This window comes from Phyllobates terribilis, unplaced genomic scaffold, assembly GCF_046119375.1.
Source record: "Phyllobates terribilis strain yellow unplaced genomic scaffold, ASM4611937v1 Scaffold_393__1_contigs__length_1774422, whole genome shotgun sequence".
Classification (NCBI taxonomy): Eukaryota; Metazoa; Chordata; class Amphibia; order Anura; family Dendrobatidae; genus Phyllobates; species Phyllobates terribilis.
Window position 1 is genome coordinate 75,986 of NW_027363153.1, and position 70,957 is coordinate 146,942.

Genomic DNA, 70,957 nt, shown 5'->3' on the forward strand with positions numbered 1-70,957 from the left:
GCCCGCCCCATGTTCTGACTGTGGGGTCCGCCCGCCCCATGTCCTGACTGTGGGGCCCGCCCGCCCCGAGCCTGGACTGTGGGGCCCGTCCGCCCCGTGTCCTGACTGTGGGTCCCGCCCGCCCCGTGTCCTGACTGTGGGGCTCGCCTGCCCCGTGTCCAGACTGTGGGGCTCGCCCGCCTCGTGTCCAGACTGTGGGGCTCATTCGCCCCGTGTCCGGACTTTGGGGCCGCCTGCCCCGGGACTAGCCCCGTGTCCGGACTGTGGGGCCCGTCCGCCCCGTGTCCGGACTGTGGGGCCCGTCCGCCCCGTGTCCGGACTGTGGGGCCCGTCCGCCCCGTGTCCGGACTGTGGGGCCGCCTGCCCCGGGACTAGCCCCGTGTCCGGACTGTGAGGCCCGTCCGCCCCGAGCCTGGACTGTGGGGCCCGTCGGCCCCGTGTCCTGACTGTGGGTCCCGCCCGCCCCGTGTCCTGACTGTGGGGCTCGCCTGCCCCGTGTCCAGACTGTGGGGCTCGCCCGCCCCGTGTCCAGACTGTGGGGCTCATTCCCCCGTGTCCGGACTTTGGGGCCGCCTGCCCCGGGACTAGCCCCGTGTCCGGACTGTGAGGCCCGTCCGCCCCGAGCCTGGACTGTGGGGCCCGTCGGCCCCGTGTCCTGACTGTGGGTCCCGCCCGCCCCGTGTCCTGACTGTGGGGCTCGCCTGCCCCGTGTCCAGACTGTGGGGCTCGCCCGCCCCGTGTCCAGACTGTGGGGCTCATTCGCCCCGTGTCCGGACTTTGGGGCCGCCTGCCCCGGGACTAGCCCCGTGTCCGGACTGTGAGGCCCGTCCGCCCCGAGCCCGGACTGTGGGGCCCGTCCGCCCCGTGTCCGGACTGTGGGGCCCGTCCGCCCCGTGTCCGGACTGTGGGGCCCGTCCACCTCGTGTCCGGACTGTGGGGCCCGTCCACCCCGTGTCCGGACTGTGGGGCCCATCCACCACGTGTCCGGACTGTGGGGCCCGTCCACCCCGTGTCCGGAATGTGGGGCCCGTCCACCCCGTGTCCGGACTGTGGGTCCGTCCACCCCGTGTCCGGACTGTGGGGCCCGTCCACCCCGTGTCCGGACTGTGGGGCCCGTCCACCCCGTGTCCGGACTGTGGGGCCCGTCCACCCCGTGTCCGGACTGTGGGGCCCGTTCACCCCGTGTCCGGACTGTGGGGCCCGTTCACCCCGTGTCCGGACTGTGGGGCCCGTCCACCCCGTGTCCGGACTGTGGGTCGCCTGCCCCGGGTCTAGCCCCAGGTCTGGACTGTGGGGCATGTCCACCCCGTGTCTGGACTGTGGGCCGCCTGCCCCGGGTCTAGACCAAGGTCTGGACTGTAGGGCCCGCCCGCCCCGTGTCCTGACTGTGGGGCCCGCCCGCCCCCGCCCGCCCCGTGTCCTGACTGTGGGGCCCGCCCGCCCCATGTCCTGACTGCCCGCCCGCCCCATGTCCTGACTGCCCGCCCCATATCCTGACTGTGGAGCCCGCCCGCCCCTTGTCCTGAATGTGGGGCGGGCCGCCCGCCCGCCCGCCCCATGTTCTGACTGTGGGGTTCGCCCGCCCCATGTCCTGACTGTGGGGCCCGCCCGCCCCGAGCCTGGACTGTGGGGCCCGTCCGCCCCGTGTCCTGACTGTGGGTCCCGCCCGCCCCGTGTCCTGACTGTGGGGCTCGCCTGCCCCGTGTCCAGACTGTGGGGCTCGCCCGCCTCGTGTCCAGACTGTGGGGCTCATTCGCCCCGTGTCCAGACTTTGGGGCCGCCTGCCCCGGGACTAGCCCCGTGTCCGGACTGTGGGGCCCGTCCACCCCGTGTCCGGACTGTGGGGCCCGTCCGCCCCGTGTCCGGACTGTGGGGCTGCCTGCCCCGGGACTAGCCCCGTGTCCGGACTGTGAGGCCCGTCCGCCCCAAGCCTGGACTGTGGGGCCCATCCGCCCCGTGTCCTGACTGTGGGTCCCGCCCGCCCCGTGTCCTGACTGTGGGGCTCGCCTGCCCCGTGTCCAGACTGTGGGGCTCGCCCGCCCCGTGTCCAGACTGTGGGGCTCGCCCGCCCCGTGTCCAGACTGTGGGGCTCATTCGCCCCGTGTCCGGACTTTGGGGCCGCCTGCCCCGGGACTAGCCCCGTGTCCGGACTGTGGGGACCGTCCACCCCGTGTCCGGACTGTGGGGCCCGTCCGCCCGGTGTACGGACTGTGGGGCCCGCCCGCCCCATGTCCTGACTGTGGGGCCCGCCCGCCCCATGTCCTGACTGCCCGCCCCATGTCCTGACTGCCCGCCCCATGTCCTGACTGCCCGCCCCATGTCCTGACTGTGGGGCCCGGGGCCCGCCCGCCCCATGTCCTGACTGTGGGGCCCGCCCGCCCGGGCCCGCCCGCCCCATGTCCTGACTGTGGGGCGGGCCGCCCGCCCGCCCGCCCCATATCCTCACTGTGGAGCCCGCCCGCCCCGTGTCCTGACTGTGGGGCTCGCCCGCCCCGTGTCCTGACTGTGGGGCTCGCCCGCCCCGTGTCCAGACTGTGGGGCTCATCCGCCCCGTGTCCAGACTGTGGGGCTCATCCGCCCCGTGTCCAGACTGTGGGGCTCATCCGCCCCGTGTCAGGACTTTGGGGCCGCCTGCCCCGGGTCTAGCCCCGTTTCCGGTCTGTGGGGCACGCCCGCCCCAAGCTTGAACTGTGAGGCCCGTCCGTCCCGGGTCTAGCCCCGAGCCTGGACTGTGGGGCCCGGCCGCCCTATATCCGGACTGCGGCCGCCCAGTGTCCGAACTATGGGCCCGTCCGACCCGTGTCCGGACTGTGGGGCCGCCTGCATGGGGTCTAGCCCCAGGTCTGGACTGTGGGGCCCCCCGCCCGCCCCAGGTCCGGACGGTGGGGCCGCCCGCCCCGAGTCTAGCCCCATGTCCTGACTGTGGGGCCCCCCGCCCCATGTCCTGACTGTGGGGTCCGCCCGCCCCATGTCCTGACTGTGGGGCCCGCCCGCCCCATGTCCTGACTGTGGGGCCCGCCCGCCCCTGGGGCCCGCCCGCCCCGTGTCCTGACTGTGGGGTCCACCCCGTGTCCGCCCGCCCCGTGTCCTGACTGTGGGGCTCGCCCGCCCCGTGTCCTGACTGTGGGGCTCGCCCGCCCCGTGTCCTGACTGTGGGGCTCGCCCGCCCCGTGTCCTGACTGTGGGGCTCGCCCGCACCGTGTCCAGACTGTGGGGCTCATCCGCCCCGTGTCTGGACTTTGGGGCCGCCTGCCCCGGGTCTAGCCCCGTTTCCGGTCTGTGGGGCACGCCCGCCCCAAGCTTGGACTGTGGGGCCCGTCCGTCTCGGGTCTAGCCCCGAGCCTGGACTGTGGGGCCCGGACGCCCTATATCCGGACTGCGGCCACCCAGTGTCCGGACTATGGGCCCGTCCGCCCCGTGTCCGGACTGTGGGGCCGCCTGCATCAGGTCTAGCCCCAGGTCTGGACTGTGGGGCCCCCCGCCCGCCCCAGGTCCGGACGGTGGGGCCGCCCGCCCCGAGTCTAGCCCCAGGTCTGGACTGTGGGGCCCCCCGCCCGCCCCGGGTACGGACTGTGGGGCCCCCCGCTCGCCCCGAGTCTGGACTGTGGGGAAGCCTGCCCCGGGTCTGGACTGTGGGGCATGTCCGCCCCATGTCAGGACTGTGGGGCCCGTCCACCCCGTGTCTGGACTGTGGGGCCGCCTGCCCCTGGTCTAGCCTCAGGTCTGGACTGTGGGGCCGCCTGCCCCGGGACTAGCCCCGTGTCCGGACTGTGGGGCCCGTCCGCCCCGAACCTGGACTGTGGGGCCCGTCCGCCCTAAGCCTGGACTGTGGGGCCCCCCGCCCGCACCGGGTACGGACTGTGGGGCCCCCCGCTCGCCCCGAGTCTGGACTGTGGGGCCGCCTGCCCCGGGTCTGGACTGTGGGGCATGTCCGCCCCATGTCAGGACTGTGGGGCCCGTCCACCCCGTGTCCGGACTGTGGGGCCGCCTGCCCCGGCTCTAGCCGCAGGTCAGGACTGTGGGGCATGCCCACCCCGTGTCAGAACTGTGGGGCCGCCTGCCCCTGGTCTAGCCTCAGGTCTGGACTGTGGGGCCGCCTGCCCCGGGACTAGCCCCGTGTCCGGACTGTGGGGCCCGTCCGCCCCGAGCCTGGACTGTGGGGCCCGTCCGCCCTGAGCCTGGACTGTGGGGCCCCCCGCCCGCACCGGGTACGGACTGTGGGGCCCCCCGCTCGCCCCGAGTCTGGACTGTGGGGCATGTCCGCCCCATGTCAGGACTGTGGGGCACGTCCACCCTGTGTCTGGACTGTGGGGCCGCCTGCCCCTGGTCTAGCCTCAGGTCTGGACTGTGGGGCCGCCTGCCCCGGGACAAGCCCCGTGTCCGGACTGTGGGGCCCGTCCGCCCCGAGCCTGGACTGTGGGGCCCGTCCGCCCTGAGCCTGGACTGTGGGGCCCCCCGCCCGCACCGGGTACGGACTGTGGGGCCCCCCGCTCGCCCCGAGTCTGGACTGTGGGGCCGCCTGCCCCGGGTCTGGACTGTGGGGCATGTCCGCCCCATGTCAGGACTGTGGGGCCCGTCCACCCCGTGTCCGGACTGTGGGGCCGCCTGCCCCGGCTCTAGCCGCAGGTCAGGACTGTGGGGCATGCCCACCCCGTGTCAGAACTGTGGGGCCGCCTGCCCCTGGTCTAGCCTCAGGTCTGGACTGTGGGGCCGCCTGCCCCGGGACTAGCCCCGTGTCCGGACTGTGGGGCCCGTCCGCCCCGAGCCTGGACTGTGGGGCCCGTCCGCCCTGAGCCTGGACTGTGGGGCCCCCCGCCCGCACCGGGTACGGACTGTGGGGCCCCCCGCTCGCCCCGAGTCTGGACTGTGGGGCATGTCCGCCCCATGTCAGGACTGTGGGGCCCGTCCACCCTGTGTCTGGACTGTGGGGCCGCCTGCCCCTGGTCTAGCCTCAGGTCTGGACTGTGGGGCCGCCTGCCCCGGGACAAGCCCCGTGTCCGGACTGTGGGGCCCGTCCGCCCCGAGCCTGGACTGTGGGGCCCGTCCGCCCTGAGCCTGGACTGTGGGGCCCCCCGCCCGCACCGGGTACGGACTGTGGGGCCCCCCGCTCGCCCCGAGTCTGGACTGTGGGGCCGCCTGCCCCGGGTCTGGACTGTGGGGCATGTCCGCCCTATGTCAGGACTGTGGGGCCCGTCCACCCCGTGTCTGGACTGTGGGGCCGCCTGCCCCTGGTCTAGCCTCAGGTCTGGACTGTGGGGCCGCCTGCCCCGGGACAAGCCCCGTGTCCGGACTGTGGGGCCCGTCCGCCCCGAGCCTGGACTGTGGGGCCCGTCCGCCATATGTCCGGACTGTGGGGACCGTCCACCCCGTGTCCGGACTGTGGGCCGCGTGCTCCGGGTCTAGCCCCAGGTCTGGACTGTGGGGCATGCCTGCTCTGTGTCCGGACTGTGGGGCCCGTCCACCCCGTGTCCGGACTGTGGGCCGTCTGCCCCGGGTCTAGCCCCAGGTCTGGACTGTGAAGCCGCCTGCCCCGGGATTAGCTCAGTGTCCAGACTGTGGGGCCCGCCCGCCCCGTGTCCTGACTGTGGAGCCCGCCCGCCTCGTGTCCTGACTGTGGGGCCCGCCCGCCCTATGTCCGTACTATGGCCACCCCGTGTCCGGACTGTGGGGCCCGTCCACCCCGTGTCCGGACTGTGGGGCCGCCTGCCCCGGCTCTAGCCGCAGGTCAGGACTGTGGGGCATGCCTGCCCCGTGTCAGAACTGTGGGGCCCGTCCGCCCCGTGTCCGGACTGTGGGGCCGCCTGCCCCGGGACTAGCCCCGTGTACGGACTGTGGGGCCCGCCCGCCCCGTGTCGTAACTATGGGCCCACCCGCCCCGAGCCTGGACTGTGGGGCCCGTCCGCCCAGAGTCTGGACTGTGGGGCCCATCCGCTCCAAGCGTGGACTGTGGGGCCCGTCTGCCTCGAGCGTGGACTGTGGGGCCAGAGCGTGGACTGTGGGGCCCGTTCGCTCCGAGCCAATACTGTGGGGCCCATCCGCCCCGAGTCTGGACTGTGGGGCCTATCCGCCCCGAGCCTGGACTGTGTGGCCCCCCGCCCCGGGTCTGAAATGTGGGGCCGGCTTCCCCGGGTTTAGCCCCGAGCCTGGACTGTGGCGCCCGCCCACCCTATGTCTGGACTGTGGCCGCCCCGTGTCCGGACTGTGGGGCTCGTCACCCCGTGTCTGGACTTTGGGGCAGCCTACCCCGGGTCTAGCCCCAGGTCTGGACTGTGGGGCATGTCCGCCCCGTGTCAGGACTGTGGGGCCCGTCCACCCCGTATCTGGACTGTGGGGCCGCCTGCCCGGGCCGAGCCTCAGGTCTGGACTGTGGAGCCCATCCGCCCCGAGCCTGGACTGTGGGGCCCGTTCGCCCCGAGCCAATACTGTGGGGCCCATCCGCCCCGAGCCTGGACTGTGGGGCCCATCCGCCCCGAGCCTGGACTGTGTGGCCCCCCGCCCCGGGTCTGAAATGTGGGGCCGGCTTCCCCGGGTTTAGCCCCGAGCCTGGACTGTGGCGCCCGCCCACCCTATGTCTGGACTGTGGCCGCCCCGTGTCCGGACTGTGGGGCTCGTACACCCCGTGTCCGGACTTTGGGGCAGCCTACCCCGGGTCTAGCCCCAGGTCTGGACTGTGGGGCATGTCCGCCCCGTGTCAGGACTGTGGGGCCCGTCCACCCTGTGTCTAGAATGTGGGGCCGCCTGCCCCGGGTCTAGCCTCAGATCTGGACTGTGGGGCCGCCTGCCCCGGGTCTAGCCCCAGGTCTTGACTATGGGTCATGCCCGCCCCGTATCCGGACTGTGGGGCCTGTCCACCCCGTGTCTAGAATGTGGGGCCGCCTGCCCCGGGTCTAGCCTCAGGTCTGGATTGTGGGGCCGACAGCCCCGGGTTTAGCCCCAAGTCTTGACTATGGGGCATGCCCGCCCCGTATCTGGACTGTGGGGCCCGTCCACCCCGTGTCTGGACTGTGGGCCGCCTGCCCCGAGTCTAGCCCCAGGTCTGGACTGTGGGGCCACCTGCCCCGGGATTAGCCCTGTCTCCGGACTGTGGGGCCTGCCCGCCCTGTATCCTGACTGTGGAGCCCGCCCGCCCAATGTCCTGACTGTGGGGCCCGCCCTGTGTCCTGACTGTGGGGCCCGTCCGCCCTGTGTCCTGACTGTGGGTCCCGCCCGCCCCGTGTCCTGACTGTGGGGCTCGCCCGCCCCGTGGCCAGACTGTGGGGCTCATCCGCCCCGTGTCCGGACTTTGGGGCCGCCTGCCCCGGGACTAGCCCCGTGTCCGGACTGTGAGGCCCGTCCGCCCCGAGCCTGGACTGTGGGTCCCGTCCGCCCCGTGTCCGGACTGAGGGGCCGGGTCCGCCCCATGTCCGGACTGTGGGGCCCGTCCGCCCCGTGTCCGGACTGTGGGGCCCGTCCGCCCCGTGTCCGGACTGTGGGGCCCGTCCGCCCCGTGTCCGGACTGTGGGGCCCGTCCGCCCCGTGTCCGGACTGTGGGGCCCGTCCGCCCCGTGTCCGGACTGTGGGGCCCGTCCGCCCCGTGTCCGGACTGTGGGGCCCGTCCGCCCCGTGTCCGGACTGTGGGGCCCGTCCACCCCGTGTCCGGACCAGTGGGGCCCGTCCACCCCATGTCCGGACTGTGGGGCCCGTCCACCCCGTGTTCGGACTGTGGGGCCCGTCCACCCCGTGTACGGACTGTGGGGCCCGTCCACCCAGTGTCCGGACTTTGGGGCAGCCTACCCCGGGTCTAGCCCCAGGTCTGGACTGTGGGGCATGTCCGCCCCGTGTCAGGACTGTGGGGCCCGTCCACACTGTGTCTAGAATGTGGGGCCGCCTGCCCCGGGTCTAGCCTCAGGTCTGGACTGTGGGGACGCCTGCCCTGGGTCTAGCCCCAGGTCTTGACTATGGGTCATGCCCGCCCCGTATCCGGACTGTGGGGCCCGTCCACCCCGTGTCTAGAATGTGGGGCCGCCTGCCCCGGGTCTAGCCTCAGGTCTGGACTGTGGGGCCGCCAGCCCCGGGTTTAGCCCCAAGTCTTGACTATGGGGCATGCCCGCCCCGTATCTGGACTGTGGGGCCCGTCCACCCCGTGTCTGGACTGTGGGCCGCCTGCCCCGGGTCTAGCCCCAGGTCTGGACTGTGGGGCCACCTGCCCGGGATTAGCCCTGTGTCCGGACTGTGGGGCCTGCCCGCCCTGTATCCTGACTGTGGAGCCCGCCCGCCCAATGTCCTGACTGTGGGGCCCGCCCTGTGTCCTGACTGTGGGGCCCGCCCGCCCAATGTCCTGACTGTGGGGCCCGCCCGCCCAATGTCCTGACTGTGGGGCCCGCCCGCCCAATGTCCTGACTGTGGGGCCCGTCCGCCCTGTGTCCTGGCTGTGGGGCCCGTCCGCCCTGTGTCCTGACTGTGGGGCCCGCCCGCCCCGTGTCCTGACTGTGGGGCTCGCCCGCCCCGTGTCCTGACTGTGGGGCCTGCCCTGTGTCCTGACTGTGGGGCCCGTCCGCCCTGTGTCCTGACTGTGGGTCCCGCCCGCCCCGTGTCCTTACTGTGGGGCTCGCCCGACCCGTGTCCAGACTGTGGGGCTCATCCGCACCGTGTCCGGACTTTGGGGCCGCCTGCCCCGGGACTAGCCCTGTGTCCGGACTGTGAGGCCCGATCGCCCCGAGCCTGGACTGTGGGGCCCGTCCGCCCCGTGTCCGGACTGTGGGGCAGCCTACCCCGGGTCTAGCCCCAGATCTGGACTGTGGGGCATGTCCGCCCCGTGTCAGGACTGTGGGGCCCGTCCACCCTGTGTCTAGAATGTGGGGCCGCCTGCCCCGGGTCTAGCCTCAGGTCTGGACTGTGGGGCCGCCTGCCCCGGGTCTAGCCCCAGGTCTTGACTATGGGTCATGCCCGCCCCGTATCCGAACTGTGGGGCCCGTCCACCCAGTGTCTAGAATGTGGGGCCGCCTGCCCCGGGTCTAGCCTCAGGTCTGGACTGTGGGGCCGCCAGCCCTGGGTTTAGCCCCAGGTCTTGACTATGGGGCATGCCCGCCCCGTATCTGGACTGTGGGGCCCGTCCACCCCGTGTCTAGAATATGGGACCGCCTGCCCCGGGTCTAGCCCCAGGTCTGGACTGTGGGGCCACCTGCCCCGGGATTAGCCCTGTGTCCGGACTGTGGGGCCTGCCCACCCTGTATCCTGACTGTGCAGCCCGCCCGCCCAATGTCCTGACTGTGGGGCCCGCCCTGTGTCCTGACTGTGGGGCCCGTCCGCCCTGTGTCCTGACTGTGGTTCCCGTCCGCCCCGTGTCCTGAATGTGGGGCTCATCCGCCCCGTGTCCGGACTTTGGGGCCGCCTGCCCCGGGACTAGCCCCGTGTCCGGACTGTGAGGCCCGTCCGCCCCGAGCCTGGACTGGGGGCCCGTCCGCCCCGTGTCCGGACTGTGGGGCCCGTACGCCCCGTGTCCGGACTGTGGGGCCCGTACGCCCCGTGTCCGGACTGTGGGGCCGTCCACCCCGTGTCCGGACTGTGGGGCCCGTCCACCCCGTGTCCGGACTGTGGGTCGCCTGCCCCGGGTCTAGCCCCAGGTCTGGACTGTGGGACATGTCCGCCCCATGTCAGGTCTGTGAGGCCCGTCCACCCCGTGTCTAGAATATGGGACCGCCTGCCCCGGGTCTAGCCTCAGGTCTGGACTGTAGGGCCGCCTGCCCCGGGTCTAGCCCCAGGTCTGGGCTATGGGGCATGCCCGCCCCGTGTCCGGACTGTGGGGCCCGTCCACCCCGTGTCTGGACTATGGGCCACCTGCCCCGGGTCTAGCCCCAGGCCTGGACTGTGGGGCCCGCCCGCCCCATGTCCTGACTGTGGGGCCCACCCGCCCACCCGCCCCATGTCCTGACTGAGGGGCCCGCCCGCCCCATGTCCTGACTGTGGGGCCCGCCCGCCCCATGTCCTGACCGTGGGGCCCGCCCGCCCCATGTCCTGACCGTGGGGCCCGTCCGCCCCATGTCCTGACCGTGGGGCCCGTCCGCCCCATGTCCTGACCGTGGGGCCCGTCCGCCCCATGTCCTGACTGTGGGGCCCGCCCGCCCCGTGTCCTGACTGTGGGTCCCGCCCGCCCCGTGTCCTGACTGTGGGGCTCGCCCGCCCCGTGTCCTGACTGTGGGGCCTGCCCTGTGTCCTGACTGTGGGGCCCGTCCGCCCTGTGTCCTGACTGTGGGTCCCGCCCGCCCCATGTCCTGACTGTGGGGCTCGCCCGCCCCGTGTCCAGACTGTGGGGCTCATCCGCCCCGTGTCCGGACTTTGGGGCCGCCTGCCCCGGGACTAGCCCCGTGTCCGGACTGTGAGGCCCGTCCGCCCCGAGCCTGGACTGTGGGGCCCGTCCGCCCCGTGTCCGGACTGTGGGGCCCGTCCAACCCGTGTCCGGACTGTGGGGCCCGTCCAACCCGTGTCCGGACTGTGGGGCCCGTCCAACCCGTGTCCGGACTGTGGGGCCCGTCCAACCCGTGTCCGGACTGTGGGGCCCGTCCAACCCGTGTCCGGACTGTGGGGCCCGTCCAACCCGTGTCCGGACTGTGGGGCCCGTCAAACCCGTGTCCGGACTGTGGGTCGCCTGCCCCGGGTCTAGCCCCAGGTCTGGACTGTGGGGCATGTCCGCCCCATGTCAGGTCTGTGAGGCCCGTCCACCCCGTGTCTAGAATATGGGACCGCCTGCCCCGGGCCTAGCCTCAGGTCTGGACTGTGGGGCCGCCTGCCCCGGGTCTAGCCCCAGGTCTGGACTATGGGGCATGCCCGCCCCATGTCCGGACTGTGGGGCCCGTCCACCCCGTGTCTGGACTATGGGCCGCCTGCCCCGGGTCTAGCCCCAGGTCTGGACTGTCGCCCGCCCCATGTCCTGACTGTGGAGCCCGTCCGCCCCATGTCCTGACTGTGGGGCCCTCCCGCCCCATGTCCTGACTGTGGGGCCCTCCCGCCCCATGTCCTGACTGTTGGGCCCGCCCGCCCCGAGCCTGGACTGTGGGGCCCGTCCGCCCCGTGTCCGGACTGTGGGGCCCGTCCGCCCCGTGTCCGGACTGTGGGGCCCGCCCGCCCCGTGTCCTGACTGTGGGGCCCGCCCACCCCGTGTCCTGACTGTGGGGCCCGCCCGCCCCGTGTCCTGACTGTGGGTCCCGCCCGCCCCGTGTCCTGACTGTGGGGCTCGCCCGCCCCGTGTCCTGACTGTGGGGCCCGCCCCGTGTCCTGACTGTGGGGCCCGTCCGCCCTGTGTCCTGACTGTGGGTCCCGCCCGCCCCGTGTCCTGACTGTGGGGCTCGCCCGCCCCGTGTCCAGACTGTGGGGCTCATCCGCCCCGTGTCCGGACTTTGGGGCCGCCTGCCCAGGGACTAGCCCCGTGTCCGGACTGTGAGGCCCGTCCGCCTACAGCCCGGACTGTGGGGCCCGTCCGCCCCGTGCCCGGACTGTGGGGCCCGTCCGCCCCGTGTCCGGACTGTGGGGCCCGTCCGCCCCGTGTCCGGACTGTGGGGCCCGTCCGCCCCGTGTCCGGACTGTGGGGCCCGTCCGCCCCGTGTCCGGACTGTGGGGCCCGTCCGCCCCGTGTCCGGACTGTGGGGCCCGTCCGCCCCGTGTCCGGACTGTGGGGCCCGTCCACAACGTGTCCGGACTGTGGGTCGCCTGCCGCGGGTCTAGCCCCAGGTCCGGACTGTGGGGCATGTCCGCCCCATGTCAGGTCTGTGAGGCCCGTCCACCCCGTGTCTAGAATATGGGACCGCCTGCCCCGGGTCTAGCCTCAGGTCTGGACTGTGGGGCCGCCTGCCCTGGGTCTAGCCCTAGGTCTGGACTATGGGGCATGCCCGCCACGTGTCCGGACTGTGGGGCCCGTCCACCCCTTGTCTGGACTATGGGCTGCCTGCCCCGGGTACCGCCCCATGTCCTGACTGTGCAGCCGGCCCGCCCCATGTCCTGACTGTGGAGCCCGCCCGCCCCATGTCCTGACTGTGGGGCCCGCCCGCCCCATGTCCTGACTGTGGGGCCCGCCCGCCCCGTGTCCTGACTGTGGGGCCCGCCCGCCCCGTGTCCTGACTGTGGGGCCCGCCCGCCCCGTGTCCTGACTGTGGGGCCCGCCCCCCCCATGTCCTGACTGTGGGTCCCGCCCGCCCCGTGTCCTGACTGTGGGGCTCGCCCGCCCCGTGTCCTGACTGTGGGGCCCGTCCGCCCTGTGTCCTGACTGTGGGTCCCGCCCGCCCCGTGTCCTGACTGTGGGGCTCGCCCGCCCCGTGTCCAGACTGTGGGGCTCATCCGCCCCGTGTCCGGACTTTGGGGCCGCCTGCCCCGGGACTAGCCCCGTGTCCGGACTGTGAGGCCCGTCCGCCCCGAGCCTGGACTGTGGGGCTCGTCCGCCCCGTGTCCGGACTGTGGGGCCCATCCGCCCCGGGTCCGGACTGTGGGGCCCGTCCGCCCCGGGTCCGGACTGTGGGGCCCGTCCACCCCGTGTCCGGACTGTGGGGCCCGTCCGCCCCGTGTCCTGACTGTGGGTCCCGCCCGCCCCGTGTCCTGACTGTGGGTCCCGCCCGCCCCGTGTCCTGACTGTGGGGCTCGCCCGCCCCGTGTCCTGACTGTGGGGCCCACCCGCCCGCCCCATGTCCTGACTGTGGGGCCCACCCGCCCGCCCCATGTCCTGACTGTGGGGCCCACCCGCCCGCCCCATGTCCTGACTGTGGAGGCCACACGCCCGCCCCATGTCCTGACTGTGGGGCCTGACCGCCCCGTGTCCTGACTGGGGCCCGCCCACCCCGTGTCCTGACTGTGGGGCCCGCCCGCCCCGTGTATTGACTGTGGGTCCCGCCCGCCCCGTGTCCTGACTGTGGGGCTCGCCCGCCCCGTGTCCTGACTGTGGGGCCCGCCCTGTGTCCTGACTGTGGGGCCCGTCCGCCCTGTGTCCTGAATGTGGGTCCCGCCCGCCCCGTGTCCTGACTGTGGGGCTCGCCCGCCCCGTGTCCAGACTGTGGGGCTCATCCGCCCCGTGTCCGGACTTTGGGGCCGCCTGCCCCGGGACTAGCCCTGTGTCCGGACTGTGAGGCCCGATCGCCCCGAGCCTGGACTGTGGGGCCCGTCCGCCCCGTGTCCGGACTGTGGGGCCCGTCGGCCCCGTGTCCGGACTGTGGGGCCCGTCCGCCCCGTGTCCGGACTGTGGGGCCCGTCCACCCCGTGTCCGGACTGTGGGGCCCGCCCGCCCCGTGTCCTGACTGTGGGTCCCGCCCGCCCCGTGTCCTGACTGTGGGGCTCGCCCGCCCCGTGTCCTGACTGTGGGGCCTACCCGCCCGCCCCATGTCCTGACTGTGGGGCCCACCCGCCCGCCCCATGTCCTGACTGTGGGGCCCACCCGCCCGCCCCATGTCCTGACTGTGGGGCCCGACCGCCTCGTGTCCTGACTGGGGCCCGCCCACCCCGTGTCCTGACTGTGGGGCCCGCCCGCCCCGTGTATTGACTGTGGGTCCCGCCCGCCCCGTGTCCTGACTGTGGGGCTCGCCCGCCCTGTGTCCTGACTGTGGGGCCCGTCCGCCCTGTGTCCTGAATGTGGGTCCCGCCCGCCCCGTGTCCTGACTGTGGGGCTCGCCCGCCCCGTGTCCAGACTGTGGGGCTCATCCGCCCCGTGTCCGGACTTTGGGGCCGCCTGCCCCGGGACTAGCCCTGTGTCCGGACTGTGAGGCCCGATCGCCCCGAGCCTGGACTGTGGGGCCCGTCCGCCCCGTGTCCGGACTGTGGGGCCCGTCGGCCCCGTGTCCGGACTGTGGGGCCCGTCGGCCCCGTGTCCGGACTGTGGGGCCCGTCGGCCCCGTGTCCGGACTGTGGGGCCCGTCGGCCCCGTGTCCGGACTGTGGGGCCCGTCCGCCCCGTGTCCGGACTGTGGGGCCCGTCCGCCCCGTGTCCGGACTGTGGGGCCCGCCCGCCCCGTGTCCTGACTGTGGGTCCCGCCCGCCCCGTGTCCTGACTGTGGGGCTCGCCCGCCCCGTGTCCTGACTGTGGGGCCTACCCGCCCGCCCCATGTCCTGACTGTGGGGCCCACCCGCCCGCCCCATGTCCTGACTGTGGGGCCCACCCGCCCGCCCCATGTCCTGACTGTGGGGCCCGACCGCCCCGTGTCCTGACTGGGGCCCGCCCACCCCGTGTCCTGACTGTGGGGCCCGCCCGCCCCGTGTCCTGACTGTGGGGCTCGCCCGCCCCGTGTCCTGACTGTGGGGCCCGCCCTGTGTCCTGACTGTGCGGCCCGTCCGCCCTGTGTCCTGAATGTGGGTCCCGCCCGCCCCGTGTCCTGACTGTGGGGCTCGCCCGCCCCGTGTCCAGACTGTGGGGCTCATCCGCCCCGTGTCCGGACTTTGGGGCCGCCTGCCCCGGGACTAGCCCTGTGTCCGGACTGTGAGGCCCGATCGCCCCGAGCCTGGACTGTGGGGCCCGTCCGCCCCGTGTCCGGACTGTGGAGCCCGTCGGCCCCGTGTCCGGACTGTGGGGCCCGTCGGCCCCGTGTCCGGACTGTGGGGCCCGTCGGCCCCGTGTCCGGACTGTGGGGCCCGTCGGCCCCGTGTCCGGACTGTGGGGCCCGTCGGCCCCGTGTCCAGACTGTGGGGCCCGTCCGCCCCGTGTCCAGACTGTGGGGCCCGCCCGCCCCGTGTCCGGACTGTGGGGCCCGCCCGCCCCGTGTCCTGACTGTGGGTCCCGCCCGCCCCGTGTCCTGACTGTGGGGCTCGCCCGCCCCGTGTCCTGACTGTGGGGCCTACCCGCCCGCCCCATGTCCTGACTGTGGGGCCCACCCGCCCGCCCCATGTCCTGACTGTGGGGCCCACCCGCCCGCCCCATGTCCTGACTGTGGGGCCCGACCGCCTCGTGTCCTGACTGGGGCCCGCCCACCCCGTGTCCTGACTGTGGGGCCCGCCCGCCCCGTGTATTGACTGTGGGTCCCGCCCGCCCCGTGTCCTGACTGTGGGGCTCGCCCGCCCTGTGTCCTGACTGTGGGGCCCGTCCGCCCTGTGTCCTGAATGTGGGTCCCGCCCGCCCCGTGTCCTGACTGTGGGGCTCGCCCGCCCCGTGTCCAGACTGTGGGGCTCATCCGCCCCGTGTCCGGACTTTGGGGCCGCCTGCCCCGGGACTAGCCCTGTGTCCGGACTGTGAGGCCCGATCGCCCCGAGCCTGGACTGTGGGGCCCGTCCGCCCCGTGTCCGGACTGTGGGGCCCGTCGGCCCCGTGTCCGGACTGTGGGGCCCGTCGGCCCCGTGTCCGGACTGTGGGGCCCGTCCGCCCCGTGTCCGGACTGTGGGGCCCGTCCGCCCCGTGTCCGGACTGTGGGGCCCGCCCGCCCCGTGTCCTGACTGTGGGTCCCGCCCGCCCCGTGTCCTGACTGTGGGGCTCGCCCGCCCCGTGTCCTGACTGTGGGGCCTACCCGCCCGCCCCGTGTCCTGACTGTGGGGCCCACCCGCCCGCCCCATGTCCTGACTGTGGGGCCCACCCGCCCGTCCCATGTCCTGACTGTGGGGCCCGACCGCCCCGTGTCCTGACTGGGGCCCGCCCACCCCGTGTCCTGACTGTGGGGCCCGCCCGCCCCGTGTCCTGACTGTGGGGCTCGCCCGCCCCGTGTCCTGACTGTGGGGCCCGCCCTGTGTCCTGACTGTGGGGCCCGTCCGCCCTGTGTCCTGAATGTGGGTCCCGCCCGCCCCGTGTCCTGACTGTGGGGCTCGCCCGCCCCGTGTCCAGACTGTGGGGCTCATCCGCCCCGTGTCCGGACTTTGGGGCCGCCTGCCCCGGGACTAGCCCTGTGTCCGGACTGTGAGGCCCGATCGCCCCGAGCCTGGACTGTGGGGCCCGTCCGCCCCGTGTCCGGACTGTGGAGCCCGTCGGCCCCGTGTCCGGACTGTGGGGCCCGTCGGCCCCGTGTCCGGACTGTGGGGCCCGTCGGCCCCGTGTCCGGACTGTGGGGCCCGTCGGCCCCGTGTCCGGACTGTGGGGCCCGTCGGCCCCGTGTCCAGACTGTGGGGCCCGTCCGCCCCGTGTCCGGACTGTGGGGCCCGTCCGCCCCGTGTCCGGACTGTGGGGCCCGTCCGCCCCGTGTCCGGACTGTGGGGCCCGTCCGCCCCGTGTCCGGACTGTGGGGCCCGTCCGCCCCGTGTCCGGACTGTGGGGCCCGTCCGCCCCGTGTCCGGACTGTGGGGCCCGTCCGCCCCGTGTCCGGACTGTGGGGCCCGTCCGCCCCGTGTCCGGACTGTGGGGCCCGTCCACCCCGTGTCCGGACTGTGGGGCCCGTCCACCCCGTGTCCGGACTGTGGGGCCCGTCCACCCCGTGTCCGGACTGTGGGGCCCGTCCACCCCGTGTCCGGACTGTGGGGCCCGTCCACCCCGTGTCCGGACAGTGGGGCCCGTCCACCCCGTGTCCGGACAGTGGGGCCCGTCCACCCCGTGTCCGGACTGTGGGGCCCGTCCACCCCGTGTCCGGACTGTGGGGCCCGTCCACCCCGTGTCCGGACTGTGGGTCGCCTGCCCCGGGTCTAGCCCCAGGTCTGGACTGTGGGGCATGTCCGCCCCATGTCAGGTCTGTGAGGCCCGTCCACCCCGTGTCTAGAATATGGGACCGCCTGCCCCGGGTCTAGCCTCAGGTCTGGACTGTGGGGCCGCCTCCCCAGGGTCTAGCCCTAGGTCTGGACTATGGGGCATGCCCGCCCCGTGTCCGGACTGTGGGGCCCGTCCACCCCGTGTCTGGACTATGGGCCGCCTGCCCCGGGTCTAGCCCCAGGTCTGGACTGTGGGGCCCGCCCGCCCCGTGTCCTGACTGTGGGGCCCGCCCTGTGTCCTGACTGTGGGGCCCGTCCGCCCTGTGTCCTGAATGTGGGTCCCGCCCGGGTCCCGCCCGCCCCGTGTCCTGACTGTGGGGCTCGCCCGCCCCGTGTCCAGACTGTGGGGCTCATCCGCCCCGTGTCCGGACTTTGGGGCCGCCTGCCCCGGGACTAGCCCCAGGTCTGGGCTATGGGGCATGCCCGCCCCGTGTCCGGACTGTGGGGCCCGTCCACCCCGTGTCTGGACTATGGGCCACCTGCCCCGGGTCTAGCCCCAGGCCTGGACTGTGGGGCCCGCCCGCCCCATGTCCTGACTGTGGGGCCCACCCGCCCACCCGCCCCATGTCCTGACTGTGGGGCCCGCCCGCCCCATGTCCTGACCGTGGGGCCCGCCCGCCCCATGTCCTGACCGTGGGGCCCGCCCGCCCCATGTCCTGACCGTGGGGCCCGTCCGCCCCATGTCCTGACCGTGGGGCCCGTCCGCCCCATGTCCTGACTGTCCCGCCCCGTGTCCTGACTGTGGGTCCCGCCCGCCCCGTGTCCTGACTGTGGGGCTCGCCCGCCCCGTGTCCTGACTGTGGGGCCTGCCCTGTGTCCTGACTGTGGGGCCCGTCCGCCCTGTGTCCTGACTGTGGGTCCCGCCCGCCCGGGTCCCGCCCGCCCCATGTCCTGACTGTGGGGCTCGCCCGCCCCGTGTCCAGACTGTGGGGCTCATCCGCCCCGTGTCCGGACTTTGGGGCCGCCTGCCCCGGGACTAGCCCCGTGTCCGGACTGTGAGGCCCGTCCGCCCCGAGCCTGGACTGTGGGGCCCGTCCGCCCCGTGTCCGGACTGTGGGGCCCGTCCAACCCGTGTCCGGACTGTGGGGCCCGTCCAACCCGTGTCCGGACTGTGGGGCCCGTCCAACCCGTGTCCGGACTGTGGGGCCCGTCCAACCCGTGTCCGGACTGTGGGGCCCGTCCAACCCGTGTCCGGACTGTGGGGCCCGTCCAACCCGTGTCCGGACTGTGGGGCCCGTCCAACCCGTGTCCGGACTGTGGGGCCCGTCCACCCCGTGTCCGGACTGTGGGTCGCCTGCCCCGGGTCTAGCCCCAGGTCTGGACTGTGGGGCATGTCCGCCCCATGTCAGGTCTGTGAGGCCCGTCCACCCCGTGTCTAGAATATGGGACCGCCTGCCCCGGGTCTAGCCTCAGGTCTGGACTGTGGGGCCACCTGCCCCGGGTCTAGCCCCAGGTCTGGACTATGGGGCATGCCCGCCCCATGTCCGGACTGTGGGGCCCGTCCACCCCGTGTCTGGACTATGGGCCGCCTGCCCCGGGTCTAGCCCCAGGTCTGGACTGTCGCCCGCCCCATGTCCTGACTGTGGAGCCCGCCCGCCCCATGTCCTGACTGTGGAGCCCGTCCGCCCCATGTCCTGACTGTGGGGCCCTCCCGCCCCATGTCCTGACTGTGGGGCCCGCCCGCCCCGAGCCTGGACTGTGGGGCCCGTCCGCCCCGTGTCCGGACTGTGGGGCCCGTCCGCCCCGTGTCCGGACTGTGGGGCCCGCCCGCCCCATGTCCTGACTGTGGGGCCCGCCTGCCCCGTGTCCTGACTGTGGGGCCCGCCCGCCCCGTGTCCTGACTGTGGGTCCCGCCCGCCCCGTGTCCTGACTGTGGGGCTCGCCCGCCCCGTGTCCTGCCTGTGGGGCCCGCCCCGTGTCCTGACTGTGGGGCCCGTCCGCCCTGTGTCCTGACTGTGGGTCCCGCCCGCCCCGTGTCCTGACTGTGGGGCTCGCCCGCCCCGTGTCCAGACTGTGGGGCTCATCCGCCCCGTGTCCGGACTTTGGGGCCGCCTGCCCAGGGACTAGCCCCGTGTCCGGACTGTGAGGCCCGTCCGCCTACAGCCTGGACTGTGGGGCCCGTCCGCCCCGTGCCCGGACTGTGGGGCCCGTCCGCCCCGTGTCCGGACTGTGGGGCCCGTCCGCCCCGTGTCCGGACTGTGGGGCCCGTCCGCCCCGTGTCCGGACTGTGGGGCCCGTCCGCCCCGTGTCCGGACTGTGGGGCCCGTCCGCCCCGTGTCCGGACTGTGGGGCCCGTCCGCCCCGTGTCCGGACTGTGGGGCCCGTCCGCCCCGTGTCCGGACTGTGGGGCCCGTCCGCCCCGTGTCCGGACTGTGGGGCCCGTCCGCCCCGTGTCCGGACTGTGGGGCCCGTCCGCCCTGTGTCCGGACTGTGGGGCCCGTCCGCCCCGTGTCCGGACTGTGGGTCGCCTGCCCCGGGTCTAGCCCCAGGTCTGGACAGTGGGGCATGTCCGCCCCATGTCAGGTCTCTGAGGCCCGTCCACCCCGTGTCTAGAATATGGGACCGCCTGCCCCGGGTCTAGCCTCAGGCCTGGACTGTGAGGCCGCCTACCCCGGGTCTAGCCCCAGGTCTGGACTATGGGGCATGCCCGCCCCGTGTCCGGACTGTGGGGCCCGTCCACCCCGTGTCTGGACTATGGGCCGCCTGCCCCGGGTCTAGCCCCAGGTCTGGACTGTGGGGCCCGCCCGCCCCGTGTCCTGACTGTGGGGCCCGCCCGCCTCATGTCCTGACTGTGCAGCCCGCCCGCCCCATGTCCTGACTGTGGAGCCCGCCCGCCCCATGTCCTGACTGTGCCCGCCCCATGTCCCACCCGCCCCGCCCGCCCCTTGTCCTGACTGTGGGGCCCCCCGCCCCATGTCCTGACTGTGGGGCCCGCCCCCCCATGTCCTGACTGTGGGGCCCGCCCCCCCCATGTCCTGACTGTGGGGCCCGCCCGCCCCGTGTCCTGACTGTGGGGCCCGCCCGCCCCGTGTCCTGACTGTGGGGCCCGCCTGCCCCGTTTCCTGACTGTGAGGCCCGTCCGCCCCGAGCCTGGACTGTGGGGCCCGTCCGCCCCGTGTCCGGACTGTGGGGCCCGTCCGCCCTGTGTCCGGACTGTGGGGCCCGTCCACCCCGTGTCCGGACTGTGGGTCGCCTGCCGCGGGACTAGCCCCAGGTCCGGACTGTGGGGCATGTCCGCCCCATGTCAGGTCTGTGAGGCCCGTCCACCCCGTGTCTAGAATATGGGACCGCCTGCCCCGGGTCTAGCCTCAGGTCTGGACTGTGGGGCCGCCTGCCCTGGGTCTAGCCCTAGGTCTGGACTATGGGGCATGCCCGCCACGTGTCCGGACTGTGGGGCCCGTCCACCCCTTGTCTGGACTATGGGCCGCCTGCCCCGGGTATAGCCCCAGGTCTGGACTGTGGGGCCCGCCCGCCCCGTGTCCTGACTGTGGGGCCCGCCCGCCCCATGTCCTGACTGTGCAGCCGGCCCGCCCCATGTCCTGACTGTGGAGCCCGCCCGCCCCATGTCCTGACTGTGGGGCCCGCCCGCCCCGTGTCCTGACTGTGGGGCCTGCCCGCCCCGTGTCCTGACTGTGGGGCCCGCCCGCCCCGTGTCCTGACTGTGGGTCCCGCCCGCCCCGTGTCCTGACTGTGGGGCCCGCCCCCCCCATGTCCTGACTGTGGGTCCCGCCCCGTGTCCTGACTGTGGGGCTCGCCCGCCCCGTGTCCTGACTGTGGGGCCCGTCCGCCCTGTGTCCTGACTGTGGGTCCCGCCCGCCCCGTGTCCTGACTGTGGGGCTCGCCCGCCCCGTGTCCAGACTGTGGGGCTCATCCGCCCCGTGTCCGGACTTTGGGGCCGCCTGCCCCGGGACTAGCCCCGTGTCCGGACTGTGAGGCCCGTCCGCCCCGAGCCTGGACTGTGGGGCTCGTCCGCCCCGTGTCCGGACTGTGGGGCCCATCCGCCCCGGGTCCGGACTGTGGGGCCCGTCCGCCCCGGGTCCGGACTGTGGGGCCCGTCCACCCCGTGTCCGGACTGTGGGGCCCGTCCGCCCCGTGTCCTGACTGTGGGTCCCGCCCGCCCCGTGTCCTGACTGTGGGTCCCGCCCGCCCCGTGTCCTGACTGTGGGTCCCGCCCGCCCCGTGTCCTGACTGTGGGGCTCGCCCGCCCCGTGTCCTGACTGTGGGGCCCACCCGCCCGCCCCATGTCCTGACTGTGGGGCCCACCCGCCCGCCCCATGTCCTGACTGTGGGGCCCACCCGCCCGCCCCATGTCCTGACTGTGGAGGCCACCCGCCCGCCCCATGTCCTGACTGTGGGGCCTGACCGCCCCGTGTCCTGACTGGGGCCCGCCCACCCCGTGTCCTGACTGTGGGGCCCGCCCGCCCCGTGTCCTGACTGTGGGGCTCGCCCGCCCCGTGTCCTGACTGTGGGGCTCGCCCGCCCCGTGTCCTGACTGTGGGGCCCGCCCTGTGTCCTGACTGTGGGGCCCGTCCGCCCTGTGTCCTGACTGTGGGTCCCGCCCGCCCCGTGTCCTGACTGTGGGGCTCGCCCGCCCCGTGTCCTGACTGTGGGGCTCGCCCGCCCCGTGTCCTGACTGTGGGGCTCGCCCGCCCCGTGTCCAGACTGTGGGGCTCATCCGCCCCGTGTCCGGACTTTGGGGCCGCCTGCCCCGGGACTAGCCCTGTGTCCGGACTGTGAGGCCCGATCGCCCCGAGCCTGGACTGTGGGGCCCGTCCGCCCCGTGTCCGGACTGTGGGGCCCGTCGGCCCCGTGTCCGGACTGTGGGGCCCGTCCGCCCCGTGTCCGGACTGTGGGGCCCGTCCGCCCCGTGTCCGGACTGTGGGGCCCGTCCGCCCCGTGTCCGGACTGTGGGGCCCGTCCGCCCCGTGTCCGGACTGTGGGGCCCGTCCGCCCCGTGTCCGGACTGTGGGGCCCGCCCGCCCCGTGTCCTGACTGTGGGTCCCGCCCGCCCCGTGTCCTGACTGTGGGGCTCGCCCGCCCCGTGTCCTGACTGTGGGGCCTACCCGCCCGCCCCGTGTCCTGACTGTGGGGCCCACCCGCCCGCCCCATGTCCTGACTGTGGGGCCCGCCCCATGTCCTGACTGTGGGGCCCACCCGCCCGCCCCATGTCCTGACTGTGGGGCCCGACCGCCCCGTGTCCTGACTGGGGCCCTCCCACCCGGTGTCCTGACTGTGGGGCCCGCCCGCCCCGTGTATTGACTGTGGGTCCCGCCCGCCCCGTGTCCTGACTGTGGGGCTCGCCCGCCCCGTGTCCTGACTGTGGGGCCCGCCCTGTGTCCTGACTGTGGGGCCCGTCCGCCCTGTGTCCTGAATGTGGGTCCCGCCCGGGTCCCGCCCGCCCCGTGTCCTGACTGTGGGGCTCGTCCGCCCCGTGTCCAGACTGTGGGGCTCATCCGCCCCGTGTCCGGACTTTGGGGCCGCCTGCCCCGGGACTAGCCCTGTGTCCGGACTGTGAGGCCCGATCGCCCCGAGCCTGGACTGTGGGGCCCGTCCGCCCCGTGTCCGGACTGTGGGGCCCGTCGGCCCCGTGTCCGGACTGTGGGGCCCGTCCGCCCCGTGTCCGGACTGTGGGGCCCGTCCGCCCCGTGTCCGGACTGTGGGGCCCGCCCGCCCCGTGTCCTGACTGTGGGGCTCGCCCGCCCCGTGTCCTGACTGTGGGGCCTACCCGCCCGCCCCATGTCCTGACTGTGGGGCCCACCCGCCCGCCCCATGTCCTGACTGTGGGGCCCACCCGCCCGCCCCATGTCCTGACTGTGGGGCCTACCCGCCCGCCCCATGTCCTGACTGTGGGGCCCGACCGCCCCGTGTCCGGACTGTGGGGCCCGTCCGCCCCGTGTCCGGACTGTGGGGCCCGTCCGCCCCGTGTCCGGACTGTGGGGCCCGTCCGCCCCGTGTCCGGACTGTGGGGCCCGTTCGCCCCGTGTCCGGACTGTGGGGCCCGTCCGCCCCGTGTCCGGACTGTGGGGCCCGTCCGCCCCGTGTCCGGACTGTGGGGCCCGTCCGCCCCGTGTCCGGACTGTGGGGCCCGTCCGCCCCGTGTCCGGACTGTGGGGCCCGTCCACCCCGTGTCCGGACTGTGGGGCTCGTCCGCCCCGTGTCCAGACTGTGGGGCTCATCCGCCCCGTGTCCGGACTTTGGGGCCGCCTACCCCGGGACTAGCCCTGTGTCCGGACTGTGAGGCCCGATCGCCCCGAGCCTGGACTGTGGGGCCCGTCCGCCCCGTGTCCGGACTGTGGGGCCCGTCGGCCCCGTGTCCGGACTGTGGGGCCCGTCGGCCCCGTGTCCGGACTGTGGGGCCCGTCGGCCCCGTGTCCGGACTGTGGGGCCCGTCCGCCCCGTGTCCGGACTGTGGGGCCCGTCCGCCCCGTGTCCGGACTGTGGGGCCCGTCCGCCCCGTGTCCGGACTGTGGGGCCCGTCCGCCCCGTGTCCGGACTGTGGGGCCCGTCCGCCCCGTGTCCGGACTGTGGGGCCCGTCCGCCCCGTGTCCGGACTGTGGGGCCCGTCCGCCCCGTGTCCGGACTGTGGGGCCCGTCCGCCCCGTGTCCGGACTGTGGGGCCCGTCCGCCCCGTGTCCGGACTGTGGGGCCCGTCCGCCCCGTGTCCGGACTGTGGGGCCCGTCCGCCCCGTGTCCGGACTGTGGGGCCCGTCCGCCCCGTGTCCGGACTGTGGGGCCCGTCCGCCCCGTGTCCGGACTGTGGGGCCCGTCCGCCCCGTGTCCGGACTGTGGGGCCCGTCCGCCCCGTGTCCGGACTGTGGGGCCCGTCCGCCCCGTGTCCGGACTGTGGGGCCCGCCCGCCCCGTGTCCTGACTGTGGGGCCGGCCCGCCCCATATCCTGACTGTGGAGCCCGCCCGCCCCATGTCCTGACTGTGAGGGGCCCGCCCGCCCCATGTCCTGACTGTGGGGGGCCCGCCCGCCCCATGTCCTGACTGTGGGGCCCGCCCGGGGCCCGCCCGCCCCATGTCCTGACTGTGGGGCCCGCCCACGCCGTGTCCTGACTGTGGGGCCCGTCCACCCCGTGTCCTGACTGTGGGGCCCGTCCACCCCGTGTCCTGACTGTGGGGCCCGTCCACCCCGTGTCCGGACAGTGGGGCCCGTCCACCCCGTGTCCGGACAGTGGGGCCCGTCCACCCCGTGTCCGGACAGTGGGGCCCGTCCACCCCGTGTCCGGACTGTGGGTCGCCTGCCCCGGGTCTAGCCCCAGGTCTGGACTGTGGGGCATGTCCGCCCCATGTCAGGTCTGTGAGGCCCGTCCACCCCGTGTCTAGAATATGGGACCGCCTGCCCCGGGTCTAGCCTCAGGTCTGGACTGTGGGGCCGCCTCCCCAGGGTCCAGCCCTAGGTCTGGACTATGGGGCATGCCCGCCCCGTGTCCGGACTGTGGGGCCCGTCCACCCCGTGTCTGGACTATGGGCCGCCTGCCCCGGGTCTAGCCCCAGGTCTGGACTGTGGGGCCCGCCCGCCCCATGTCCTGACTGTGGGGCCTGCCCGCCCCATATCCTGACTGTGCAGCCGGCCCGCCCCATGTCCTGACTGTGGAGCCCGCCCGCCCCATGTCCTGACTGTGGGGGGGGCCCGCCCGCCCCATGTCCTGACTGTGGGGTCCGCCCCCCCCATGTCCTGACTGTGGGGCCCGCCCAGGGCCCGCCCGCCCCATGTCCTGACTGTGGGGCCCGCCCACGCCGTGTCCTGACTGTGGGGCCCGCCCGCCCCGTGTCCTGACTGTGGGTCCCGCCCGCCCCGTGTCCTGATTGTGGGTCCCGCCCGCCCCGTGTCCTGAGTGTGGGGCCCGTCCGCCCTGTGTCCTGACTGTGGTCCCACCCGCCCCGTGTCCTGACTGTGGGGCTCGCCCGCCCCGTGTCCAGACTGTGGGGCTCATCCGCCCCGTGTCCGGACTTTGGGGCCGCCTGCCCCGGGACTAGCCCCGTGTCCGGACTGTGAGGCCCGTCCGCCCCGAGCCTGGACTGTGGGGCCCGTCCGCCCCGTGTCCGGACTGTGGGGCCCATCCGCCCCGGGTCCGGACTGTGGGGCCCGTCCACCCCGGGTCCGGACTGTGGGGCCCGTCCACCCCGGGTCCGGACTGTGACCCCGTGTCCGGACTGTGGGGCCCGTCCACCCCGTGTCCGGACTGTGGGTCGCCTGCCCAGGGTCTAGCCCCAGGTCTGGACTGTGGGGCATGAACGCCCCATGTCAGGTCTCTGAGGCCCGTCCACCCCGTGTCTAGAATATGGGACCACCTGCCCCGGGTCTAGCCTCAGGTCTGGACTGTGGGGCCGCCTGCCCCGGGTCTAGCCCTAGGTCTGGACTATGGGGCATGCCCGCCCCGTGTCCGGACTGTGGGGCCCGTCCACCCCGTGTCTGGACTATGGGCCGCCTGCCCCGGGTCTAGCCTCAGGTCTGGACTGTGAGGCCCGCCCGCCCCGTACCCTGACTGTGGGGCCCGCCCGCCCCATGTCCTGACTGTGCAGCCCGCCCACCCCATGTCCTGACTGTGAGGCCCGCCCGCCCGCCCCATGTCCTGACTGTGGGGCCCGCCCGCCCCGTGTCCTGACTGTGGGGCCCGCCCACCCCCATGTCCTGACTGTGGATCCCGCCCGCCCCGTGTCCTGACTGTGGGGCTCGCCCGCCCCGTGTCCTGACTGTGGGGCCCGTCCGCCCTGTGTCCTGACTGTGGGTCCCACCCGCCCCGTGTCCTGACTGTGGGGCTCGCCCGCCCCGTGTCCGGACTGTGGGGCTCATCCGCCCCGTGTCCCGACTTTGGGGCCGCCTGCCCCGGGACTAGCCCCGTGTCCGGACTGTGAGGCCCGTCCGCCCCGAGCCTGGACTGTGGGGCCCGTCCGCCCCGTGTCCGGACTGTGGGGCCCATCCGCCCCGGGTCCGGACTGTGGGGCCCGTCCACCCCGGGTCCGGACTTTGGGGCCCGTCCACCCCGTGTCCGGACTGTGGGGCCCGTCCGCCCCGTGTCCTGACTGTGGGGCCCGTCCGCCCCGTGTCCTGACTGTGGGTCCCGCCCGCCCCGTGTCCTGACTGTGGGTCCCGCCCGCCCCGTGTCCTGACTGTGGGGCTCGCCCACCCCGTGTCCTGACTGTGGGGCCCACCCGCCCGCCCCATGTCCTGACTGTGGGGCCCGACCGCCCCGTGTCCTGACTGTGGGGCCCGCCCACCCCGTGTCCTGACTGTGGGGCCCGCCCACCCCGTGTCCTGACTGTGGGGCCCGCCCGCCCCGTGTCCTGACTGTGGGGCCCGCCCGCCCCGTGTCCTGACTGTGGGGCCCGCCCTGTGTCCTGACTGTGGGGCCCGTCCGCATTGTGTCCTGACTGTGGGTCCCGCCCGCCCCGTGTCCTGACTGTGGGGCTCGCCCGCCCCGTGTCCAGACTGTGGGGCTCATCCGCCCCGTGTCCGGACTTTGGGGCCGCCTGCCCCGGGACTAGCCCTGTGTCCGGACTGTGAGGCCCGATCGCCCCGAGCCTGGACTGTGGGGCCCGTCCGCCCCGTGTCCGGACTGTGGGGCCCGTCCACCCCGTGTCCGGACTGTGGGGCCCCTCCACCCCGTGTCCGGACTGTGGGGCCCGTCCACCCCGTGTACGGACTGTGGGGCCCGTCCACCCCGTGTACGGACTGTGGGGCCCGTCCACCCCGTGTCCGGACAGTGGGGCCCGTCCACCCCGTGTCCGGACAGTGGGGCCCGTCCACCCCGTGTCCGGACAGTGGGGCCCGTCCACCCCGTGTCCGGACTGTGGGTCGCCTGCCCCGGGTCTAGCCCCAGGTCTGGACTGTGGGGCATGTCCGCCCCATGTCAGGTCTGTGAGGCCCGTCCACCCCGTGTCTAGAATATGGGACCGCCTGCCCCGGGTCTAGCCTCAGGTCTGGACTGTGGGGCCGCCTGCCCAGGGTCTAGCCCTAGGTCTGGACTATGGGGCATGCCCGCCCCGTGTCCGGACTGTGGGGCCCGTCCACCCCGTGTCTGGACTATGGGCCGCCTGCCCCGGGTCTAGCCCCAGGTCTGGACTGTGGGGCCCGACCGCCCCGTGTCCTGACTGTGGGGCCCGCCCGCCCCATGTCCTGACTGTGCAGCCGGCCCGCCCCATGTCCTGACTGTGGAGCCCGCCCGCCCCATGTCCTGACTGTGGGGCCCGCCCGCCCCATGTCCTGACTGTGGGGCCCGCCCCCCCCATGTCCTGACTGTGGGGCCCGCCCGCCCCGTGTCCTGACTGTGGGGCCCGCCCACGCCGTGTCCTGACTGTGGGGCCCGCCCGCCCCGTGTCCTGACTGTGGGTCCCGCCAGCCCCGTGTCCTGACTGTGGGGCTCGCCCGCCCCGTGTCCTGACTGTGGGGCCCGTCCGCCCCGTGTCCTGACTGTGGGGCCCACCCGCCCAGTGTCCTGACTGTGGGGCTCGCCCGCACCGTGTCCTGACTGTGGGGCTCATCCGCCCCGTGTCCGGACTTTGGGGCCGCCTGCCCCGGGACTAGCCCCGTGTCCGGACTGTGAGGCCCGTCCGCCCCGAGCCTGGACTGTGGGGCCCGTCCGCCCCGTGTCCGGACTGTGGGGCCCATCCGCCCCGGGTCCGGACTGTGGGGCCCGTCCACCCCGGGTCCGGACTGTGGGGCCTGTCCACCCCGGGTCCGGAATGTGGGGCCCGTCCACCCCGTGTCCGGACTGTGGGGCCCGTCCACCCCGTGTCCGGACTGTGGGTCGCCTGCCCCGGGTCTAGCCCCAGGTCTGGACTGTGGGGCATGTCCGCCCCATGTCAGGTCTCTGAGGCCCGTCCACCCCGTGTCTAGAATATGGGACCGCCTGCCCCGGGTCTAGCCTCAGGTCTGGACTGTGGGGCCGCCTGCCCCGGGTCTAGCCCTAGGTCTGGACTATGGGGCCCACCCGCCCCGTGTCCTGACTGTGGGGCTCGCCCGCCCCGTGTCCAGACTGTGGGGCTCATCCGTGTCCGGACTTTGGGGCCGCCTGCCCCGGGACTAGCCCCGTGTCCGGACTGTGAGGCCCGTCCGCCCCGTGTCCGGACTGTGGGGCCCGTCCGCCCCGTGTCCGGACTGTGGGGCCCGTCCGCCCCGTGTCTCCGCCCCGTGTCCGGACTGTGGGGCCCATCCGCCCCGGGTCCGGACTGTGGGGCCCGTCCACCCCGTGTCCGGACTGTGGGGCCCGTCCACCCCGTGTCCGGACTGTGGGGCCCGTCCACCCCGTGTCCGGACTGTGGGGCCCGTCCTCCCCGTGTCCGGACTGTGGGGCCCGTCCACCCCGTGTCCGGACTGTGGGGCCCGTCCTCCCCGTGTCCGGACTGTGGGGCCCGTCCACCCCGTGTCCGGACAGTGGGGCCCGTCCACCCCGTGTCCGGACTGTGGGGCCCGTCCACCCCGTGTCCGGACTGTGGGGCCCGTCCACCCCGTGTCCGGACTGTGGGTCGCCTGCCCCGGGTCTAGCCCCAGGTCTGGACTGTGGGGCATGTCCGCCCCATGTCAGGTCTGTGAGGCCCGTCCACCCCGTGTCTAGAATATGGGACCGCCTGCCCCGGGTCTAGCCTCAGGTCTGGACTGTGGGGCCGCCTGCCCCGGGTCTAGCCCCGGGTCTGGACTATGGGGCATGCCCGCCCCATGTCCGGACTGTGGGGCCCGTCCACCCCGTGTCTGGACTATGGGCCGCCTGCCCCGGGTCTAGCCCCAGGTCTGGACTGTGGGGCCCGCCCACCCCGTGTCCTGACTGTGGGGCCCGCTCGCCCCATGTCCTGACTGTGGAGCCCGCCCGCCCCATGTCCTGACTGTGGAGCCCGCCCGCCCCATGTCCTGACTGTGGGACCCGCCCGCCCTATGTCCTGACTGTTGGGGCCCACCTGCCCCATGTCCTGACTGTGGGGCCCGCCCGCCCCATGTCCTGACTGTGGGGCCCGGCGGGCCCGCCCGCCCCATGTCCTAACTGTGGGGCCCGCCCGCCCCGTGTCCTGACTGTGGGGCCCGCCCGCCCCGTGTCCTGACTGTGGGGTCCGCCCGCCCCGTGTCCGGACTGTGGGGCCCGTCCACCCCGTGTCCGGACTGTGGGGCCCGTCCACCCCGTGTCCGGACTGTGGGGCCCGTCCACCCCGTGTCCGGACTGTGGGGCCCGTCCACCCCGTGTCCGGACTGTGGGGCCCGTCCACCCCGTGTCCGGACTGTGGGGCCCGTCCACCCCGTGTCCGGACTGTGGGGCCCGTCCACCCCGTGTCCGGACTGTGGGGCCCGTCCACCCCGTGTCCGGACTGTGGGGCCCGTCCACCCCGTGTCCGGACTGTGGGTCGCCTGCCCCGGGTCTAGCCCCAGGTCTGGACTGTGGGGCATGTCCGCCCCATGTCAGGTCTGTGAGGCCCGTCCACCCCGTGTCTAGAATATGGGACCGCCTGCCCCGGGTCTAGCCTCAGGTCTGGACTGTGGGGCCGCCTGCCCCGGGTCTAGCCCCAAGTTTGGACTATGGGGCATGCCCGCCCCGTGTCCGGACTATGGGGCCCGTCCACCCCGTGTCTGGACTATGTGCCGCCTGCCCCGGGTCTAGCCCCATGTCCGGACTGTGGAGCCCGCCCGCCCCATGTCCTGACTGTGGGGCCCGCCCGCCCCATGTCCTGACTGTGGGGCCCGCCCGCCCCATGTCCTGACAGTGGGGCCCACCCGCCCCATGTCCTGACTGTGGGGCCCGCCCGCCCCATGTCCTGACTGTGGGGCCCGGTGTCCTGACTGTGGGGCCCGCCCGCCCCGTGTACTGACTGTGGGTCCCGCCCGCCCCGTGTCCTGACTGTGGGGCCCGCCCACCCTGTGTCCTGACTGTGGGGCCCGTCCGCACTGTGTCCTGACTGTGGGTCCCACCCGCCCCGTGTCCTGACTGTGGGGCTCACCCGCCCCGTGTCCAGACTGTGGGGCTCATCCGCCCCGTGTCCGGACTTTGGGGCCGCCTGCCCCGGGACTAGCCCCGTGTCCGGACTGTGAGGCCCGTCCGCCCCGTGTCCGGACTGTGGGGCCCGTCCGCCCCGTGTCCTGACTGTGGGGCTCGCCCGCCCCGTGTCCAGACTGTGGGTCTCATCCGCCCCGTGTCCGGACTTTGGGGCCGCCTGCCACGGGACTAGCCCCGTGTCCGGACTGTGAGGCCCGTCCGCCCCGTGTCCGGACTGTGGGGCCCGTCCGCCCGTATCCGGACTGTGGGGCCCGTCCGCCCCGTGTCCGGACTGTGGGGCCCGTCCGCCCCGTGTCCGGACTGTGGGGCCCGTCCACCCCGGGTCCGGACTGTGGGGCCCGTCCACCCCGGGTCCGGACAGTGGGGCCCGTCCACCCCGGGTCCGGACTGTGGGGCCCGTCCACCCCGTGTCCGGACTGTGGGGCCCGTCCACCCCGTGTCCGGACTGTGGGGCCCGTCCACCCCGTGTCCGGACAGTGGGGCCCGTCCACCCCGTGTCCGGACTGTGGGGCCCGTCCACCCCGTGTCCGGACTGTGGGTCGCCTGCCCCGGGTCTAGCCCCAGGTCTGGACTGTGGGGCATGTCCGCCCCATGTCAGGTCTGTGAGGCCCGTCCACCCCGTGTCTAGAATATGGGACCGCCTGCCCCGGGTCTAGCCTCAGGTCTGGACTGTGGGGCCGCCTGCCCCGGGTCTAGCCCCAGGTCTGGACTATGGGGCATGCCCGCCCCGTGTCCGGACTGTGGGGCCCGTCCACCCCGTGTCTGGACTATGGGCCGCCTGCCCCGGGTCTAGCCCCAGGTCTGGACTGTGGGACCCGCCCGCCCCATGTCCTGACTGTGGAGCCCGCCCGCCCCATGTCCTGACTGTGGAGCCCGCCCGCCCCATGTCCTAACTGTGGGGCCCGCCCGCCACATGTCCTGACTGTGGGTCCCGTCCACCCCGTGTCCGGACTGTGGGTCCCGTCCACCCCGTGTCCGGACTGTGGGTCCCGTCCACCCCGTGTCCGGACTGTGGGGCCCGTCCACCCCGTGTCCGGACTGTGGGGCCCGTCCACCCCGTGTCCGGACTGTGGGGCCCGTCCACCCCGTGTCCGGACTGTGGGGCCCGTCCACCCCGTGTCCGGACTGTGGGGCCCGTCCACCCCGTGTCCGGACTGTGGGGCCCGTCCACCCCGTGTCCGGACTGTGGGGCCCGTCCACCCCGTGTCCGGACTGTGGGGCCCGTCCACCCCGTGTCCGGACTGTGGGGCCCGTCCACCCCGTGTCCGGACTGTGGGGCGCCTGCCCCGGGTCTAGCCCCAGGTCAGGACTGTGGGGCATGTCCGCCCCATGTCAGGTCTGTGAGGCCCGTCCACCCCGTGTCTAGAATATGGGACCGCCTGCCCCGGGTCTAGCCTCAGGTCTGGACTGTGGGGCCGCCTGCCCCGGGTCTAGCCCCAGGTCTGGACTATGGGGCATGCCCGCCCCGTGTCCGGACTATGGGGCCCGTCCACCCCGTATCTGGACTATGGGCCGCCTGCCCCGGGTCTAGCCCCATGTCCTGACTGTGGAGCCCGCCCGCCCCATGTCCTGACTGTGGGGCCCGGCGGGCCCTCCCGCCCCATGTCCTGACTGTGGGGCCCGCCCGCCCCGTGTCCTGACTGTGGGGCCCGCCCGCCCCGTGTCCTGACTGTGGGGTCCGGCGGGCCCGCCCGCCCCATGTCCTGACTGTGGGGCCCGCCCGCCCCGTGTCCTGACTGTGGGGCCCGCCCGCCCCGTGTCCTGACTGTGGGGTCCGGCGGGCCCGCCCGCCCCATGTCCTGACTGTGGGGCCCGCCCGCCCCATGTCCTGACTGTGGGGCCCGCCCGCCCCATGTCCTGACTGTGGGGCCCGCCCGCCCCGTGTACTGACTGTGGGTCCCGCCCGCCCCGTGTCCTGACTGTGGGGCTCATCCGCCCCGTGTCTGGACTTTGGGGCCGCCTGCCCCGGGTCTAGCCCCGTTTCCGGTCTGTGGGGCACGCCCGTCCCAAGCTTGGACTGTGGGGCCCGTCCGTCCCGGGTCTAGCCCCGAGCCTGGACTGTGGGGTCCGGCCGCCCTATATCCAGACTGCGGCCGCCCAGTGTCCGGACTATGGGCCCGTCCGCCCCGTGTCCGGACTGTGGGGCCGCCTGCATCGGGTCTAGCCCCAGGTCTGGACTGTGGGGCCCCCCGCCCGCCCCAGGTCCGGACAGTGGGGCCGCCCGCCCCGAGTCTAGCCCCAGGTCTGGACTGTGGGGCCCCCCGCCAGCCCCGGGTACGGACTGTGGGGCCCCCCGCCCGCCCCGGGTACGGACTGTGGGGCCCCCCGCCCGCCCCGGGTACGGACTGTGGGGCCCCCCGCTCGCCCCGAGTCTGGACTGTGGGGAAGCCTGCCCCGGGTCTGGACTGTGGGGCATGTCCGCCCCATGTCAGGACTGTGGGGCCCGTCCACCCCGTGTCTGGACTGTGGGGCCGCCTGCCCCTGGTCTAGCCTCAGGTCTGGACTGTGGGGCCGCCTGCCCCGGGACTAGCCCCGTGTCCGGACTGTGGGGCCCGTCCGCCCCGAGCCTGGACTGTGGGGCCCGTCCGCCCTGAGCCTGGACTGTGGGGCCCCCCGCCCGCCCCGGGTACGGACTGTGGGGCCCCCCGCTCGCCCCGAGTCTGGAATGTGGGGCCGCCTGCCCCGGGTCTGGACTGTGGGGCATGTCCGCCCCATGTCAGGACTGTGGGGCCCGTCCACCCGGTGTCTGGACTGTGGGGCCGCCTGCCCATGGTCTAGCCTCAGGTCTAGACTGTGGGGCCGCCTGCCCCGGGACTAGCCCCGTGTCCGGACTGTGGGGCCCGTCCGCCCCGAGCCTGGACTGTGCGGCCCGTCCGCCATATGTCCGGACTGTGGCTCCCCCCGTGTCCGGACTGTGGGGACCGTCCACCCCGTGTCCGGACTGTGGGCCGCGTGCTCCGGGTCTAGCCCCAGGTCTGGACTGTGGGGCATGCCTGCTCCGTGTCCGGACTGTGGGGCCCGTCCACCCCGTGTCCGGACTGTGGGCCATCTGCCCCGGGTCTAGCCCCAGGTCTGGACTGTGGGGCCGCCTGCCCCGGGATTAGCCCTGTGTTCGGACTGTGGGGCCCGCCCGCCCCATGTCCTGACTGTGGAGCCCGCCCTCCCCGTGTCCTGACTGTGGGGCCCGAACCGCCCCCCGCCCGCCCCGTGTCCTGACTGTGGGGCCCGCCCGCCCTGTGTCCTGACTTTGGGGCCCGCCCGGTGTACTGACTGTGGGGCCCGCCCGCCCCGTGTCCTGACTGTGGGGCCCGCCCGCCCCGTGTCCTGACTGTGGGGCCCGCCCGCCCCGTGTCCTGACTGTGGGGCCCGCCCGCCCCGTTTTCTGACTGTAGGGCTCGCCCGCCCCGAGTCCAGACTGTGGGGCCCATCCGCCCCGGGTCCGTACTTGGGGCCGCCTGCCCCGGGTCTAGCCCCAGGTCTGGACTGTGGGGCCACCTGCCCCAGGACTAGCCCTGTGTCTGGACTGTGGGGCACGCCCGCCCCGAGCCTGGACTGTGGGACATGCCCGCCCCGAGTGGGAAAGGGGAGCCTGTCTGCCCCGAGCGTGGACTGTGGGGCCCGAGCGTGAACTGTGGGGCCTATCCACCCCGAGCCTGGACTGTGGGGCCCGTCCGCCCGAGCCTGGACTGTGGGGCCCCCCGCCCGCCCCGGGTCTGGACTGTGGGGCCGGCTGGCCCCGGGTCTAGCCCCGAGCTTGGACTGTGGGGCTGCCTGCCCCGGGACTAGCCCCGCATCCGGACTGTGGGGCCCCCTGCCCACCCCGTGTCCTGACTGTGGGGCCCCCCGCCCGTCCCGTGTCCTGACTGTGGGGCCCGCCCGCCCCGGGTCCGGACTGTGGGGCCCGCCCGCCCGCCCCGGGCTACTTTCAGTGGTATGTCAGCCGACTGTGGTTTGTAGGCTTCTTTTCTTTACTGTCGCAATGCTTCATTAACTAGCAATTCTGCTGATATTGGTAAGAATGACTTCCGGGTGATAACGGCTGATCCTATCGAACAACAAGGAGGTGCCTTAATAAAGTACAGTCCTGAGGGTAGCTGGTGAGGCCAACAAATTTCCAGTCCATCCCTCATACTTAGATGATAAAGGCAGACCTGTTCAATATGCTATCCATGTCCCAGTTTGGCCTCTTGTTGGTAGGAGGTGTAAATGGTTGCTTTAAACAGAATGAAGCTATTTTAAGTCTGATGTCGGGAGTCTCAGAATGGACTGGTCGACATTTTACTTAGCAAAATATTTATGTCCCAGTTATCCTTCTAGTTGAAGTTGGTCATGGTTGTGATTAGTAGGGGAGTAACGACTGCGGTCGCAGCAAGTCACAAAGGCCCGGAGGATCAGGGGCCCGCCGACACCAGCAGAACCTTTAATTAGATGTGTGTCCTCCTACGCACATCCAGTTGAAGTGTATTGCTGTGGACATACCTATTGGGTCCTTTAGCAACAATGCATTCTGTCGGCCAATCATAGGCCAGCACATGACGGGGCGCATGGCAGTAACGTCATGCACTCCCGTCACAGGCCGAAGTCAGCTGCCTGCTTCACAACAGGACTTGCGGAGCGGGAGTGAAGGGAAGGTGGGTAGAGTATTTAAATATTTATTTTAAATAAGTTGCCATACTACTATATGTAGCATCGGCATCTCTGCCCCCTGCTAGGCAGAGACGCCGTCCCATTCACCTCCTCGCACCCCGCTCTGCGTTCACCAGCGCTCCTCTTCCTGCAGCCGGCGCGCACAGCTCCCCGGGCACTGTGCTTAGGGCGCGCTCGCTCCCTCCCTCTTAAAGGGGCCGCATGCGCCGTCCTAAGGAGTCCTCGGCCAATAGCCGAGGGTCCTCCCATATATAAGGCACCTCCTCCAAAATGGAGGTGCCCGAGCAAAAGTTGTTGCACAGTGTTTCTGACTTCTGCTTCAGCCCTCAGGTCCCGCTGCTAGCCTGACTACCAGTCTTGCCCACCAGCCTGTTACCTGCCGTGCCTGCCAGCCCGCTCACCTGGGAGCACTTGCCTGTGACCTGCCTGTTACCTGTCGTGCCTTCCTGGAGGCTCCTGCCGTCACTTGCCGTGACCACTTGCCAGCCCACCTAGAGACTCCTGCCGTCACTTGCCGTGACCACCTAGAGACTCCTGCCGTCACTTGCCGTGACCACCTGCCAGCCCACCTAGAGACTCCTGCTCGCCAGCCTGCCTGCTGTGCCTACCTGCTATTCCGGTCAGTCCCTGCCATCTGTACCGTGAAGGTCACCTGCTCCCTTACAAGGTCATCCCCAGAGTAGCACCTGGTCCCTCGGCTCGGTCCCTCCCTGGTCACGGAGTCGTTAGCCGCCGTACGACCAGGGTCGGTCCGGGTTGATACTTAGTTACGCCCCTCTGGGTCCCTCCTTGCACCATAGCACAGAGGTTCCACCCTCCGGACCCGTAACACTATATATGACTATGAGGTGCTTTATACTACTATATATGACTACGGGGTGCATTATACTGCTATATGACTATGGGGTACATTATACTACTATATATGAATATGGGGTATACTATACTACTATATATTGCTATAAGGGTGCATTATACTGCTATATATGACTATGATGTACATTATACTGCTATATATGACTATGGGGGTACATTATACTGCTATATATGACTGAAGTGCAATATAGTGCTATATATGACTATAGGGTGCATTTTACTACTATTTATGACTATGGTGGTGCATTATACTACTATTTATGACTATGGAGGTGCATTACACTACTATATATGACTATGGGGGTTGTATTATACTACTACGGATGACTATTGGGGTTGTATTATACTACTACGGATGACTATAGGGGTGCATTATACTTCTGTATATGACTATGAAGGTGTATTATACTACTATATATGACTATGTGGGTGCATTATACTACTATATATGACTATGGGGGTGCATTATACTGATATGACAGTGGGGTGCATTATACTACTATATATGACTATGGGGGTACATTATACTACTATAAATGACTATGGGGTGCTTTATACTACTATATATGACTATAGGGTGCTTTATACTACTATATATGACTATGGGGTGCTTTATACTACTGTATATGACTATGGGATGCTTTATACTAGTGTATATGACTATGGGGGTGCAGTATACTATTATATATGACTATGGGGGTACATTATACAACTATATATGACCAGGAGGTGCAATATACTGCTATATAGGACTATGGGGTGCATTATACTACTATATAAACTATATGGGGGTACATTATACTGCCTTATATGACTATGGAGTGCATTATACTGCTTTATGTGACGATGGGGGTGCATTATACTTCTATGGATGACTATGAAGTGTATTATACTACTATATATGACTATGAGGATGCATTATACTACTGTACATGTCTATGGGGTGCATTATACTACTATATATGACTGGGGGTGCATTATACTGCTATATAGGACCATGGCTTGCATTATACTGCTATATATGACGATGGGGTGCATTATACTGCTATATATGACTATGGAGGTGCATTATACTACTATATATGACTATGGGGTGCATTACACTACTTTATATGACTATGGAGGTACATTATATTACCATATATGACTATGGGGGTGAATTATACTGCTATATATTATGATGTGGTGCATTATACTACTATGTATGACTGTGGAGGTGCTTTATACTTTATTGAAAACTATGGGGTGCATTATACTACATGTATGACTAGGAGCTGTGCATTATACTTTATGGACGACTATGGGCTGTACAGTATATTATATAGAGGAGAATGGGATGCATTATACTATATGGAGGACTATGGGATGCATTATACTATATGAAGGACTATGGGAAGTGCGTTATACTTAAGCTCTGGAGCCCCATGACTCGAATGTACACCCCTGGTGAGTATAATGGCTTAGTTTTTTTTTTATACAATAAAGAACAGCGGCAGAATGGGGGACATATTCGGGATATATATATTCAGACTTTAGTTACGCCACTGGTCATAAGACACATGAAATCATTGTAAGTTCAATTAATATTCGGGGTCTGGAGTCATAAATTGGACTGGTTGGCGTTTAAGTTGGTTAACCATTTAGTTTCCAGGTTATCCTTTAAGTTGGATTTGTAAGTTGGGTATGGCTGAGCTGAGCAAAACCAGTGTAAGTCCAGCTGCTCCTCCTGGTCCGGTGTCATAGGATGGACTGCTCAGCATTTAAGCTGATAAACATCTACATTTCAGTTTACTCTCCTTGTTGGAGGTGCAAGCTGGACATGGCTGCAATAAGCTGAATAAAACCACTGTAAGTCCAGTTAAGGCTCCTAGTTGGAAGAGATGGCCTTGTGGACACAAAGTGATTAAACTGTTAATGCCCCAATCTACCCTCCTGGTATGGAGTGGTAAGATGAGCTTGATGGTGTCATGTTGGACAGCACTACAGTGGAGAAAATAAGTATTTGATACACTGCCGATTTTGCAAGTTTTCCTACCTACAAAGAGCGTAGAGGTCTGTCATTTTTATCGTAGGTCACTTCATCTGTGAGAGACAAAATCTAAAAATCAGAAAATCACATTATATGATTTTTAAATAATTAAATTGCATTTTATTGCATGAAATAAGTATTTGATCACCTACCAACCAGCAAGAATTCTGGCTCTCACATACTTGTTAGTTTTTCTTTAAGAAGCCCTCCTACTCTGCACTCATTACCTGTATTAATTGCACTTGTTTGAACTTATTACCTGTATAAAAGACACAAGGCTGGGATGGGCTACAGGACAATAAGCAAGCAGCTTCACGAGACGGCAACAACTGTTGGCGCAATTATTAGAAAATGGAAGAAACACAAGATGACTAAGTCTTCCTCGGTCTGGGGCTCCATGCAAGATCTCGCCTCGTGGGGTAAGGATGATTCTGAGAAACGTCAGGAATCAGCCCAGAACTACATGGGAGGACCTGGTCAATGACCTAAATAGAGCTGGCACCACAGTCTCAAACATTACCATTAGTTACACACTACGCTATCATGGATTAAAATCCTGCAGGGCACACAAGGTCCAGTGCTCACCCCAGCACATATCCAGGCCTGTTTGAAGTTGCCAATAACCATCTGGATGATCCAGAGGAGGCATGGGAGAAGGTCATGTGGTCAGATGAGATCAAAATAGAACTTTTTGGTGTCCACTCCACTCACCTTGTTTGGAGGAAGAAGAAGGATGAGTACAACCCCAAGAACACTCTCCCAACCATGAAGCATGGCGGGGGAAACCTCATACTTCAGAGGTGCTTTTTTTTGCAAAGGGGACAGGACGACTGCAATGTATTGAAGGGAGGATGGATGGGGTCATGTATCTTCCTTCCCTCAGTAAGCACGTTGAAGATGGGTTGTGGTTGGGTCTTCCAGCATGACAATGATCCGAAACACACAGCCAGGGCAACCTAAGGCGTGGCTCGATAAGAAGCATTTCAAGGTCCTGTAGTGGTCTAGCCAGTCTCCAGACCTGATCCCAGTAGAAAAGCTTTGGAGGGAGCTGAAACTCAATATTGCCCAGCAACAGCCCCGAAACTTGAAAGATCTGGAGAAGATCCGTATGGAGGAGAGGGCCAAAATCCCTGCTTTATTATGTGCAAACTTGGTCAAGAACTACAGGAAATATCTGACCTCTGTAATTGCAAACAAAGGTTTCTGTACCAAATATTAAGTTCTATTTTTCTATTGTATCAAATACTTATTTCATGCAATAAAATGCAAATGAATTATGTAATGTTAATCATACAATGTGATTTTTCTGGATTTTATTTTTAAACTCGGTCTCTCACAGGTGAAGTGACCTACGATAAAAATTACAGACCTCTCCATTCATTGTAGGTGGGAAAACTTGCAAAATCGGCAGTGTATTAAATACTTCTTTTCCCCACCGTATACCAGTCTGCCCTCCTAATGGAAGTTGGATCTGGATTCGCCAGTGTGGGGCTGATAAACCATCAATATCCCAGTCTATCCTCCTAACTGGAGGAGCATGATGGACATAGTTATACCGGTTCTAGTGAAAATATTCCAAGACCAGCATATCCTCTTGGTTGAAGTTGGAAAATGGACATATTAGAAATTAAGTCAGTGAAGCCATTATACCCAATAAGTATTTCAGGATTGAAGTCCTAAAATTGCTAGATTGAACTAAGTGGTGAGTTGGTTAAATATCCGGTCAATGCGCTTTTTGGGTGATTAAAACGTCAATTCTGCAATAAATCTACAAGGGGAGGAATTGATGGATGAGATAAAATGTCCACTTACCTGTCAGACTCCTGTAGCAAAGGAGTAACCTCTCCGCTAGTCAAGACGAATGTCTTCTCACTGCGTTTCTTCAGACGACTTAACGTTCCGCCCTGTGGGACAAACCAAAAAAAAAAAAGATTGGTGAAGTTTGATTGAAATAAGGTATTAAATATTCTGGTTTCTGGATCCCCTTTGGCATTCTGGGATGCTCAATCTACACTTTATAGCAAAAAGTGGGGTAGATATTTTTGAACCATTAGGTGGTCATTGACACTGGAAGGGTTTCTTACTGTCCAGACCTTCGCCTTAGGGGGGCCTTACTTCAATGGAAAATATCAACAATATTGTGTTTGTGATCCAATTCTCTCGCATGCGAGATTCGGATCACAGGTGTGGAGAAGATGGAGCATTTAATTTCTCCATCTTCTCAACTGTGTGAGTCAGCCGGCGTATATTGGACTGCACTCAGATGACATCTGAGTGCAGTCCGATGTTTTTCACGTATCCATAGACTTGTATGGGCGCGTCGTCTGATATACTCTGCCAATTGCAGCATGCAGCAATTTTTTTCTCATGCCGACTTGGCATGAGAAAATAAACACTAGTTGGCACTGCCCCATAGTATAACATTGGAGTGAGTGCTATACTCATCCGAGTTATATGCCGGCTACTCAGCAGTGTCAGCGATCCCTAAAGGCATCACCTTGACAATCACAGCAATAAGCACATGACACAGACGTGTTGGCTCTGATTTTTTGGGGGGCAAAATGGTGCAGTGCTGAACTTCACCACAGACACCCCCAGCTACATGATGTGTAAACAGGACCCCAAGATTGTGTGAAGAGACGCTTACCTGGACCAGTCTCCTTCAAGCTGTCCGGGGTTAAAGACATAAAATGATTCCGGTTTAGAAATGTGCACATTCTATTTCATCTGTGATGTCATGGGATGTCGATGACGTCACGCGCCCGGTGTTGTCATTAAAACTCTCACTGCTTTTTATGGATCCAGTTTACAACATCAACAAAAAATTAATTCAATAAAAAGACAAAACCCCGACCTCATTTTATAATTCTATGAGGCACATTTAAAAGGAGCCTTTTATTTTATCTATATTACCTACTGCTCTATGTACTAAAATACCACCCAGGACCCCATCCTGCCATTCCTGACCCCAGTAACCTACAACTCCAATGTACCCCCCGAATTCAACAGGAACAAAAGAGCTGACAACAGAGAATGATGGCATACGCTACTAAATTTCTGTTACAAAGTGCTGTAATTCTACCACGTCAATGGCAAAACGATCCAAAAATGGAGCCCCATAAAGATGTCCCAACTTGAGCCCCCCCTATCTACATGCCTTACTAGAGCATAGGGGTGACATAGGGGGCGAGCGCCATTGTAGTCTGCCATAGTGGGGAGCCAGTGCAAAGAGCTGGAAGACCCCCAACAAATATGTATCATCACATTGTCATCCTCCTGCTATAGGGGGCATGGAAAACGCTGCTTCCCCAGCAATATAGCAGCTCATTGCTGGGGGTTTAGCTGCCATACTTGTTAATATCAACAGATCATCAGTGACTCCTCATTTAGGTAAGGGGTGGTCCTGAAAATGTCTTATTACAGAGTGTTTCTGGCGATCCATGATAAATCCGGTGGATACGCTATAAGTATACCAAAGCTTAAAAGTAATGTGCTCCCTACCTGGACTCGTCCCCTTCCAGCTGTCAGATCCTAGTGACACAAGATGGCTCTGGTGCAGAGCTTCATACATTCTACTCCAGCTGTCATGTCTATGATGTCATGTGCATTGTGATGTCATCATGGCTCTCACTGTTATTTCACATTTACAACCACAAGAAAAAGTTGATTTTAATTGTTTAAAAAAACAAACTAAAAAACATTGTGGGTAATTGCAGCCTGTGATTATTTTACACACTATCATTAATATTTGGGGGGATTAGTCAGGTCCTTCGCCTTCCCCTCCTGCACTGCACTTTATATGTTGTATATTATAATAATGGACAATCCACAAGCCCTGCTTGTAGAATATGTAATATATATACAGTACAGACCAAAAGTTTGGACACACCTTCTCATTTAAAGATTTTTCCGTATTTTCATGACTATGAAAATTGTACATTCACACTGAAGGCATCAAAACTATGAATTAACACATGTGGAATTATATACTTAACAAAAAAGTGTGAAACAACTGAAAATATGTCTTATATTCTAGGTTCTTCAAAGTAGCCACCTTTTGCTTTGATGATTGCTTTGCACACTCTTGGCATTCTCTTGATGAGCTTCAAGAGGTAGTCACAGGAAATGGTTTTCACTTCACAGGTGTGCCCTGTCAGGTTTAATAAGTGGGATTTCTTGCCTTATAAATGGAGTTGGGACCATCAGTTGTGTTGTGCAGAAGCCTGGTGGATACACAGCTGATAGTCCTAGTCCTACTGAATAGACTGTTAGAATTTGTATTATGGCAAGAAAAAAGCAGCTAAGTAAAGAAAAACGAGTGGCCATCATTACATTAAGAAATGAAGGTCAGTCAGTCTGAAAAATTGGGAAAACTTTGAAAGTGTCCCCAAGTGCAGTTGCAAAAACCATCAAGCGCTACAAAGAAACTGGCTCACATGAGGACCGCCCCAGGAAAGGAAGACCAAGAGTCACCTCTGCTTCTGAGGATAAGTTTATCTAAGTCACCAGCCTCAGAAATCGCAGGTTAACAGCAGATCAGATTAGAGACCAGGTCAATGCCACACAGAGTTCTAGCAGCAGACACATCTCTTCAACAACTGTTAAGAGGAAACTTTGTGCAGCAGGCCTTCATGGTAAAATAGCTGCTAGAAAACCACTGCTAAGGACAGGCAACAAGCAGAAGAGACTTGTTTGGGCTAAAGAACACAAGGAATGGACATTAGACCAGTGGAAATCTGTGCTTTGGTCTGATGAGTCCAAATTTGAGATCTTTGGTTCCAACCACCGTGTCTTTCTGCGACGCAGAAAAGGTGAACGGATGGACTCTACGTGCCTGGTTCCCACCGTGAAGCATGGAGGAGGAGGTGTGATGGTGTGGGGGTGCTTTGCTGGTGACACTGTTGGGGATTTATTCAAAATTGAAGGTATACTGAACCAGCATGGCTACCACAGCATCTTGCAGCGGCATGCTATTCCATCCGGTTTGCGTTTAGTTGGACCATCATTTATTTTCCAACAGGACAATGACCCCAAACACACCTCCAAGGCTGTGTAAGGGCTATTTGACCAAGAGGGAGAGTGATGGGGTGCTACGCCAGATGACCTGGCCTCCACAGTCACCAGACCTGAACCCAATCGAGATGGTTTGGGGTGAGCTGGACCGCAGAGTGAAGGCAAAAGGGCCAACAAGTGCTAAGCATCCCTGGGAACTCCTTCAAGATTGTTGGAAGACCATTTCCGGTGACTACCTCTTGAAGCTCATCAAGAGAATGCCAGGAGTGTGCAAAGCAGTCATCAAAGCAAAAGGTGGCTACTTTGAAGAACCTAGAATATAAGACATATTTTCAGTTGTTTCACGCTTTTTTGTTAAGTATATAATTCCACATGTGTTAATTCATAGTTTTGATGCCTTCAGTGCGAATGTACAATTTTCATAGTCATGAAAATGCAGAAAAATCTTTAAATGAGAAGGTGTGTCCAAACTTTTGGTCTGTACTGTATATACTAGATGGAGGCCCGATGCTATCGCATCGGGAGGGCAGTAATGTCACGATGGGGGCAGGCTTTGCAGTGCTGAGAATCTCTCCCCCCCATGTGCCCACCCACCTATCCACTCTCTCTTTCCCCCATGTGCTGACTTCTCCCGTCTGTGATCTCTTCTTTGACCCGTGTACCCCATGTGCTCTTCCCCTTGTCTGCTGTCTCTCTCCTTCCTGTGCTGTGTTCTCCCCTCATGTGCTGTCCCGTTTGAGCTGTCTCCCCCCTGTGCTCTGTCTCTCTCCCCCTGTGCACTTTCTCTCTCCCCCATGTGCTGTCTTCTCCTCTCATGTGATCTCTTCTTTGACCTGTCTACCCCATGTGCTCTCCCCCTTGTCTGCTGTCTCTCTCCTTCCTGTGCTGTGTTCTCCCCTCATGTGCTGTCCCGTTTGAGCTGTCTCTCCCCTGTGCTCTGTCTCTCTCCCCCTGTGTGCTTTCTCTCTCCCCCATCTGCTGTCTTCTCCTCTTATGTGATCTCTTCTTTGACCTGTGTACCCCATGTGCTCTCCCTCTTGTCTGCTGTCTCTCTCCTTCCTGTGCTGTGTTCTCCCCTCATGTGCTGTCCCGTTTGAGCTGTCTCTCCCCTGTGCTCTGTCTCTCTCCCCCTGTGTGCTTTCTCTCTCCCCCATCTGCTGTCTTCTCCTCTTATGAGATCTCTTCTTTGACCTGTGTACCCCATGTGCTCTCCCCCTTGTCTGCTCTCTCTCTCCACCCCTGTGCTGTCTTCTTCCCTCATGTGTTCTCTCGTTTGAGCTGTCTCCCCTCGCAGTAAATCAGACTGCCGCCATCTTTGTGCAGGCAGATACCGGCGGTCACATTAAAACTGCGCATGCGCTCCTCCTGTACAAAGATGGCGGCAGTCAGTGAATCATTCGGCTGATCCCGGCGGCGGCGTGTTTGCGACAGTGTTCCGCTGGTGTTACCACGCAAGAGGCTGCGTACGGCGTATACCGTGTGTGTGGTGCTAACGGCGCATACAGAGTGTGTGTGTGTGTGTGTGGTGGTGCGTACGCCGTATTCAGTGTGTGTGTGTGTTGCGTATGGAGTATACAGTGTATGTGTGTGTGGTGCGTACGGCGTATACAGTGTATGTGGTGCGTATGGAGTATACAGTGTGTGTGTGTGTGGTGGTGCGTACGCCGTATTCAGTGTGTGTGTGTGTTGCGTATGGAGTATACAGTGTGTGTGTGTGGTGCGTACGGCGTATACAGTGTATGTGTGGTGCGTACGCCGTATACAGTGTTTGTGGTGCGTACGGCGTATACAGTGTATGTGTGGTGCGTACGGAGTATACAGTGTGTGTGTGTGGTGCGTACGGAGTATACAGTGTGTATGTGTGGTGCGTACGCCGTATACAGTGTGTGTGGTGCGTACGGCGTATACAGTGTATGTGTGGTGCGTACGGCGTATACAGTGTGTGTGTGTGTTGCGTATGGAGTATACAGTGTGTGTGGTGCGTACGGCGTATACAGTGTGTGTGTGTGGTGCGTACGCCGTATACAGTGTGTGTGGTGCGTACGGAGTATACAGTGTGTGTGTGTGGTGCGTACGGCGTATACAGTGTGTGTGTGGTGCGTACGCCGTATACACTGTGTGTGTGTGTGTAAGTAAATTAACCTTAAAGAGTAAATCAACTTTTGGGATGTTTTTAATGTGGTTTAGGGTCATTAATTCTGAGCAGATTTGTGGGGACCCCAATCCTTTGCTCCTTTGCTTACAAGACCTCCTAGAAGAGCGCAGCTCAGTAGATAGGAGAGTACACTGAGCGGAGCAAATGCAGCAGAAAGTCATAGTCATGTCTCCTCACCTCTTCACTTCTAAGAGATCTTCTGAGTGATCAGGGTCTCAGATTCGCACTAATCTGCTCAAAATTATAGGACCTAAATCATGTAATATATATCCCAAAATGTAAGTTACTTTTTAAACGTTTAATCCCCTGCTTGCATCTAATCAGTACATTGGTTCCTATATGGTCCACAGTCTCATGATGACTGGTAACAACTCCCAGTATCTCCTTACCATTGCTAAGGACATACTGGGAGTTGTAGTTAAGTCCTCCATTCTCTGGAATTCCTATTGTTAGCAATGCCCTTCCTCCACCAATTGCAAATACAAAGGATCCATCCATGGGGTGAGATCTTGGGAATAATTGAATCGTTCCTACATTTAAAAAAAAAATAAAAAATCTCCTATTCTTAATAATTACCGTATATTTCGGACTATAAGATGCACTTTTTTCCTCCAAAATTTTGGAGGAAAGTGGGGGGTGCGTCTTATAGTCCGAATACTATATTATTGTATGGCCGCATGGTGGTGGGTGTGGGGGAGCCACAGGGGTGGATTAAGAGTAGCAAGGGCCCCGGGCAGTTTAGAAGGCACGGCCCTCCCCCCCCCCCCCACACCACCCCCACACACACACACACATGCACATATACCTGTATGTATGACATGTCACATGATCCCCTGTGATAGATCATGTGATAGTTCACGTGAAATTAATTTGGCACAATATTAATTATAATAATTTTTTTTATGCTGTGTGCCCACTACGCGTTTTTTAAGCTTTTCCGCAGCGGCAATTCCGCTGCAGAAACGCTTAAAAAATGCTTGGTAGAAGGTCTGCCATGTTCCCCAATGATAATCCGCATGTGCTGTGCACATGCTGCGGAAATTTCCGCTGCGGATTATCATTGCGGAAAAATCCACAGCAATAACAATTATTTTGCGGAAGCGTGGCGCTTTCGCCGCCATTGACTTGCATTAGAACACATGGAATCCGCATCACTGGATCTGTACATGCAGAATCCATGCGCTTCAATGTGCGGATGGTACCCGGGTTTGGAGAAGAGGAGACTGTCCTCCGGACCCGGGTACCATAGAACCTGTAAAAAAAGAATAAAATAAAATATAAAATATTATACTTACCTTCTGATGGCCCCCGGTGTCTTTATCCGATGCGTCCTGGCTTGCCGGCAGCTCACGATGGTCTGAAAAGGACCTGCCGTGACGTCATTTAGTCATGTGACGGGTCACGCGACCGCTGACGTCGGCAGGCCATCAGAAGGTAATTATATATTTATTTTTTACCATTCTTTTACGGTCACACTATATAAATCCATGCCGGTTGCATGGATTTATATAGTGTGACCAAGTTGTCAAGTACTTTCCAAGTGATGCTAAAATCGCTTGGAAAGCGCTTGTCAACCCGCATGCGGAAATGCATGTGAAGAACGCTTCACATCCGCATGTCCCTAGCAGGTAATTTTATGACTCAATATTGAGCACACGTAACCATCTATACACAGCAGGAGGCCGCACTGCACCATTTATACACAGCGGGAGGCCGCACTGCGCCATCTATACACAGCGGGAGGCCGCACGTAGCCATCTATACACAGCAGGAGGCCGCACGTAGCCATCTATACACAGCGGGAGGCCACACGTAGCCATGTATACACGGCAGGAGGCCGCACGTAGCCATCTATACACAGCGGGAGGCCACACGTAGCTATTTATACACAACGGGAGGCTGCATGTAGCCATCTATACACAGCGGGAGGCCACACGTAGCCATCTATACACAGCGGGAGGCCGCACGTAGCTATCTATACACAGCAGGGAGCCGCACAGTGCCATCTATACACAGTGGGAGGCCGCACGTAGCCATCTATACACAGCGGGAGGCCGCACGTAGCCATCTATACACAGCGGGAGGCCGCACGAAGCTATCTATACACAGCAGGGAGCCGCACAGTGCCATCTATACACAGCAGGAGGCCGCACGGTGCCATCTATACACAGCAGGAGGCCGCACGGTGCCATCTATACACAGCAGGATGCCGCACGGTGCCATCTATACACAGCAGGAGGCCGCACGGTGCCATCTATACACAGCAGGGAGCCACACGGTGCCATCTATACACAGCAGGGAGCCGCACGGTGCCATCTATACACAGCGGGAGGCCACACGGTGCCATCTATACACAGCGGGAGGCCACACGGTGCCATCTATACACAGCGGGAGGCCGCACGGAGCCATCTATACACAGCGTGAGGCAGCACGGAGCCATCTATACACAGCGTGAAGCAGCACGGAGCCATCTATACACAGCGTGAGGCAGCACAGAGCCATCTATACACGGCAGGAGGCCGCACGTAGCCATCTATACACAGCGGGAAGCCGCACGTAGCCATCTATACACAGCGGGAAGCCGCACGGTGCCATCTATACACAGCGGGAGGCCGCACGGTGCCATCTATACACAGCGGGAGGCCGCACGGCGCCACCTATACACAGCAGGAGGCCGCATGGAGCCATCTATACATAGCGGGAGGCCGCACGGCGCCCCCTCCCAGAGACAGCAGGAGGCCACACGGTGCCATCTATACACAGCGGAAGGCCGCACGGAGCCATCTATACACAGCATGAGGCAGCACGGCGCCCCCCCCCAGAGACAGCAGGAGGCCACATGGCGCCATCTATACTCAGCAGGAGGCCGCACGCAGTCACGCACACACACAAACATATACAGACATATACATACACGCATAAACACATTTGAAACACAAAAATACATATAAACCGACATCACACAATGATATCTGCCTGCACACACATACATACATACACATACACACAGACAGACTCACACACACACACACACACACACACACTCACCATCCCCCGGCTCGGCTCCAGTCCTCCTGGCTCCTGCTCCTCTCCGGTGGTAAGTAGCAGTGCAGGCCGGGCGTGCACTGCGTGACGTCACAGCTAGGAGACACGGCCGCGCACAGGGCCAGCAGAGGGAAGTTAACTGCTGCAGTGCTGGCCCGGCCGAAGAAGCAGCGGTTCTGCACCGCTGCTGGGGGAGTGGTCCGGGGCCCCCCCCTGCCACTGTCTGCCGGTATGTGCCGCGGGGCTGCACATATAATGAGGGCAATCCGGCCATAGAGACCGGAGTCCCCGGGCGGTAGCCCGGATTGCCCTCATTATAATCCACCTATGGGGAGCCGCAGCGGGGGATCAGCGGGGCACAGGATTTTACAAATCGCAGAAAACCCATTTGATGTTAATTGTTTGGGCTTTTCTCATGCGTCGAGCATCACTCACGAGAAAAACAAGCTTCAAAGAACAAATGAGAGGAGACAGTCCATGCATTATGTGTCACGGTGGCGTGTCATTACCAACCCCCTTGCTGCAGCGCTCCCTAAATTCCCCACAATGTAGAAAAACCTTGTCCACACGTCACGGCTCTGAGCTGACTAGTCCTGGAGGATCGTGAGGTTCCTTCCTTACATCTCTCCTCAATTATCTCGGCTTCTGTAAAATAGGCCGAGTCTAATGGGACGAAAAATGCGGCTGCAGAATAAAGGTTCTCTGGCATTTATCTACTCTGTGATCACCGTTCCTAATCCAATCGTGGAGGCGTTCCTGGCTGTTACAAGGAATTAGTAGGATTACTAAAGTGTGACAGGCGAGGGTACAGCGCCTGTGCCTGTCATGGATTCTCAATAGAGGTGGCTGGGAATGGTCGCTCTCCACTGAAATGATCGGGAGGTGCACATACTTCCCACAAGAAAGCACTTGAATTGTCAAGGTCAATCTATTCTATAGCTGTAACTTTAGCCTTAAAGGAATTGATACAGTGGGGTACATCTGGTGCCCGGGGGGCAGTGTTTGGTATACTGTGTCCCTCTGAAGAAGCTAAAAAAGTGAAACGCGTGTTTAGGAGAGTGGCAGGCACATAATGGGTAAGGCTCTCCTCAATACTGGTACTCAGGCGCAAAATATGTAGAATTTACACTACACTAGAGATGAGCGAACCCCGTGGATGTTCGGTTTCGACCAAACTTTAGTCCAAAGTTTGGTTCGGGTACCAGAACTTGAACCCAAACCCCATAGAAGTCAATGCAGACACAAACTTTGATGCTGTAAAATGGTTGTAGTAAGGGCTAGGAGGTCTCTCACTCTTAAAACAGACTTGTCAGTGTTCGGAGTTCAGCATTGGACACTAGGTGTCCGGTATGAACCCCAAACTTTACAGTTCGGGTTCGCTCATCTCTACACAACACTCGTTATACTGTTGTACTAATACATTACACGTCTAGTCCCTGTGATTGACTATATATTCATTGTTGAGGACGCTCTTGCAGATGTGTCTAATCTCTGATGTCACGCCATCTGGAGGCTGAATCTTGAACTAAGTGCTCTTGTAATACAGGTCTTAATATTACGCTAATAAAATATATACTGTATACTGTACAATAGCTTTCCGACCCCGTTACACAGTTTTTGAGCACTTGAGCTGAAGTTGTTAAAGCTCAATTGGTGTTTTGCATAGTCTGAGGGGGCTATAGGTGTAATTCAGCTGAGATTTTGACTTCGATGCGTGTTGCAGTTACATTGGCATAATACTCTGTTCCATGTGCAATATTATGTAGAACAGAGTTTTGATTCTAAATGGACTGTAGATAAAACAGTATGTCCTGGAACAGTACCAATACACATGCTCTGTAACTTGCCATCCACTCTTTTGGAGTGGACGATTGCTCTTTATCAGCATTCTGTCAGCACTATAGGTCCTGGGACATCCCTTCTCTCATTACTCAGCACGTATTGCTTCCGCCATTGCTTAATGAGATGCCTACAAGTAACTGAAAGGCTGCATCTCTGTTATGCCTGCATATACAGTTTGACAGGCAGGAGCAGAGAGACGAAGGCCAAGCCCCACTTCCGGTAATCCATATAGGGGGGTTTCTGCTGCTAGAGACAAATTACACTTAGACAGAAGGGAGACCCTACCGGCCGACACTTTTAGGCTATCTAACCCCTGAAAAGTAACTCCAACTTAATTGAACTTTATAAAGGGATTTTGCACATTATCTATTGAATGAGATCAAGTACAGGGACCATTTAATTTGTATTAGGGTTCAACTCACCTGCAAACACCATGGGTTTCGCAGGCTTAAAGCCGGGCAGAGCCACTGGCTGCTTCAGTAAATGCAGAGTGTCTCCTATTTGTGCTTCCTGTGCGTCCTTCATCCCAGCGATTAGATAACCTACTTGCCCAGCATATCTAGGAAACAATGAGAGTAATATATATTCACAATTAGTGCAGATTCATCAAATTCTACATTGAATATCAGGTACAAATCAGCTATAAAAGAAGGTAGCAACGGCTCTGAGACCCAGCACTGCATGAGTTCACTACAGCTACATACAGCTGGCACTAGAGGGCGCTCACTGGAGACAGACTTCTACTGCTGCGGGTGGGTCCAATACTAGCTGTACATAATCACATGTCAACAGCTCCCCCTGGTGGTGGCTGCATGCAGCAAAAATAGTATTTCATCTAGTTACATTCATTTAAGTCAGAAATGCTGTGACATTAGTCAGCACTGAATTTTGGATGTAAAACTATTTTGGATCTATCAACATATATGTTATAACTTCCCAGAGCCTAAATACCACATCAGAGAGCTCTGCTAATCGCACTGTAACAAGCTGAGAACCATCATACGGCCACAACAGATTTGTATTGAATGGCAATAAAAACACAAAATTGTATTTTAATTTGCAGAACTTTCCATAACACAATATTGACATTTTATTTGCTTTAATAACAGATTCCCCTTTCAGCTCTGCACTCTCCTGGGCACCAAACACACATGTATATTCATAGAAAGCAGCACCGAGGAGCATCAGTACTGCATGCAGGATTAGAGCGCCATCTAGTGGCACTATAAGAATATTCCTAGTGTGCTAAAATGTCGCTCTATTATATCCTGCACAGGGTCGTACACAATTTTAAATGCTTTAGATATCGGAAAAAATTACTTTAAAAAAATGATGGAAAAACCCTTTTAAAAAGACACAGAAAGCAATAAGGAAAAAGAAGAAACAAAAGAAGTGGTGCTGAGATGGCCGGCTGCAGTTTATGCAGATCCTTGGGTGACAAAGTGCATGTGGAATAATCTTCACTTTTACAATTGTTTTTTATCCTTGCCTTCTAAAAGCTATAAAACTTTTTTTCCAGTAGATTCGTTGTATCTGGGCTTTTTTCCCAGTAGATTCGTTGTATCTGGGCTTTTTTCCAGTAGATTCGTTGTATCTGGGCTTTTTTCCCAGTAGATTCGTTGTATCTGGGCTTTTTTTCCCAGTAGATTCGTTGTATCTGGGCTTTTTTCCAGTAGATTTGTTGTATCTGGGTTTTTTTCCAGTAGATTTGTTGTATCTGGGCTTTTTTCCAGTAGATTCGTTGTATCTGGGCTTTTTTCCAGTAGATTCGTTGTATCTGGGCTTTTCTCCCAGTAGATTCGTTGTATCTGGGCTTTTCTCCCAGTAGATTCGTTGTATCTGGGCTTTTCTCCCAGTAGATTCGTTGTATCTGGGCTTTTTTTCCCAGTAGATTCGTTGTATCTGGGCTTTTTTCCAGTAGATTCGTTGTATCTGGGCTTTTTTTCCCAGTAGATTCGTTGTATCTGGGCTTTTTTTCCCAGTAGATTCGTTGTATCTGGGCTTTTTTTCAGTAGATTCGTTGTATCTGGGCTTTTTTCCCAGTAGATTCGTTGTATCTGGGCTTTTTTTCCCAGTAGATTCGTTGTATCTGGGCTTTTTTTCCCAGTAGATTCGTTGTATCTGGGCTTTTTTTCCCAGTAGATTCGTTGTATCTGGGCTTTTTTTCCCAGTAGATTCGTTGTATCTGGGCTTTTTTTCCAGTAGATTCGTTGTATCTGGGCTTTTTTTCCAGTAGATTTGTTGTATCTGGGCTTTTTTCCAGTAGATTCGTTGTATCTGGGCTTTTTTCCCAGTAGATTCGTTGTATCTGGGCTTTTTTCCCAGTAGATTCGTTGTATCTGGGCTTTTTTTCCAGTAGATTTGTTGTATCTGGGCTTTTTTCCAGTAGATTCGTTGTATCTGGGCTTTTTTTCCCAGTAGATTCGTTGTATCTGGGCTTTTTTTCCCAGTAGATTCGTTGTATCTGGGCTTTTTTCCCAGTAGATTCGTTGTATCTGGGCTTTTTTCCCAGTAGATTCGTTGTATCTGGGCTTTTTTCCCAGTAATTTCGTTGTATCTGGGCTTTTTTTCCCAGTAGATTCGTTGTATCTGGGCTTTTTTTCCAGTAGATTCGTTGTATCTGAGCTTTTTTTTTCCAGTAGATTCGTTGTATCTGGGCTTTTTTCCCAGTAGATTCGTTGTATCTGGGCTTTTTTTCCAGTAGATTCGTTGTATCTGGGCTTTTTTCCCAGTAGATTCGTTGTATCTGGGCTTTTTTCCCAGTAGATTCGTTGTATCTGGGCTTTTTTCCCAGTAGATTCGTTGTATCTGGGCTTTTTTCCCAGTAGATTCGTTGTATCTGGGCTTTTTTCCCAGTAGATTCGTTGTATCTGGGCTTTTTTTCCAGTAGATTCGTTGTATCTGGGCTTTTTCCCAGTAGATTCGTTGTATCTGGGCTTTTTTTCCAGTAGATTCGTTGTATCTGGGCTTTTTCCCAGTAGATTCGTTGTATCTGGGCTTTTTTTCCAGTAGATTCGTTGTATCTGGGCTTTTTTCCCAGTAGATTCGTTGTATCTGGGCTTTTTTCCCAGTAGATTCGTTGTATCTGGGCTTTTTTTCCCAGTAGATTCGTTGTATCTGGGCTTTTTTTGCAGTAGATTCGTTGTATCTGGGCTTTTTTTCCCAGTAGATTCGTTGTATCTGGGCTTTTTTTCCAGTAGATTCGTTGTATCTGGGCTTTTTTTCCCAGTAGATTCGTTGTATCTGGGCTTTTTTTCCAGTAGATTCGTTGTATCTGGGCTTTTTTCCCAGTAGATTCGTTGTATCTGGGCTTTTTTCCAGTAGATTCGTTGTATCTGGGCTTTTTTCCAGTAGATTCGTTGTATCTGGGCTTTTTTCCCAGTAGATTCGTTGTATCTGGGCTTTTTTCCAGTAGATTCGTTGTATCTGGGCTTTTTTCCCAGTAGATTCATTGTATCTGGGCTTTTTTCCCAGTAGATTCGTTGTATCTGGGCTTTTTTCCCAGTAGATTCGTTGTATCTGGGCTTTTTTCCCAGTAGATTCGTTGTATCTGGGCTTTTTTCCAGTAGATTCGTTGTATCTGGGCTTTTTTCCCAGTAGATTCATTGTATCTGGGCTTTTTTCCCAGTAGATTCGTTGTATCTGGGCTTTTTTCCCAGTAGATTCGTTGTATCTGGGCTTTTTTCCCAGTAGATTCGTTGTATCTGGGCTTTTTTTCCCAGTAGATTCGTTGTATCTGGGCTTTTTTTCCAGTAGATTCGTTGTATCTGGGCTTTTTTTCCAGTAGATTCGTTGTATCTGGGCTTTTTTCCCAGTAGATTCGTTGTATCTGGGCTTTTTTCCCAGTAGATTCGTTGTATCTGGGCTTTTTTTGCAGTTAGAGCTGTAGTTTTTATAAATATTTTCTGATCTTTTTATTACTTTTCTTGGTGAGGCAAAGTGAACAAAATAAACTCCAGAGATTCTGCCGCTTCATCTTTTTTTTTCTTTTTCATTCCATCATCCACTCGATAGGATTTCTAGAAGATATTTTTTTTAGTTTTAACACGAACAGATGTGGTGAAGCCAAAAATGATGTAACGGGAGAATTTAACTTTGCAGGCTCAGGTCACCGAAAACATCCAATGGCTTTACCGCTACAGTGTAGAGTAAAATGACCAATCTGATATTAATCCCAGTTATGGGACGGGCTTCATAGTTGTACAATCATGGAAGACATGGAGGCCTTCAGTAGGATCCTTGGCTGTCAAGACAATGCCATTGCCACATAACACTCATATGACTGATGACATGACATGGCTTTATAACTGATGGGGAGCCGTACCCCTTCAAGCCCACTGATTCTCAGAAAGAGGGGGATGTTGTCTTTGCCTGCACAGCGGCCCCCTAAGGCTATGTGCCCACGATGCAGAAATGCTCCGGTTTTTTCCTGAACGTTTCTGTATCTCCCTGGCATGCGGATTTTACATGCCTTTTTTTCAGCCAGGGACAAGCGTTTGTCACGAGTTTTGCAAATGTGATTTCGCATGCGGGTTGTCAAGCGCTTTCCAGGCGATTTTAGCATCACTTGGAAAAGTGCTTGACAACTTGGTCACACTATATAAATCCATGCAACCGGCAATTAGCAGGATCCCCCAACAATTTCTTAAGCAATGAGAAAATGCAGTCCCTAATGATGTCCTCTGACAATAAGCGGATCACGGACAGCAGATGCATTGGGTTCTGCATTTCTTGGAGAATGGGATGGGGCAGCTTCTGTCTTCTCAGTGATACAATCAGGAAGGAGATGCAGCGTGAGACAATCCCTGTCTACATCTTTGATCTGATCATCAATACAGAGGGCTGATTGGTGAAGACAGAGGGAAAGGCTAATAAAATTATTAAAAAAAAACTTAGTTTTTCGGCTGGCACTTCCTCTGGGGTCAGTATGCCAACCTCATTGACTTCATAGCACTTGCCAGAGTGGGCAGACACGATTTTATTGCCTTTACACACGTCACCTCCACACAGGGCGATGCTGCTACGACGCCTCTGTAGTGATCAAACGTTGAGTCAAACAGCAGGGCTTTAAGAGGGCTGCCCTTTTCAATCTTGGGACTAAAACACAAAAATAAGACATCCTGTTAAGGGGGATAAAGGTAAGTAAACTGCGTTCAGTCCAGAGTGATGAATTCCAAAGACAAAGTTTATTCCGCCATCACATAACGTTTCGACCTGTTATAGGTCTTTATCAAGTATATACAAAGACATACAGGGATACTGATCCCCTTTAAGGAAAATCAGTGGCCAGAACCCTTTAAATTCCCCTTAAATGGTCCAAAACTGAAACTGTGGGAACAATATAATCCACTTAGGGTTCAGCAAACTTACAGTCAAGGGTTTGATAAAATTATCTACACCCTTGTGTAACGGGTCCGGGAGGCGGAACCTCTGAGCTACTATACAAGGGGGCGGCCCTTGTAAGGGAGCGGGTGGCAGTCTCTGGGTGAACGGACAGGGAGTTACGGCAAGTGATCAGGGCAGTCTCTGGGTAAGGGGTAGGTACGACCTGTGATGGCTGAACCTCCGGGTAGGCTAGCAGGCAGATGGTAGATGTGTGCTCCCAGGTGAGCAAGCGAGAGTCTCTGGAATAGCAGGTGGTCACGGCACGTGACGGCGGAGCCTCCGGGCTGGCAGGCAGGTAGGTAACGGAGAAGCGCTCCCAGGTGAGCGGGCAAGAGTCACTGGAATAGCTGGTGGTCACCGCACGTGACAACGGGACCTCCGGGCTGGCAAGCAGGCAGGTAACGGAGATGCGCTCCCAGGTGAGCGGGCAAGAGTCTCTGAGATAGCTGGTGGTCACAGCACGTGACAACGGAGCCTCCGGGCTGGCAAGCAGGCAGGTAACGGAGAAGCGCTCCCAGGTGAGCGGGCAAGCTGGTCCATAGACAGACTGACCGGAGTAGTAAGGCAGACCGTCGGACCTCAGGCAAGCAGGCAGGTAGCTGATATGCGCTCCCAGGTGAGCGGGCAGGCTGGTCCTTTAGACAGACTGACAGGAGTAGTAAGGCAGACCGTCGGACCTCAGACTGGCAGACAGGTAACAAGTATTCAGGCAGGAATCAGGCAGGTAACTGGCAGGTAACTGGCAGGAAACTGGCAACGGGACCTGAGGGCTGAAGCACAGGTGAGACACAGGTGCAAACAACATAGCTCGGGCACCTCCATTTTGGAGGAGGTGCCTTATATATGATGAAGTCCTCCGGCCATTGGCCGGGGACTCCTTAGGACGGCGCGCGCGGCCCCTTTAAGAGGAGGGGAGCGCGCGCCCTAAGCACAGGGGCCGGGAAGGAGCGCGCGCTGAGAGCAGAGCGGGAGGAGGACGCCGGGAAGGAGCGCGCGCTGACAGCAGAGCGGAGAGAGGACGCCGGGCACGGAGCAGAGCGGTGAGGGGAGCAGCGTCCCTGCCTAGCAGAGGGCAGGGACGCCAGCGCTACAGTACCCCCCCCTTTAGGCCCCCCCTTTTTTAGGCCAGACAGAAATTTAGCTAGGATGAGAGGGGCATGGATGTTCTCCCGGGGCTCCCACGTTCTCTCCTCAGGACCAAACCCCTTCCAATCTACCAGAAAAAAGGTCTTTCCTCTTACCCTTTTGGTGGCAAGAATGTTCTCTACCTCAAACTCGTCCTCAGCAGAAACCGGAGCAGGAGGCGTACCTGTAGACTTAGAAAAAGAGTTAAGTACCACAGGTTTGAGGAGAGATACATGGAAGGAGTTAGGGATCCGTAAGTTGGCCGGGAGTTTCAATTTATAGGCCACCGGGTTGATCTGACTGATGACCTCCAGTGGGCCGATGAACCGAGGCCCTAACTTATAGGAAGGGATCTTGAGCCGGACATATTTGGACGAGAGCCAGACTTTATCCCCAGGGCGGAATTGAGGAGGGTCCAGACGTTTTTTGTCAGCGTGTCTTTTCATACGCTCAGATGACAGAAGGAGTGCGGACCGGGTACTCTCCCATATGGAGGAAAATTTGTTAACAAGAGATTCCGCAGCCGGATTGTCCGCCGAGGTGGAGACGGGAAACGGGATCCGAGGATGCTGACCGTAGACTACAAAAAACGGGGATTTGGAGGAAGACTCGCTCTCGTGATTGTTGTACGAGAATTCGGCCCATGGCAGGAGATCCACCCAGTCAGAATGGTGGGCATTAACGAAGTGCCGAAGGTAACTGGTCAGGTTCTGATTGATCCGCTCCACTTGACCATTAGACTGTGGGTGGTAAGCGGAGGAGAAGTCCAGGGTGACGTCCAGCAATTTACAAGTGGCTCTCCAGAAACGGGAAGTGAACTGTACCCCACGATCCGACACGATGTGACGGGGCAGGCCATGAAGACGGAAGATGTGGCGGATAAAGTCTTTAGCCAGCTCGGGTGCAGACGGAAGACCTGGCAGTGGAATGAAGTGAGCCATCTTGGAGAAGCGGTCAGCGACCACCCAAATGACCGTACAACCGGCAGAGACGGGCAGATCAGTAATGAAGTCCATCGCTATATGCTGCCAGGGGGCAGCAGGTACTGGCAGAGGTAGGAGGCGGCCGGCCGGCAGGTGTCTCGGAACTTTGTTGCGGGCGCAGGACACACAGGCAGAAACAAAGTCTATTACATCCTTGTGCAGGTTAGGCCACCAGTAGTGCCGGGTAATAAGCTGGAGGGTCTTTTTCTGACCGGCGTGGCCAGCTAGTTTAGACGAATGACCCCAGTGTAGGATCTTCTCCCGATCAGGTACTGGTACGAACGTCTTACCAGGAGGAAGACGATTTAGACTCACGGGAGCCACCTGCATTACTCTGGCGGGATCGATGATATGTTTCGGATCCTCCTCGAGATCAGACACCAGAAAGGATCGAGACAAGGCGTCCGCCTTGACGTTTTTGTCAGCCGGGCGAAAATGAAGGACAAAATCAAAACGAGCAAAAAACAAGGACCACCGGGCTTGGCGCGGGTTAAGTCTCTGGGCATGCTGGAGGTAAGCCAAGTTCTTGTGGTCAGTGTAAATTATTACCGGGTGAAGAGCCCCCTCGAGCAGGTAACGCCACTCCTCCAATGCCAGTTTGATGGCCAATAACTCTCGGTCTCCTATGGAATAGTTGCGCTCAGAGGAGGAGAAGAGTTTAGAGAAGAAGCCACAAGTTACCATCCTCCCGGAAGATGATTTTTGAGTAAGTACCGCTCCGGCTCCAGAGGAGGAGGCGTCAACTTCCAGGAAGAACTGCTTGTTGCCATCTGGGCGATGCAGCACCGGGGCGGAAGAGAAGGCCTGTTTAAGGGAAAGAAAGGCCTCCTCTGCTTCGGGTGGCCACTCTTTGGGATTAGTACCTTTACGGGTGAGCGCAGAAATTGGGGCCGTCCGGGAAGAGAAGTGTGGTATGAAGAGGCGGTAATAGTTGGCGAAGCCCAGGAATCGCTGAATGGCCTTCAACCCCTCCGGTCGGGGCCATTTCTCGATGGCAGACAGTTTCTCAGGATCCATTTGTAGGCCGGTCTGAGAGATAATGTAGCCCAGAAACGGAAGCGAGGTCTGCTCAAAGAGGCACTTCTCAAATTTAGCGTAGAGATGGTTCTGCCTTAGCCTGAGCAGGACCTGACGAACGTCCCTCCGGTGAGTCTGGAGATCCGGAGAGAAGACCAAGATGTCGTCCAGGTACACCACTACGCAGGAGTAGAGAAGGTCCCGGAAGATGTCATTGACCAACTCTTGAAAGACGGCAGGAGCGTTACAGAGACCAAAGGGCATTACCAGGTATTCATAGTGGCCGTCCCGGGTGTTGAATGCCGTCTTCCATTCATCCCCCTGACGAATACGAACCAGGTTGTACGCCCCACGAAGGTCCAGTTTGGTGAAGATCCTAGCCCCCCTCAGACGATCAAATAATTCTGGAATGAGCGGAAGGGGGTACTTATTCTTCACCGTGATCAGGTTTAGGCCTCTATAGTCTATACAGGGACGGAGAGAGCCGTCCTTCTTTTTGACGAAAAAGAAGCCTGCTCCCGCCGGAGAGGTAGATTTCCGGATGAATCCTCTGGCCAGATTCTCCTCAATATATTCGGACATTGACCGGGTCTCAGCAGCGGATAAAGGATAGATACGCCCACGGGGAGGAGTAGTACCGGGTAGCAGATCGATGGGACAGTCGTATGGTCTATGTGGTGGTAATGTCTCTGCCTCCTTTTTATTAAAGACATCTGCATAAGACCAATAAGGAATCGGAAGTCCAGGTAGATTAGCTGGGGTAGGAGAGGGACGGACGGGATGGACGGGAACCAGGCAGGTTTTATGACAGTCTTGTCCCCAGCGAAGGACCTCTCCGGTTTGCCAGTCTAGCACGGGTGCATGTCTCTGGAGCCAGGGCAGACCTAGCAAGAGGGCGTGAGAGAGTCCAGGCAGAACATGAAAGGAGATACTTTCAGAATGCAGCATTCCCACCTGCAGGGTAATGGATTCGGTGATGAGTTGAATGGGGCGAGGTAAGAGGCCCCCATCCACGGCAGCGACAGACAAGGGTACAGCCAGAGGTTTGGTGGGGATGCGGTATTTCTCAACCAGGGACTGTGAAATAAGGTTCCCGGCTGCTCCAGAGTCAAGTTGGGCTAGTTCGAAATAACGGTTCTCCCCGTAGATGATCGAAACTGACAACAGCAGGGATGGAGAGGATTTATTCTTGTCTAGGTGGACCTCTCTGAGCGAACCTAGACACAGGCGTTTCCCGACCTCTCCGGGCAGGCACGGATCCGGTGCTCCTTACTGCCACAGTAGAAGCAGCTCCCCTCGGCACGGCGTGAGTCCTGACGGGTTTTGACCATCTTGGTCTGGTCGACCTGCATAGGCTCAGGAGAGTGTACCTGGGGAGAGATGGAGGGAATGACGGGTTTCTGGAAAGTAGGAGCTAAACGTGGAATCCTTCTCTCACGGGTGACCTCTTTGGCACGCTCCTGGAACCGTAGGTCAATCCGGGTGGCAAGAGTTATTAAGTCATCGAGAGTGGTAGGAATGTCCCGACCGGCAAGTTCATCTTTAATACGGCCGGACAGACCCTCCCAGAAGACGGAAACCAGAGCGTCGTTATCCCAGGCCAGCTCCGAGGCAAGGGTACGGAACCGTATGGCATATTGGCCCACGGTGAGACTCCCCTGACGGAGGCGTAGCAACGATGATGCAGATGAGGTCTTCCGTCCGGGTTCGTCGAAGACTTTCCGGAAAGCCGTGAGAAAAGCAGGCAAGTTGGACACCAGGGGGTCTCCTCTCTCCCATAGAGGATTCAGCCAGGCCAGGGCCTCCCCGGTGAGATGGGACATGATGAAGGCAATTTTGGCCCGGTCGGAGTTAAACTAGTAGGACAAAAGTTCAAAATGCAGGGTGCACTGATTTAAGAAGCCCCGAGCCTGGACGGAGTCGCCTCCGAAGCGAGGAGGTGCAGAAAGCCGGGGTCCGGGGTAGGATACCATGGTATTAGTGGGCAGCGGAGCTGCCGGATTGCAAGATATGGCACTGGCGGAGGTTGTTGGTGGATCAGACAGAGTGTTCAGGCGAGTATTAACATTCCGCAGGTGACCCAGGATGGCCTCCTGTTGGGACCTCTGACGGGACAGTTCAAGACAGAGGTCCGAGAGCGAGGGAGCTTGGGTGCCACCGGGTTCCATGGCCCGAGCAAACTGTAACGGGTCCGGGAGGCGGAACCTCTGAGCTACTATACAAGGGGGCGGCCCTTGTAAGGGAGCGGGTGGCAGTCTCTGGGTGAACGGACAGGGAGTTACGGCAAGTGATCAGGGCAGTCTCTGGGTAAGGGGTAGGTACGACCTGTGATGGCAGAGCCTCCGGGTAGGCTAGCAGGCAGATGGTAGATGTGTGCTCCCAGGTGAGCAAGCGAGAGTCTCTGGAATAGCAGGTGGTCACGGCACGTGACGGCGGAGCCTCCGGGCTGGCAGGCAGGTAGGTAACGGAGAAGCGCTCCCAGGTGAGCGGGCAAGAGTCACTGGAATAGCTGGTGGTCACCGCACGTGACAACGGGACCTCCGGGCTGGCAAGCAGGCAGGTAACGGAGATGCGCTCCCAGGTGAGCGGGCAAGAGTCTCTGAGATAGCTGGTGGTCACAGCACGTGACAACGGAGCCTCCGGGCTGGCAAGCAGGCAGGTAACGGAGAAGCGCTCCCAGGTGAGCGGGCAAGCTGGTCCATAGACAGACTGACCGGAGTAGTAAGGCAGACCGTCGGACCTCAGGCAAGCAGGCAGGTAGCTGATGTGCGCTCCCAGGTGAGCGGGCAGGCTGGTCCTTTAGACAGACTGACAGGAGTAGTAAGGCAGACCGTCGGACCTCAGACTGGCAGACAGGTAACAAGTATTCAGGCAGGAATCAGGCAGGTAACTGGCAGGTAACTGGCAGGAAACTGGCAGGAAACTGGCAGGAAACTGGCAACGGGACCTGAGGGCTGAAGCACAGGTGAGACACAGGTGCAAACAACATAGCTCGGGCACCTCCATTTTGGAGGAGGTGCCTTATATATGATGAAGTCCTCCGGCCATTGGCCGGGGACTCCTTAGGACGGCGCGCGCGGCCCCTTTAAGAGGAGGGGAGCGCGCGCGCGCGCGCCCTAAGCACAGGGGCCGGGAAGGAGCGCGCGCTGAGAGCAGAGCGGGAGGAGGACGCCGGGAAGGAGCGCGCGCTGACAGCAGAGCGGAGAGAGGACGCCGGGCACGGAGCAGAGCGGTGAGGGGAGCAGCGTCCCTGCCTAGCAGAGGGCAGGGACGCCAGCGCTACACCTTGTGTCTCCAGAAAGCATAGCGTACGTTCACGTGCTGAAAATGCCGACCAGTGCTGGAGTGAGCAGAGGTCCGCAGCTTGTGACACTCCTGCTGTAGTGAAACTACAGGTCCCAGCAGACTGATGGTCTCTCATCAAGTTATGCTGGGAGCCGCAGTTTCACAAATAGTGCTAGAGGATCCATGTCAGAAATATGAGGCTGCCACTAGGGTTTCTCCCACAAATAAGTAATCGGACGTGGAGCAGATCTGCACGTGGATGAGCCATATTCTCTATCTGTGAACATACTACTCCTTCACTCAGATTCTAAGTGGTTCTGCAGCGCATCTGTGCAGAGCAAGCTGTCAATCAAAATCCGGGCCGGGTTTACAGCCGTCGCCCCTGATATAGCGAGCGGTGCTGTGATCCAAGACTGTAGCCGCTCCGTGCACAACGATGAGTGAAGGCCGGCGGCTGCAGGGAGGAAAGAAGTAAATTTTCTCCCGGTACCTACACTATCAATAAGGCGGCCGGGCAGCATTGTAACAATATTTATCTGCAGATTAACCCTATACCTGCAGGTACATAGCATTTTCCAAGGTGACAGGTTCCCTTTAATAAAGAGAAGATGGATAGAGCCGCATTAGTCCGTACTCACGGTGGAAGCCTCCTGACAACTTCTTGAAGAACACTTTCCACATTTGTTCCAAGCTTCCCCGACATCTAATAGAAATAAACAGAGAAATGAATTTCTTAATACAGTTTAGAACGCGGCTACAACGAATCAGAAGAAATGAAACCTGTTTGAAGCTGACAAGCAATCAAGCCCCTCCGTAAGCCACACAGAACATGGCTACTTATGTCATCTGCAGGTGATTAAAGGAACCTGTCATGTTGAAATGGTATAAGATCTGTAGGGGGGTGTTGTAGAGCAGAGAAGTTGATCAGACTGATAGACATATCTGTGGGAAGAGAGTCAGCAAAACTGGCATTATATGCAGTGAAAAGTCCTGCCGTATGTACACTAGTCCAGTGGGCGGTCCTACTAAGTGATTGACAGTTCCCTGTATGACCATGCAGGCAAAGATAGCTGTCAATCACTAGTAGGACCGCCCACTGGACTCATCTGTACAAACAGCAGGATTCCACTGAATAAATTGATACAGGAAAAATATCTATCTTTGTACCGTATTAGCCAGTAGATAGAAGAGTATTTAGATTTGAGAGTCCTCAGTGGTTGATACCATCTTTTCCGTTAGCCATTAAAAGGTAACAAATTGCAGGCTTTCCAGACTACTCAGGTCTCAGGTCTGCCTGATGAAGAAGCCGGAGTAGTCTGGAAAGCTTGCAATTTGTTACCATCTTTTCAGTTAGCCATTAAAGGTATCAACCACTGAGGACTCTCAAATCTAATGAATAAATTACAATTTATACTGAATCTTCTCCCACAAACCTATATATCGTTCTGCTCAGTTTCTCATAGATAAAACCTGTACATCTGAATGGGGCTTTAATGTTGTTATTACAATCACGTAACCGCAGATCACAAAATCTTTCATATGATCATTTTTTTAACACCTAAAACCCCAATGGGTCGTTCTTAGACCTGTGTGGCTTACCAAGCCCAATTTCTAAAAGTTGTAAGAGTGCTGTAAAATAGGAAGCTGCACATTTTTGCGCAAAAATGATGCGTCACAAAAGTTTTTTGCTTTTTTTTAACACAAAAATTGATGTAAATTCCTCGCTACATTGCCCCTTTTCCAGCCACATTTTGTAGAAAAAAATAAAAAGACAAGGTACAGACAGCGGAGTTAAATTTGCCTACAGGAATGATTTTGATCTGGAGCGCATCGTACCCGGATACAGTCACTAGCGGGAACGTCAAACATCTTCTCAATTTGTTTCTCCACCCTTTCCGGATCTGCATTCTTCAAGTCTATCTAAAAGCAAAGTATAAATACTAATTATTTATCAAAGCTGGACAACATCTAGAAACCATAGAATAAAACTGGCTTAAAATATAGTGTGAACAAGAGTTTAGGGAGAGATGTACAACTGGCACTGGCCTATAAAAGGGATTGTGTAATCGCACAAAACTAGCAAAAATGTAAAGTGCCTGGAAAACAAGGAACGTGCAATTTACCTCTTAGTAAAATCCTATGCTTTCTCAAGAACAGAGGAATTTTAATTTCATATTTTTTTTAATCAAATCATTTTTATTGAAAAACTCCAACTACAAATATTCCATCTTTCAAATAACATACATGACATAGTAATTCCATAGTAAAAATATGAACAAAGTATCTGAACTTCAATTCCCATAACCCACCCTAAACCCAAATCCCAACACTCCAGAGAGAACCATTTTCAGAGCAGTTCTAGAATAACGGACTATAGCATTCGTAGACGGGGAAGAAGATAAAAAAGTGACTAACAAAGGGGTAGCAGCGTTTTAATGTTATCATTTACTGCTTGATGCCTGAGCCGGGGAGTGCACGCTGAAAACTGTTGCAGGCTGCTGTAATCACAGGACACAAGCAAACAGCATGGCATTTCCTATCAACAGGGAGGAAGTAAAGGGCGACAGCAATGAAAGTCTCCTCCTACTCCGCTCCATATTGAAATGAATAGTGTGCATCCTACAAATGAGATGCATACAGCAAACAATTGATTTTCCATACATAGGTTTTGAGTTGACCACTGGATATACACATGTGTATCACTAATTACCAGAACTGGAAATCGAAAAAAAAGACGAGCAAGTTTGGGGTGAATCCAGCCTTCATTACTGCACAGCCGCTCAGAGGGATCGGTACTAGGAACAGCAGGAGTGCCGGCGATGGTCACAGATTTACCTGCTGCGGGACTGAAGGAGTCTGATCGCGCTCGGCTCGAAGCTTTTTACCTTGTTTCCGATAGGAATAATTGAAAGCTGTGCTTCAAAGGCCAGGAAGAAGTTTGCCACCATCTATTAGAAAATCAACAAACTTAGGATAGAAACAATATGAACATATACCCTGCTATAAGTAAGTAAAAAGCAATAGGAAATATATATAATATAGGGTACTTAGTAAACATGTTGTTTGATTAAAAAAAAAAAAGCCATCCCACCAGCACCAAGGTGTACCCAGTCAGTTATGTGAAGTGTATAATAAAATACACTTTAGTACAATATTAGTATCTTGTCCCTTTAAATGTGCAGCTACTTCTGTCACCATGGTAACTGCATTCATACTCAGCCAATAGGATTGCTCGGTTTGAATTTGAAGAAGAAAAAAAAAGTTCTATATGGTCAGTTTGTTCCATCTCATCTGAGTGTGAAGACAGACACCTGCGATCAGCGAGATTATAGGTATAAGACGTGATATAATATAACGGACGGAGCCACATCCCATCACACGCACTCAGCGACCACAACTGACAGGAATCAGCACATTTATCAGAGGAGAAGTCATTATTCCCCAACACATGATAAGTGACAACTTCTAGATCTGCTGGGAACCCAACTAATCCCTGCTAGTACCTCCCCGGACCACCGCTCCATTCATTCTCTATGCAGGAGAAAGCTGAGTACAGCGCCCCCCATAGAGAATGAACGGACCGGCGGTTGAACATTTGCACTTCGCTCACTTCTATCTATAAGTGCTGTTCTGCTGATTGGGTCATAGCGGCCAAACCCACCGATCTAAGAGTCATCACCTATCCAGAGATCAGTGAGAACTTGTTCCAACTAGACATCCCCTTTAATGGAAGAGATCACATATCTAACAGTCAATCCTATTCATTCCCAATCTTCCCTGTGCCCAGTAATGCCCCTGGGTATATCGCCAATATGAGCCAATCACCAAACCCTCTGCTGACTGTTCCCCATGTTTTATAGATTTTGGATACGTTTCTACAAGAGAAGATATCAGCGGCCTCCATGGGGATGGGTTACTCTGCCAGCGATGGAGCAGGTAGTATCCACCAGCCTGTGATATCTCACCTTCCTCCATATTCTGCTGTTACATGCGTTTCTTCAGCTTTACCCCTTCCCAACAGAACCAATTGATGTTTTTTTCTGTTTTTTCCTTGGCTTTTTCCAAGGGCTATAACTTTTTCATGTCTGTCCACATAGTGTGAGGTCTTGTTATTTTGCAGGATGAGCGGTACTTATAAATCCCACCATTCATTTACCACATAGTACTAGAAAACGGGAAAAACATTCCAAGTGCAGTAAAAGTGCGAGGAAAAAAAAAGCCTGACCCTGTTTTTCTGGGAAGGGTTTTAACGGCGCACATAGTGTGGTAAAAATGACCTGGTAATAGGATCCTACTCCTCAGTGTGATTACAGCAAGACCAAACTTCTCCAATAGTTTTGGCAAAAGAAAAAAAACTTATTTTTGATGGTGTCACCATTTTTTCTGAGACCCGTAACATTTTCGTTTTTCGGGTTGATGGAGCTGTGTGGGGGCTTATTTTTTGAAGGGCAAGAGGACTTTATTGATAACATTTTGGGACACATATGACATGGTCATCGCTTCTTACAGGATTTTCTGTAGTATTGTGGCGAATGAAAAAAATGTAATTTTGGCTTTTTGAATTTTTTTCTGTGTTCACTGATCGTTTGTTTTTTATATTTGGATAGATTGTATTTCTCTGAAAGAGACCATACCACAAATGTGTATATTTTTATTATCTTTATTTTTAGTGGGAGGTGAGCTGAACGTGTGGGGTTTTAATATTTTAAACTTTTTTTTTTTTTTTTAATTTTCACTGCATTTGTATACATTATCTGATTGCTTGTGCTATATACAGCGATACCACAGTAATGCTCCATATAGCAAAATCACGGTCTTCTTTACAGCCCAAATGAAGCTTTATGATGACAGGCACGGAGGCTTCAGCAGACCCCCGGATGTCATAGCAGTCCATCTGCGCCCTGTGATCGCGTCACTGGAGCGCCGGTGAGCGCATGGAACGATGCATCCCAATGCCGGCGCGCTGTTAATGCTGCTGTTAGAGATTGACAGCAGCACTGAACAGGTTAACAGTGGTGGGCAGATCTTCGCTCCACTCGCAGCTCTTAGAGGCAGGTCCTGGTTGTTTGTCACAGCCATTATCTGCCATGTACGGGGCGAGCTGACTCTGCTCCATACACCCGCTACTGACTTATACCAGACACGTACAGCAGATGTTGGTATGGAGTTAAAGCGGTTGTCCAGATTTTGGGTCATTTGTTTTTTTTTACTTTAATGCAAGTATTTGGGGCTAAAATTGATTTCTGTAATTGAGTTTCATTAAAAATGTTGCCTTCTGTAGCATCTGTGCTGCACTGTCTATTCCTGGCTGCAAAATTAGCTAACTGAGAATCTATCAGTGAGCTCCTTCTGACAGTCTTAAGGAGGATCATTTGTGGCCTGCTGGAGGTCATTTTGCAGGGCTCTGGCAGTGCTCCTCCTGTTGCTTCTTGCACAAAGGCAGAGGTAGCGGTCCTGCTGCGGGGTTGTTGCCCTCCTACGGCCCCCTCCATGTCTCCTGGTGTACTGGCCTGTCTCCTGGTAGCGCCTCCAGCCTCTGGACACTACGCTGACAAACACAGCAAACCTCCTTGCCACAGCTCTCACTGATGTGCCATCCTGGAGGAGCTGCACTACCTGAGCATCTTCTGTGGGTTGTAGAGTCCGTCTCATGCTACCACGAGTGTGAAAGCACAACCAACATTCAAAAGTGACCAAAACATCAGCCAGAAAGCACTGGTACTGAGATGTGGTCTGTGGTCCCCCCCTGCAGAACTACTCCTTTATTGAGTGTGTCTTGATAATTGCCAATAATTTCCATCTATTGTCTATTCCATTTTCACAACAGCATGTGAAACTGATTGTCAATCAGTGTTGTTTCCTAAGTGGACAGTTTGATTTCACAGAAGTTTGTTTTACCTGGAGTTATATTCTGTTGTTTAAATGTTCCCTTTATTTTTTGAGCAGTGTACATAAAAAAATTACTGCAGCTTTAATGCTATTTATTACGTCTCAGGTAACTTTGTGACTAACTATACAGCATCAAAAATACCAAAAAGCTTAAATCTCCAATGGAAGCCAATAGCACCAGTGAGAACACGGCATAAGCGTAATCCAAAGGAAGATTATTCACATTATTCACTCCAGTTTCCTGCGGCCCCTCGGGAGTATAGGTTGCTGCACGGTAGTCTGCATTCTGTGTAAAACAGGAAAAACACTTTTACTTAGCGGGATGAGGTCAGTAATGGCGCTCTGTCAGTTGAGGGTTGCGTTTCCTGAGAAGAGGACAGAAGAGGACAGAAGAGGACAGAAGAGGACAGAAGAGGACAGAAGAGGACAGAAGAGGACAGAAGAGGACAGAAGAGGACAGAAGAGGACAGAAGAGGACAGAAGAGGACAGAAGAGGACAGAAGAGGACAGAAGAGGACAGAAGAGGACAGAAGAGGACAGAAGAGGACAGAAGAGGACAGAAGAGGACAGAAGAGGACAGAAGAGGACAGAAGAGGACAGAAGAGGACAGAAGAGGACAGAAGAGGACAGAAGAGGACAGAAGAGGACAGAAGAGGACAGAAGAGGACAGAAGAGGACAGAAGAGGACAGAAGAGGACAGAAGAGGACAGAAGAGGACAGAAGAGGACAGAAGAGGACAGAAGAGGACAGAAGAGGACAGAAGAGGACAGAAGAGGACAGAAGAGGACAGAAGAGGACAGAAGAGGACAGAAGAGGACAGAAGAGGACAGAAGAGGACAGAAGAGGACAGAAGAGGACAGAAGAGGACAGAAGAGGACAGAAGAGGACAGAAGAGGACAGAAGAGGACAGAAGAGGACAGAAGAGGACAGAAGAGGACAGAAGAGGACAGAAGAGGACAGAAGAGGACAGAAGAGGACAGAAGAGGACAGAAGAGGACAGAAGAGGACAGAAGAGGACAGAAGAGGACAGAAGAGGACAGAAGAGGACAGAAGAGGACAGAAGAGGACAGAAGAGGACAGAAGAGGACAGAAGAGGACAGAAGAGGACAGAAGAGGACAGAAGAGGACAGAAGAGGACAGAAGAGGACAGAAGAGGACAGAAGAGGACAGAAGAGGACAGAAGAGGACAGAAGAGGACAGAAGAGGACAGAAGAGGACAGAAGAGGACAGAAGAGGACAGAAGAGGACAGAAGAGGACAGAAGAGGACAGAAGAGGACAGAAGAGGACAGAAGAGGACAGAAGAGGACAGAAGAGGACAGAAGAGGACAGAAGAGGACAGAAGAGGACAGAAGAGGACAGAAGAGGACAGAAGAGGACAGAAGAGGACAGAAGAGGACAGAAGAGGACAGAAGAGGACAGAAGAGGACAGAAGAGGACAGAAGAGGACAGAAGAGGACAGAAGAGGACAGAAGAGGACAGAAGAGGACAGAAGAGGACAGAAGAGGACAGAAGAGGACAGAAGAGGACAGAAGAGGACAGAAGAGGACAGAAGAGGACAGAAGAGGACAGAAGAGGACAGAAGAGGACAGAAGAGGACAGAAGAGGACAGAAGAGGACAGAAGAGGACAGAAGAGGACAGAAGAGGACAGAAGAGGACAGAAGAGGACAGAAGAGGACAGAAGAGGACAGAAGAGGACAGAAGAGGACAGAAGAGGACAGAAGAGGACAGAAGAGGACAGAAGAGGACAGAAGAGGACAGAAGAGGACAGAAGAGGACAGAAGAGGACAGAAGAGGACAGAAGAGGACAGAAGAGGACAGAAGAGGACAGAAGAGGACAGAAGAGGACAGAAGAGGACAGAAGAGGACAGAAGAGGACAGAAGAGGACAGAAGAGGACAGAAGAGGACAGAAGAGGACAGAAGAGGACAGAAGAGGACAGAAGAGGACAGAAGAGGACAGAAGAGGACAGAAGAGGACAGAAGAGGACAGAAGAGGACAGAAGAGGACAGAAGAGGACAGAAGAGGACAGAAGAGGACAGAAGAGGACAGAAGAGGACAGAAGAGGACAGAAGAGGACAGAAGAGGACAGAAGAGGACAGAAGAGGACAGAAGAGGACAGAAGAGGACAGAAGAGGACAGAAGAGGACAGAAGAGGACAGAAGAGGACAGAAGAGGACAGAAGAGGACAGAAGAGGACAGAAGAGGACAGAAGAGGACAGAAGAGGACAGAAGAGGACAGAAGAGGACAGAAGAGGACAGAAGAGGACAGAAGAGGACAGAAGAGGACAGAAGAGGACAGAAGAGGACAGAAGAGGACAGAAGAGGACAGAAGAGGACAGAAGAGGACAGAAGAGGACAGAAGAGGACAGAAGAGGACAGAAGAGGACAGAAGAGGACAGAAGAGGACAGAAGAGGACAGAAGAGGACAGAAGAGGACAGAAGAGGACAGAAGAGGACAGAAGAGGACAGAAGAGGACAGAAGAGGACAGAAGAGGACAGAAGAGGACAGAAGAGGACAGAAGAGGACAGAAGAGGACAGAAGAGGACAGAAGAGGACAGAAGAGGACAGAAGAGGACAGAAGAGGACAGAAGAGGACAGAAGAGGACAGAAGAGGACAGAAGAGGACAGAAGAGGACAGAAGAGGACAGAAGAGGACAGAAGAGGACAGAAGAGGACAGAAGAGGACAGAAGAGGACAGAAGAGGACAGAAGAGGACAGAAGAGGACAGAAGAGGACAGAAGAGGACAGAAGAGGACAGAAGAGGACAGAAGAGGACAGAAGAGGACAGAAGAGGACAGAAGAGGACAGAAGAGGACAGAAGAGGACAGAAGAGGACAGAAGAGGACAGAAGAGGACAGAAGAGGACAGAAGAGGACAGAAGAGGACAGAAGAGGACAGAAGAGGACAGAAGAGGACAGAAGAGGACAGAAGAGGACAGAAGAGGACAGAAGAGGACAGAAGAGGACAGAAGAGGACAGAAGAGGACAGAAGAGGACAGAAGAGGACAGAAGAGGACAGAAGAGGACAGAAGAGGACAGAAGAGGACAGAAGAGGACAGAAGAGGACAGAAGAGGACAGAAGAGGACAGAAGAGGACAGAAGAGGACAGAAGAGGACAGAAGAGGACAGAAGAGGACAGAAGAGGACAGAAGAGGACAGAAGAGGACAGAAGAGGACAGAAGAGGACAGAAGAGGACAGAAGAGGACAGAAGAGGACAGAAGAGGACAGAAGAGGACAGAAGAGGACAGAAGAGGACAGAAGAGGACAGAAGAGGACAGAAGAGGACAGAAGAGGACAGAAGAGGACAGAAGAGGACAGAAGAGGACAGAAGAGGACAGAAGAGGACAGAAGAGGACAGAAGAGGACAGAAGAGGACAGAAGAGGACAGAAGAGGACAGAAGAGGACAGAAGAGGACAGAAGAGGACAGAAGAGGACAGAAGAGGACAGAAGAGGACAGAAGAGGACAGAAGAGGACAGAAGAGGACAGAAGAGGACAGAAGAGGACAGAAGAGGACAGAAGAGGACAGAAGAGGACAGAAGAGGACAGAAGAGGACAGAAGAGGACAGAAGAGGACAGAAGAGGACAGAAGAGGACAGAAGAGGACAGAAGAGGACAGAAGAGGACAGAAGAGGACAGAAGAGGACAGAAGAGGACAGAAGAGGACAGAAGAGGACAGAAGAGGACAGAAGAGGACAGAAGAGGACAGAAGAGGACAGAAGAGGACAGAAGAGGACAGAAGAGGACACAACAATCGATCCTACAACATAAAGGAAGAAGCAGAACAACATCTGCCATTACATCAAAAGGTATTTGAGAGGAAAGAGGAACACCATGTGGACCATCCTGCTGGGACCTCTCTGCCGATATCATCATACGGCAATACCGGCTGGTAAGTAGAAATCCACCAAAGTAATAATAGCAGGATAGTAGTAATCTAGAGGTAGTATATCAGTATTAGTGTAATTTGAGTAATACTACTAGTGATAATAGTAAGAAAGTAATAAAATAACAGTAGTAATAGTAGTAGGTAGAATAACAGTGTGATCCAGGGTTCTAGGACTGATCGCCTTTTCTC